Genomic DNA, 72,089 nt, shown 5'->3' with positions numbered 1-72,089 from the left:
TTTATTTCCACTCCACACAACCTTGTGGGAAACATCTGGGTTAAACTTACAGACTGTGTGTGTGTGTGTGTGTGTGTGTGTGTGTGTGTGTGTGTGTGTGTGTGTGTGTGTGTGTGTGTGTGTGTGTGTGTGTGTGTGTGTGTGTGTGTGTGTGTGTGTGTGTGTGTGTGTGTGTGTGTGAGAGAGAGAGAGAGAGAGAGAGAGAGAGAGAGAGAGAGGCAGTGTGTGTGTGTGTGTGTGTGTGTTTGTGTGTGTTAGGGAAATCAAGATATCAGACACAAATAGAAATGTAATTAGAGTCAGATACTGTGGGAATCTCTCAATCACTTTAAATATCTCTCTCTCGCTCTCTCTCTGTTCTTTTAATCCTTTTCCATTCGTCATTTTCTCACTCTCCTCGCCTGCCCCATCTCTTCTTGTCCATCTCTCTTTCCTCATCTGTCTCTACAGTGATCCTTACTTATCACGCACTTATCTCTGTCCATTTCTCTTAGTCCAGCAATCGTGTTTGCTCTCTTCATTTCTCTCTCTCTCTCTCTCTCTCTCTCTCTCTCTCTCTCTCTCTCTCTCTCTCTCTCTCTCTCTCTCTCTCCCCCCCCCCACTGAATGGTTGATGTGAATGGAGTGTATTTTTAAATCATTCATTCAAAAAGCATTTTCTGAATGGAAACACACACATACACACAGATGCACAGTAGCTCATTACTATTCATTCTTTGTGGTACATTCAGTATTTATTATTTCACCCGAACACTCTCACACTCGCGCTCTCTTTTTTTTTCCCCTCATGTGAACTTGTTTTTTCTCCTTACTACTGTTATTTACGTCTCCCCACCCTCCTCCTTCTCTCTTTTCTTTCATCAGGAAAAGCTTGTCTCCTGCTGCAGCTACTGATTCCAGCCTTCCTTTTTTCCTTCATCTTTCACCCCTTTCATCCCCTCATCCCTCCCTCTGTCCGTCTCTCTCTCTCTCTCTCTCTCTCTCTCTCTCTCTCTCTCTCTCTCTCTCTCTCTCTCTCTCTTCTCTTCTCTTTCCCTTGTTCTCACTCCATTGTGATTCAGAGTATTCAAAATAACTGCACAGTTTGAATGTTGTTCACGAATAGGAACCGATTCTCAGACTACATCATTCATAGTGAACTCCATTTTTTACGTTTCTTTTGTTATATTTCCAGAAGGTTTTTGGGTTTCCTTGCAGGTTTTGTAGAACATCTGAGTGTTTCTGGCAAATTTTGGCACTATAATTTTGTTTTTTGTTTAGGGTTTTTTTTTTTTTTCATCATTTTTTCAGCATCAGATCTGGTCTGATCTTTAAAGACTGCTGAGGAGAATAGCACCGGTCTTAAATTTCCAACATTTGTAGACTCATAGTTTAATCGTACAATACAGGACTTTAGAAATGCTTTTTATAGCCTTTCCCTTCTCTTCCTGTGAATGCTGATGGCGTTAAGTGCATTTTACACACTTATCAGATGTTCTTCAGCAGAACAAATTTGTCAAGAATCAGTGTTCAAAACTCACACTTTCAGTCTTTGTAATCGGACTCCAGTTAGCATTTAGAGCTGTTTTCCAGCCTGCACTGTCGGTCATTACACAATACACCTATTAAAGACCTGAACACAAAAAAAGGGTTTGAGTGATTAATATTTAAACGCCATCGCTTGTGTATTCCATAATCAAGCAACTTCGCCTGCAGTTAAATACATCATCACACACTGTTTTAATATGGACTTACTGACATATCATACACATTACAGCCCTGGTATCACCAAGCTGTCACTCTTGGGGCTCTTGAGTAAGACTTTGTTCTCCAGGGCGCTGTACCGTGGCTGAACCTGTGTTTTCACCCCAGCTTCCTAACGTCACTGGGATAAGTGAGGAAAGTATTTCACTACTGTAAAGTACATATGACAAGTATAAAGCACCTTTATCTTTTTTTTTTTATTTAACATATTACAGCCCAGATGTTCTGTTTGTTTTCACTTTGCACTCAGATCCCACACTTTACAGCACATTACATGTGTTTATGCTTCCTGTTCAAGGTGTTTCTGGTGTCTTCCTTTCTTCCTCTTTACCTTCATCTGGCCTAAACATAATAATTCTAAAATATTTATTTGCTTTCTTTCTCTCTCTCTCTCTCTCTCTCTCTCTCTCTCTCTCTCTCTCTCTCTCTCTCTCTCTCTCTCTCTCGGTCTCTCTCACCACACCTCTCAATTTCTTTTGCTTTGCCTGTTTTTTTTACGTTTTTTTTTTTTTTCCTTCTTTTACGCGTGCTTTAGATTTGTGTGTGTTTGTATTGAGGGACTGATGACTGATCAATGCATTTACTATAAGACAGAATCTTGTGAAGTTTGTCCTCTGTGTGTGTGTGTGTGTGTTTGTGTGTGTGTGTGTGTGTGTGTGTGTGTGTGTGTGTGTGTACCCTTACCACTTTAAATTGTGTGTGTGACCACAGCAGGAAAGAAGAGACTCAGGAAGGGTTTGGTCCTTGTTATTGCTCTTGTCATATACAGAATTTTAAATAATAAGAGGAGCATCATGACACTGTGTGCACATTGCACGTGTGTAAATCCATTACTTTATCACTGTTTAAATTTTTTAACATCCACCTGGACACGAGGTAAAAGATCATGTGGGGGGGGTCACATGGTAAAGTCTCTTTCTCAGAATGTCAGAACGATTTTGTGGATTTATTTGATGTGACTCGGAACTCGAACGCCAATAAACTCACTGGGAACAGTTCCAGTACCACAAGTTCACACACCAGATCTGTTCAACAGCTGTTTCTATTCATCATCTGATTTTACTTCAGAGGGTTAAAAATTATCTTTGCATTAACTGTTAAAGCTGAGAGTAGAGTGTGTGTGTGTGTGTGTGTGTGTGTGTGTGTGTGTGTGTGTGTGTGTGTGTGTGTGTGTGTGTGTGTGTGTTCTTGCGAGAGAAAGAAAGACACTTGCTAACTTGTTTAGCACCTAACAACTTTCTTGGCTTCAGTCTCGCTCTACCAAATGCTTCTATGCTTCCCAGATTGCACTGCAGATTGAATAAAGGCCCGCTGAGTGTGTGAGTGTGTGAAAAAGCTGAGCGTAAGCTGTGTGTGTGAATGTGTGTTAGAGAGAGAGGCATGTTTTCGAGAATGTGTGAGACTCCTAATGAGTCAATAGACATACATCAGACTTCCTGGGAGTGTGATGCTTCTGCTGGAAAGTTGTGTGTGTGTGTGTGTGTCTGAGTGAGAGAGAGAGAAAGAGAGAATAAAGGGGCAAATCCCAGAGAGATTTGAAACCCTCCTCTGCTCTCGCCGTCTGATTAAATCCCGAATTTATCACACACATTCGCGTATCTTCGAGTCTGCGGAATAATAATCAGCTCGTTAGCTCTGTGTGCTAAAAAACATACAGCGAAGAAACCAAATAGCATGAGCATTAATTCTATATCGGCTCATTAGCATGTGTTTACTCAGTAAAGTATTATTTGTTTACTCAGTAGTCTGTCAGTTTCTCTTTGAGGAAAAAAAAATAACAGAGCATTAATTATAATTAGGGATTAAAAGATGAAAGTGATGCTGGTGCTGCAGCTTTACGTTAAAGGAGGAGTGCAGACTGAAATATAACTTGCACACAGCTTCAGGATATATATATATATATAATATTAGATAAGCAGTTAACCTTAAATATCATCCTGGCTGAGGAGATATAAAAATAATTCGTGTGTGTGCTTGCTCAAGGTTACGGCCGCTGATCTCGGCTCAGCCTGCTAAGAAGCCTCTCCTGGATCAGGTGTGTTTTTTTTGGCTCCTCCCTCTGCCACTCTCTAAATACTCTTTTCCTACTGACCTCAGATCAGACTTAATCATGTTATAGAGCTCTAGTGTTTTATATACAGCTGTATAAAAGATGTTATTATACTGATCTCAGATCTGTTCTCTTTTTTTTTCAATGCAACCTGTAAAATGTGCATTAAGTTTATAGGAAGGTAAAAATGTAGAGAAAAGAAGGAGGACGTCTGTCACGTGCATCTCTTATCCCTTAGGAGTTCTGATCGTGTTTGATGCTGTGTTGCGGTTTATATTCGATGTTTGCTTGCCTGCTCTGTAGCTGGTGTCCGAGGTGCCGGACGCCCCTGCTGTGGTTACCCACAATGCCGTGGTGGTGGAGAGCGGGCCCGTGGCATATGAAGACCTTGGAGAGGAGGAGGACGAGGAAGAGGAGGAGCAGTGCGTCAGTGCCATGGAGCTCATGGGAGGAGACGGTCAGTTACACTTCACTCGTACCACAATAAAGCTACCTTACACTTTGGGCCTTTTTTCAGGATTATGACTTACTGTGTTGTTGTTTTTGGCAGATTACGGCTATGATTTTGATGACGAAGATTGATGACGAGAGGAACGGGTGTGTAAGCAAGATGGACTGCTAAAGACACAGGGCTGCTGACACACACAGACAAATCCCTTTGTGTGTGTGTGTGTGTGTGTGTGTGTGTGTGTGTGTGTGTGTGTGTGTGTGTGTGTGTGTGTGTGTGTGTGTGTGAGATAATGACTAAAAAAGAGTGTTTAAAATGACAGTCTTACAACATTATATAAAGTGTTGTTGTGTGTGTGTGTGTGTGTGTGTGTGTGTGTGTGTGTGTGTGTGTGTGTGTGTGTGTGTGTGTGTGTGTGTGTGTGTGTGTGTGTGTGTGTGTGTGTGTGTGTGTGTGTGTGTGTGTGTGTTTGTGTGTACACTAATCCAAAACCTTTCGATTTCAGTTTATGGCAGGTTTAAATTGTTGTTGTTTTTTTTAATGGTTATTTAGTGAGATTGTGAATATTCTTTTGCTCAGGTGCTCTGACTGACTCCATGAGGATGATTATTGCAGTTTAGTTCTGTGTTTGATTTAACTCGTTCTGTGATTATTTATTTTTTCACAGTCTTGCCTCTGCTTAGTCAGCGATGACGAAACACCTCCAGATTGCAATAAAAAAGAAAAGTAACTTTAAACGTGTAGAGAATGTGCATCATATTTATATCATCTTTTATATAATCTATAAAAATGGGAAAAGGTTTTTCGCTGGAGCGAAATAGACTTTGTATTATGGGGGAATTATCATATAAAGATCATATAAAGAATTACAGATTATCATATATAGGAGCTTGGTGCTTATTATGAATCATTCGTTGAGAAATGGTTTGAATACATTTCGTTGCCATTTGAGTTAGCTAATCTTATAAGTAAAAAAAAAAAAAAAAAAAAGGGTTTTGTATAGTACTGTTGCTATGGTTACGTCTCTGATCTCACGCTGTTGTCTCGAAATGATTTTCTTTCTTTGTGTTTAGTCCTGCAATTAAGCTACAATTATTAAAGGAACCGGATAAAAAAAAAAAACGGGTGTTTATGAAACCCTCACAGCTTTATGTGAAATATTGTCATGTGATTAATTCCACATCTGACCTTCCTGACTCCTTCTGCCCCAGATGATGTTCTGCTTTTCCCTGACTGAGATATATAGCCTCTGCGCTGATCCTGCACATGCTGAGGTGTTACACTTACATGACTAGCCTGTGGACAATATTGCATGTAATTAAAGTGATCATAATGAGTCTGTACGAATGTAAAAAGTGAAAATTACTAACTGCTGGCTGTACTGTATCTGATCAGTGTGTCATATTTGTATTTATTACAATAGACCCATAGACATTTGTTAAACACTTTGTATTTGCATTGCTATTGTTTCACACATTATTGATTGGAACACCAAGATGCAGATGATTATTTTTCTGTTACACCACCACAGGGGGTCTATGCTCCGTTATCCTGATACTGTGCGCATCATATGTTCATATTGAGCTTTGAGACGTGTCATCATGATACTTTTTTCTGCTATTATAGTAGCGGAGTCTTGCTCTGCTCACTTTGCTCCCTCTAGCGCTCATTACCGGTAATCGCATACAGCTTTCCGGTACACTACCTGCATACACATAGTTATTTCCCTAAATATAAGCAAATATATCTATTTTTTTTTCTCTCTGATTTTTATAAATCTCACGTAAGAATATTCAGCCTGATGTTTTTACTCCTCTTTAAGCTTTAAACTGATTTTTATATTATAAGTAGATAATATTTCCTTCTTTCTAGAACTGAATGCTTAAAATGTAAAGAAAATACATTTAAATATCTATTTAAGACAATTACACTCACTAGGATAATTTATTTTGCACTTTTTTTTAAATATATTTTTTTAGTTTACTGGTGCTAATTGATAGGACGGAGTTTATAGAATGCACCATTAATAAAGACGAGACAAATTGTTCTTGTGCGAAAATGTTATGTATATATAGTACAGTGCTTGTCATAATTTTGAGCAAAACATGCATGTTTCTTTTGTTTCTATGCAACAAATGGTACGATGATTTACTTTGACCAAACAAATATATACTGTAAATGTTCCCCTTTGTTACTTTGTTTTCTTTTTCATTAATTGGAGATTCTTTTCTTGTGATTCAGTTCATCCCAAAGCAGTTCGTTAGGATTTAGTTGCAGTTACTGGGCAGGTCATTCCATGAGAAATAACACTCCAGATGACTTTAATCTCTTAATGACATTTACAGAGCTTGGACGTATTTGTCGCTTCGGCTCATCGTCTTCTACAATGAATTCGATTTCAATGAGCTGCAATCCAGATGGAATGACATGGTCCTGAAGTATGGAATGGGATATCTGTTAGTTCAGGATTCCTTTTACCTGGAATACCTCTCCAATGTTCCCTGCTCTAAAACAACCCCAAACCATTAAGCTTTCACCACCATGTTTGACTGTGGTGGTGAGACAGTCCGCTAACATCTTCTCTCCTGTTCTCCATCTAACATAAGTTCTTCTCATCTGGCCACATTTTCTTCCAGTCATTCACTGTGCAGTTGCATAGAAAACAAAAGGTTTCTCAAGAACCATTCAATACATGTAATGTGATCATAAGCATAAAGTCTGTAAATTTAAGACTGAATTTTAATTACACAGTGTTGACAAAATTCTAAATTGGTGTTTTTCTCATCGTTTAGTTAGATTTTTTTTTATTTTCTGTAGTTCTTGAAAATGGCCACTAGGCGGGGGTGGACTTCTTATGAAAGAAACGTTTAACGTCTTCACAAATCTAATGTTTAAATATTACACACAGCGGTTTTTTTTTTTTTTTGTGTTTTTTTTTTTTTTTAACAAATAAATAAAATTTCTTCACCTCCTGGAATTGAGAGCTAGTGTTTCCCTCTTAGCAAAAATAATGATGTATTTACAAAACCTTAAAAAAAAAGAAAAAAGGAAGAAATTCAGAACAGTATTTGTTTTTCATTTAGTTCCTGCAGTCTTTCTTCTCAGATGTGTGAAAAAACCCTGTTCCCTGAAGGAACTGTTATAGTTGCCAGTGATGTTATTGTGTATTAGCATTGAGGTGACCAGTACTTTTGAAACAGGAATTTTGTAGAAGGTCCTTGAAATAGCTGCTAAATTTAGTTACAGCTTTACTTCTTTACCAAAGACCTGAAACTGGAGACAACTTCCAGAAACATTTTTGTCAAGTGTCCGTCATACAGATGTTTTTGAACGAACTGTTGCTGTAACAGCAATAACGTATTAGAGATGAGCGTAAAAATACAAACCTGTAAACTGCAGCTACAGTGCTGTCAGAGCTGCTGTTATAGGAAACTAATCAACACCTCCTGACCAATCAGAATCCAGAATTATTCACTGGTGTAGGAGTGATGATTTTCCTTTGTCTGTGGTCTTGAGTCTGTTTGACCTGAGGAGAACACAGATTACTAGAGCCCCTTTAATATTCACTAACGTGTGTGTGTGTGTGTGTGTGTGTGTGTGTGTGTGTGTGTGTGTGTGTGTGTGAAAGCCACTTTCTCCTGTATACTTACTGTGTAACACGTTGTTAGTGTAGAAACACCTTTTTAGTCTTATGCATCAATATGCACACACTGCTTTTATAAACATGTCATAAACAGATTTTCTTTTTTTCATTAGACTACATGCTCCCTACATTTCTACATGAATTTTTCATGATCATTTTCTTATAAACTCTGTGTGTGTGTGTGTGTGTGTGTGTGTGTGTGTGTGTGTGTGTGTGTGTGTGTGTGTGTGTGTGTGTGTGAAGAAGCATGTGAGTACTTGTAGATATTTTGTGGTGTGCAGATTTAATATGACGTCGTAGAGAAAGTCCACATACTGTTGACTCAGAATGTGATGCTCCTCACTGTAATAACCTGGTGGTTGCTTAGTGGTTAAGTCATTGTACTTTGCATCTGACAGTCATGAGTTCAAATCTCAGTCACACCAAGCTGCCACTCCTGTGCCCCTGAGCAAGGCCCCTAACCCCATAGCTGCTCAGTTGTATGAATGAGATAAATGTCAGTCGCTCTGGATAAGGGCGTCTGCCAAATGCTGTAAATATATAATAAAATATATCCCTGTACTGTTAGTTTCCTTCTGAAATTGTCTCGCACTCTAGAATGCTTAAGCTGTAATGAGCCTTAAGTGTTGATCTGGTGTCCAAAAACATTTGGCTCTATATTTGATTGTACCTTATTTGTTGTTTGTGGGTGGGTGTATTTACAGTATATACATTTAAATTAGTCTCTCAGGGCTGATGCTGACCTTAGACTCCCACCTCAGACTAGCATAACTACTGTAATATCACATTCAGTGACTAGCCTCAAGTTCTTATTTACATACAAATTTGTTACTTTCATTGATCACAATAATCAGTGCTTTTTATAAGCTTTTCCCAGCAGCTGTTGAATATTGGACTCTGGTCAGAAGGTGTTGATTAGTTTTTCTGTAACAGCAGATCTAACAGATTACAGGTGTGCCTATATTAATGTGCTTATTGTTACCATAGCAACAGCTTTCTTAAAAAAAAAAAAAAAAAAGAAAGAAAAATATATGTTTATGTAAACATTTTGGAAGGAATTTCTAGTGCCAAGCTGTAATTTTTTACCTTTTTTGGCATGATGAGCACACGTGTGTGTGTGTGTGTGTGTGTGTGTGTGTGTGTGTGTATTTATTAATTTCAGTAGCAAGAAAAGATGCTGGTGAAGGACCACTGGTTGTAGTAAGAAAGCTGCTTAGTAGAAAAATAATAAAACACCCCAGAAGTTGAACTGATCAACCAGTTCCGGAAAAAAATTAAGGTGAATGAATAAATGAAAAAGTGAGTGAATAAACAGTAATAATTGTTACTGTATACTTGATACTCTGATGACAGAAATGGTCTCAAATGAGGACAAAAACTTTGGAATCACTTTCTCTCCAAGGTCGTTGTCTGACCCGCTACACACTGATTAAAATCTCCACAGACATCCTCACTGAGAAGTTTCTCCACCTGAATAACTTCTGATTAATTCATGAGAAGAATTCAGAGCAGGACGTCTAAACAGAAGAATGTAGCATGGTGTTATTGCTATACGTTACCAGGACTAGCCTAGTGTCAGCGTCTCGAAAGACAATTCGAAGTGTAATCAATCACTGGCGAGTGTGTTTTCCCCTCGGTGGTGCATCTGAAGCTCTGAAACCCAATCCACCGTAAAAACACGGAGACACGAAAACAAACAGTTCAGCTCAACCATCAACGCAGCCGTACCTCATCGATGACCCGGAGACTGCTGTCCATCAAAACCACAAGAGTTTTACTGCTTCTGGGGTTTTTTTGTTGTTTGTTTGTTGTCTCGCTCTCACTTTCCTGCTGCTCGATAAAGATCATGGCAGAATCCTGCATTTGGCACCAGAGACTTATTGAACATGTAGAGGCCGAACCTTTCTTTCACTCGTATTGCGTTATCAAAAGCAGAATCTTCCCTGTGTAGAACCACTCTCGCACGTTTTCTCTCTCACACACACACAGTGTGTGAAATGTTCCGGATTAGAAAGATATTATTCAGTTTCGGTAACGTGACACGTCGGTTTGGGTTTTTAATACCTGGATGGTTGGATGGTTTTGGACAGACAAATCCTGACATTAGAAAAACATTCGCATTCAAGTTTCAACATTCACATGGCGCCTGAGAAAAGCTTTAGAGGTGTGTGTGTGTGTGTGTGTGTGTGTGTGTGTGTGTGTGTGTGTGTGTTGGGGGGGGGGGGGTTGTTAAATCCTGCACCTGTTTCTACCTGCTTGTGAAGGTTTCGATTGAACTTGTGTGGTTCCGTTTCCTAAAATATACAAACAAAAACTAACATTTTCATCAAGCCACAACTAAAGATAGATGACAAATAAATCGAGAAATGTAAAATACGTCATACAGCATTAATGTTTTGACATGGTAATGAACCTGGTCTTGATATCCGGAAAAAACCTTGTTCGATGAGATAGAACAGAGCTGAATGAAAGGCAACTCAATTAACCACTCCTTACAACCAACCTGAGCAGAAAGGAGGTGGATGAGTTACAACAGCAAACTGCATTTAGAAGTTGCAGAAGGTTATCCGATTTTCAGCTGAAGCTTTAAAGTATTTATGGAGGTTATGAATTAAGGAGTTAAAAAAGTGTGATATGGTCAGTAGCAGGCCATCAGAGCTTTCTCTGCTGGCCTACAATCAGAATAATTGATAAATCAAAATAAAGGAACAGTGCAACCAATTTTAGGTTAGAGTTTCTTTTTAATCAGATTTTAGCCGTCACGTCACATGTCACTCTCTCATTTTCTCTCCTCCTTCTCCTCCTTATCTCCTTTTTCTTCTTCTTCTTCTCATCTGTAAATAGCAGGAAATGTTTCCTCACTCTAAAAAATGTGTAAAAAAAACAATTGCACAGGAACTCCATCAGGGCCCAAGAAAGTTTCCTCCTCTGACCAGGGTTCCTGCTCGGAAATGCTCTGCAGTCCAAAGCACACTGAGTGCCTAAAGAGTGAAAAACACAGCTGATGTCCAGACACACTGGTCCCGCTGCTTGTCTTTTTCTTTTAAAAATTTTAGATAAATTCCCTTATACATCTCTTCTCTCACTCTTTTCATTTAAAAATCATTTCATTTAAAATCCTAATTTTCTGAAATAAAGGTAAAACTTCCTGCTGACCGAATATATTCATTTCACTGGTTGGATATTAGAGAATTATTTTGTTGGGAAAAAAACTTTAAAATTCTCACTGACTTGGGGCGAGGCTGGCATTAATATGCTTTACTGCCTTGTTCCAGTAGAATAAATTTGAGTTATGATGTAATGTGATGTGATGAGAGATGATGATCAGCAGTGTGATTTAGAGACTCAAGATGTGATGGATGTTAAATGTAACCTGCATTAATCCTCTCTGTAACTCTCACATGATCGTGCTCAACTTAAGGTCATTGGCACACACATAGACATACATTGTCCTCAGAGATCACTTACAAAACACAATACAGACTCAATCTGTGTGTCTCCAGTTATGCTCATCTGCATGTGCCCGACAGAATATCACAAAATGAGAGAGAGAGAGAGAGAGAGAGAGAGAGAGAGAGAGAGACTCCACCTAAAGTACCTGTATAACCCTTCAGTACTGAATTATTATTACAGCTGCTAGAACTGATAAGAACTAAATACACACCCAAACCTGCCTCAGCTTAATAAAGCTGTATTTATTTCCAAAGCTCTTGAACATATAGAATTATAGGTTATAGGTATATTAATAATAATAATTAATGTCTCTATAAACACACACGCACACACATATATACATATTATTATTTAGTGATCCCACAGTGAAATAGTTTCCCAGTGATGTGCTGAGAAATTTAGCTAGTTCGGCTTATAATATAATAATAATAATATTATGAATAATAAAAAATAATATAAAAAAATAGTTCAGGTATGATAATCATGTAGAAGGATGCACAAAAGGCTAGTAATTAACATCAATAGAGTGGTTTATTACTGAGCAGGCAAATGCATTGTGCACTGTGTGCAAAAATGAGAATATGAGAATATGCTCAAAAAGGTTAAAAAATGTCGGGAAAATATTGAACCTGCATAATGGGGTGCAGGATGTGTGGAACACATCTGTAGCCTACGTAGATAAATGTCGTAGCTAATTGGAGAACCAGAGAAACCGCATGACGTTTTGACTCATATTGCATAACAGGGTGCATGAAAGGGTTAAAAGTTCAGCTTAGGCCAGCTTTAGCTAACAATAATAATAACTAGTAACATTTAATATCATTTAGCATAAGCATTAAGCTTTTACTAAGATAGGACAAGAGGTACAGAAATGTAAGTAGTTTAAGTAAAAATAAATTAAAATAAAAACGGTTGAGAAAAACAGGGGATCAAAAACAAAAATGCTGAGTTGGTAACTAATTAAAAAATAATAATCATAAAATAAATAAAGCTGATTTGCTCCTTCTCATTCCTTGACTGCAAGATATCTTCATTTTATTTGTTTATGTATTATTTGAAGTTTTTTAATTTACTAGTGAATAGCTAAAACTGATTTGAACTTTGAGCCACTCAACTGATATGTCTGCTCGGACATGGGTTCTGAGTTCTGAGGAAGCTGGGGTCAGAGCACGAGCCATGATACAGTGCCCCCTAGATCACAGAGGGTTAAGGATCTTGCTTAAGCACCCCAAGTGGCAGTTTAGGAATACTGGGGCTTGAACTCTCTACATTCAGATCAGATCAATATCTTTGGATGCAATACCATGAAATTATTTTTTTCATCTTAATTGAACTGAGACCCAAACCTGTTCCAGCAAGACAATGCCCCTGTGCACAAAGCTCCATGAAGATATGCTTTACATGGGTTGGAGTGGAAGATCTTGAATGACCTGCTATAGACTTCTGATCCCAATCCTATTGAACACCTTCAGGATGAATGTAAATACTGACTGCATCCCAGGAATCCTCACCTCACCTACCTCAGTACTTTACTAGTACTTTCCTACTAGTACTTTTACAGTACTTTCCTTGTGGCTAAATTAATCTTATACAAATCTCTACAAGTACACTCCAAACACCAGTGGAACATCTTCCCAGAAGACTAACAGCACATTGGGACTGTGCCAAAAAGGTGATTTGATAGAAAAGCATTAAGCACATACACATCATTGCCACGTCATCTGTTACAAAGCAGTGATAAAAAATAAAATCAAATTAACAAAAGTTTAGTCATTTATTATTTCTTGTGTGAAAGATTTCTAAAAAAAATTGATGATAAATTAAATGCAACAGGTGGTGAAGTGGTGTCTCTCTCTCTCTCTCTCTCTCTCTCTCTCTCTCTCTCTCTCTCTCGCTCTCTCTCACTGTCTGTCTTTCTGTCTCATTTTACAAGACACATCAATCACAGTGAGATGTCCAGCTAGATGAGCACCTTTTCAAGTCCCTAATCTCGCACCTTGCCTTTTTTCTTTTCTTTGTTTTTTTCTTTAAGCACCACTCGTTTGATCCCCAGGCGTCAGGTCATGCTTCAGATCCTCTCCTTCAGTCAATTAGAGAGCGCTGAGGGATGAGTATACACCACCTAAAGCTCCTCAAACACATCAGACATAAGAAAGGTCTTTTGGGTGTGGGGAGGTTGTGTGTATGTGTGTGTGTGTGTGTGTGTGTGTGTGTGTGTGTGTGTGTGTGTGTGTGTGTGTGTGTGTGTGTGAGACGGTGGGGGGGGGGGGGTGTTGGGGGGTGACTGGTGGCTGGTGTAAGAGGTCAAAGGTCAAGCGTGCTCTCTCTTACGGTATTATTACGGTCAAATATGTCATACATAAATAGACTGACATATATGAAGAATTATATCACAATTATATGAAGGATGCATGTAGCAAATCAATTGCTTTTAAAATTGTAAGCTTCTCATGTAATTTTACCACAGAAAGCAATACCAGCCATTCTGAGAAACTGGTCCTAGAGGTGCACAAGCACAGATTAGCTAATCGCTAGACTCTGTTGTATATGCAGTGTATTTAAGAATCGTTTACTTCCCCGCTCCATTTTGTATTACATATTACACATGCTCAAGGTTAACAAGCCTCCCGTGTTTGTTCTGCATTTCCTCAAATTGTGTCGCAAAACCATTTGGAGAGATTTTCTCGACGCAGCTCAGCGAAAGCCACACAATGATTCTACTTCGAGAAATTTCCTCTCTTTATTCCAACAGAATGGACCGAGTCAGAGAACATGATTATCTTTGGCGACGTCACTCTTCTTTTTTTGTAAACAGTGCAACAGGGAGAACACAGATAAACCGGGACTGATAACATGGCTAATTACAACCTTGCACACTCTATCTCCCCTTCTAATCCTGTTAAAGAAATGCTTACACTGTTAGCGATACGAGCACTCAGCAGCTCTTTTAGCATTTAGCTGAAATGTTCTCACACGTACGTTCCCACGTCGCTTTTATCAAGAACTGATAATTTAATGGCTGCTCTGTGTGTTCTGATCTGGATTTTTTTTTTTAAACATCTTTAAAGAGAGACTGGAAAAATCCACTGGAATATAAAACACAACATTTGTGACCTCTGTTCGTTACTGGCCTGAGAACTACTCCGTAACTATCGTTAAAGACCCAGAATGCATCATGAGGCAGCATTTTTTTTTCGTTTGTTGTTAGTAAACAAATGTTTACTGAAAAGATAAGCATAAATACATTAAGCTGATCCAGATACCTCAGGAAATAGATTGTATGTATTACAATAGGTAGTAAAAAAATTAATAAATAAAATGCTAGCTAGAAAGAAGTGCTAGCGATTGAAACAAGTGCTACAGCTGACAAGCAGTAAAGAGGAGCATTTGGAGGAGAGTTTGGTTCTATATTCATGTTATCTGAGATTTTCTTTATTTTAACAAACTTTAAAGAAAAAAAACCTCACTATTTTCACCATTGTCTTACACGCCTCCCCCCCCAACCTGTGTCTGCCTGGACGTGCAGAGATCTTAAGAACCATCACTGTGATGGTTCTGGGGACTAATCTGATGCTTTTGCCTTCTCTTTCTCTTTCTCCTTCTCTTTCTCCTTCTCCTTCTCTTGCTTCACCCCCCTCTTTTATCCCTTGTTTTTTAATCCTTTGCTTTTCATCCCAGTTTATGCCAAGAAGCTCCCAAATGCTGTTAAGCCATCTGGGTTTTTTTGTGTGTCCTTTCTTCATGCCTCCATCCTTCTATTGGAACTCTTTCCTCAAATCTTTTTTCTTTGTTCATTCAGCCATCATCCAGTACAAACCGTTTGGGTTTGTAGAATGTGCACCAGGCAAGTGTAGAATTTTTTGACAGTACATTCATGGGGATCATTTCTAAAAGGGAATCACCTCATAGAGCCTGTGGGGGTTTCCTCAGAGGAACAAACCAAGGACTCTTTATTAGGGTTTTGAACAGGGCAGTTTGCAAACCTTCCTTTATTTAATCCTTGTGTTGTTTGTTAGATTTTATGGATTTAAAAGTTATTCCTCATCATATCTAACATCTCTGCCAATAACCCCCTTTGTCCTCAGCTAGCAAAGGTTCTTTTGATTCCTAAAATATCGAGCATGAAAGCTTTTTTTAATGGAGGTTCTTTACTGTTCCTTCAGAGAGACAAACAAAGTTTCTAGATTTGACCTGTTTTGCATGTTTCCAGTAAAAAATGTATAAGCCATATGCATACTGAAATTTTGTCCATGTAAAAGGCTTTAGATATTATTGGTGCCGTCCTTCAGAGCAGGCCCTGAGTGTTTATTATGCAAGTACGTGAAGCAGGTCATCACTTCCTTCAGCAGTTCAATCAGGTAGCCATCTGTGGTCATTTGTTTTTCAGGAAAATGGGTTATTAGAGGGTTCTTAGCTTCCTCAAAGAGTTTTATTTGGAAACCTTTTTGTAGATAAACACACTATGGTTCTGGGTTCTGGGTTCTTTGTCAAATCTCTTCTGTAGTGTTCCTCAAGGGAGACTGAAGAACTCTAGATTGGGTGTTTGTGGATGTTTTATTAAATAGAAGCGGTCGCAGTCAGACTTTAGGATGGAGTGAGAGATAAGTTTGCTGCAGCATGCTAAATTCTTGTGAAAAATAAATGGAGCTGATAAAGAAATGCAGAAAAAAGAGGAGAGGAACTGTGATGTGAAGCACTCTTACATTCTTTGCTTTAAATCTCCAGAAAGGCTTTACCAGAAGCAGTCGAGTATCAGCAGATGGCGCAAACACACACACACACACACACACACACACTCGCACGCACGCACACTCACGCACACACCCCTTTAGAACTATTTGTAATTTACAGATCATTTATTTCACTTTAAGCATGTCTTCAAATTTGTTTCCTGTCTGTGGGAAATCGTTTCCTTCAAATTGTGACACAGTCTTGGGGATGTTCCGGAGGAAGTATAACCTCAGCCATCCATCATAACAGTTGTTTTTGGAATAATAAACAGATTTCAGTCTGTGTGAAATGGATTTCTGACAGACAGGTTGATGGTATATTCTCTTATGTCTTTACATTTCTCGAGGACGTTCTGGTACTAAATGGAAATGTGTTTCAGTCTGAGCAGGTAAACCCCCCCCCCCCCAAAAAAAACCTTGCTTTTATACTGCAGTTATAATGGATGGCAGGAGTAAAAAAAAGAGTTTTACTGACTTTGAAAAAAATGTTGAAGATCGAGCCAGAGTACAGTGCTCAAGCAGTGCTCAACGTGTGCTCCAGGGCTGGGTAGAACTCTGGAGAAAGAAGAAAGAAACTACAAGATTTCTTTCTCTCTCTCTCTCTCTCTCTCTCTCTCTCTCTCTCTCAAAAAAATGTCATCCGAGTATCTAAGAAACACAAAAGTCAACAAGTCTTAGTTATTAAAAACAAATCCAGCAAAAGACGCTCAGAATAGACAGATTTAACCCGTTTTTATTATAATTAGTATTATATATAATTTTTATATATATAGTATTATTATATTTAGTATAATAGTATATATATATATATATATATATATATATATATATATATATATATATATATATATATATATATATATACATATATATATATATATATATATATATATATATATATATATATATATATATATATATATATATACTATTATACTAAATATAATAATACTATATATATAAAAATTATATATAATACTAATTATAATAAAAACGGGTTAAATTTATTGCAAAACACACACACACACACACACACACACACACACACACACACATATATATATATATATATATATATATATATATATATATATGTGTGTGTGTGTGTGTGTGTGTGTGTGTGTGTGTGTGTGTGTGTGTGTGTGTGTGTGTGTGTGTGTCTATTAACTTATCTAATCAATACGAGTATTTTTGATTGTGATAATGATGATTATTGTAAATATTATTATTGTTGTTGTAATACATAATGACACCTTAGTAATATTAAAACACACACACACATACACACACACACACACACACACACACACACACACACACACACACACACACATATATATATATATATATATATAAAAGTACATAAGTAAGTACATATTATTTGGTTTTAGACTTTCACTAGTTTTACAGTTATTACATCATATTTTACATGAATTAATTTGAAGCTCTGGCTGGTATGAGTTGCAGTTAACCAGTTAACCAGACTTACAAGTTAACCAGGTTAGTTTGGTAGCAGATAACTGAGTAAATCTTGAATAAGTTTGCATTAGTCTAAATTAGCTAAATTAGTTGGTTTTAATTTAATCTCGCAATCACAAGTCGTCTCCTTCTTCCTCGTCGCTGATTGGCTGAACAGAGACTCTGTTAAGGATCGGGAGGATGTGATTGGCTGTATGTGGTGTCGCTCAAAATCCTGTGGCGCGTGAGTGAGCGAACAAGCGCGCGCGTGTGCGTGCGTGTGGGAGAGTGTGCGCGCGCTGGTCACTACACCAACTTTTTTTTTTCAACGACCCGCTTCTGGAGTGTGCGCGCGCGCGTGTGTGTGTGTGTGTGTGTGTGTGTGTGTGTTTGCGCGCGCGTGTGTGCATGAGTGTGAGTGTGCGCGTGTGTGTTTTTTTTCCACCCCAGGACTGGAGGCGCAGAGCGCGCGGCGGCGTGGCGGATGTTCTCATCTCTCAGGAGCGTCTTCTGTACCATGGAGAACCGCGTTCTGCTCTACGCGTCGTTACCGTGAAGCCTCAACGGAGTCATGTGGAGCTGCACGGGCGCTTTCCTGCACTCGGTTTGCATCGTTCTGACGTTTTGGTTTGAGGTGAGAGACGATACTGAGCCGTATTTCTGATCGCGTGCAGAAAAATGTAAATAATAAAAATGGTCAATGAGGACAAACTCATTATGAGATTTTATCTTTATTTCTCCTCGGAGACTGAGTTTATTCATTCAAATAGAAATTGAAAATATTAGGATGATCTGATTCGATTTTTTTCTCTTACTAAAGCGATACCGATATTAGAGTTCACTGGTGTATATAATATATAATTATAGGCATATTTGTCTGATTTTAGCAACCCCCCCCCCCCCTGCCCCCCGCAGGTTGAGCAACAAAAACAGCAAACACAGCAAAAAAAAAAAAGTCAACTCTCAAAAGTTTTTATTTTGGAGAAAGGCATTTTCTCTGCAATATAATCAATGCCATGGATAAATCTCAGGAAATCAGATTTTGTTCCTCCTGAATCTGATCAGAATCAGTTTAAAGTGCAAGGGAAAATCAGACCAAACTTGAGATATTCCTGTACCTGAACATGGAGCTGTGTCTAGTACGATCTCAGGACACATTTGACTCACCGTATTAGATTTCATGTCTAACGTGCCTCACGTGTGAACGTGCCTCACATATGGCGCAGTGAATATGTCATGAATAAATGTCAAATCTTTATCTGATGCAGTGCTTCAGGTCAGTGTTGTCTCAGATACTGACGCTCCTGTGATCGTTCGGTTTTCCTGCAGGTGTGCTGGGGGTCCGGTTACGTGGAGCTGCGTGTGCTCAGCGTGGAGAACTGGAAAGGGGCGCTGGCGAGCGGCGAGTGCTGCGGCGGGGAAAGGGGGGCTAGGCAGGGCCAGGGCGACGACTGCAGCGCTGTGGAGTGCAGCACGTATTTCAGGGCGTGTCTGAAGGAGTACCAGGTGGAGGTCATGACCTCGGGCCCATGCACCTATGGAACAGCGAGCTCGGCCATCGTAGGTGGCAACTCGTTTCAGCTTGAGGGAACTGGGAATAACCGGAACAAAGGCAGCAACATCGGCACTTTAATCATTCCATTCCAGTTTGCCTGGCCGGTAAGTCTGTCTATTATCCATCCAGTCATCCATCCATCTATTCCATCTATCTATCTATCTATCCATCCATCCATCCATCTATTCCATACATCCCTTCATCTATCCATCAATCCCATCTATCCATCTATCCATCCATACATCCATTCATCCATCCATCCATCCATCCATCCATCCATCCATCCATCCATCCATCCATCCATCAATCAATCTCTTTAGAAACTTTCTGTACTACAACAGAGATAGCTAAAGTACACACATCCTTTACTCAAGTTGAAGTACAGATACTCATGTTTTAAAAGACTCTGGTGAAAGTTGAAGTATTGACTACACTTTTTAACTCGTGTTAAAGTAAAAAAATGTGGGCTCTGACATGTACTTAAATTAAAAGTAGTCATTACTACCTGTTTTAGTGTCACACTGGTAACTGGACCTCACATTATATATTAATACAAAACAAATTTCTAATTTTGTTACCCAATGAATGTATCTAGGCTAAACAAACATCCATATAGAACACAAGCAGAGTAAGGATGAGGAATGTCTCTGTTCTCAGTCCTGTCCTTATTGTTAGCTTTGTAAACTAGCCTACATCTGTGGTGTTTGAGAGCCAGGAAATTATACACCAGCGGTAGGTTGAAAAAGCCACGCAATGACAAGAAATCGGTTGATAAGCTGCAAACGGTGTGCAATAAGAAGTATTCACCAAATAGATTAAAACTAAAGTAAGGCACCTGGTTTAAAAATGCAAGCGGTAGAAAGTACAGATATTTGTGTAAAAAAAATTAATAAGCGAAAGTAAAAAGTTGTTCGAAAAATAAATAGTAAAGTACTGATACCAGAAAAATCTACTTAAGAACAGTAACGAAGTATTTGTACTTCTGTACTTCCCACCTCTGTACTACAATCTTTAGTACTTGTATAGTAGATGTACTTTCCATCTATGTATAACCGTATATATCTATCTATCTATCTATCTATCTATCTATCTATCTATCTATCTATCTATCTATCTATCTATCTATCTATCTATCTATCTATCTATCCATCCATCCATCCATCCATCCATCCATCCATCCATCCATCCATCCATCCATCCATCCATCCATCCATCCATCCATCCATCCATCCATCCATCCATCCATCCATCCATCCATCTATGAGCACATTTTGGTTAGGAGCCTCTCTATCATTTCTTGGGACTGCAATTTGCCATGAACAGCTTTACAGTGGAGTGAAACTGTAATGATGGTAGTTTGGTGTGTAGTTTATCCTTAACACTGTCACCACTAACTTCCTTAATAGCGTTAAAGAACAATGTATTAGCTTATCCACACGGGAAAACTTCTTTTTTGACATTGTGGATCAGCTTTGAGGACATCATTATTATTATGATTATATAAAGAGGTAGTGAAGAGAGTCATGATTTGAGCCTCCTGTTGTCTGTTGTAAAATTTTTCCTTGGCATCTTTACCTCTGGTAATGTATGTTTAGGGACTAATTTATGTATTTGTGTAAAAACCAACAACAATTGTAATGACAGGAAGTAATGTATCAATGACTGCAGTTATACCTGATGTGATAGATTTATTAATTCGCTTGATTTATTTTACGAAACAAGTATTACATTTAGGTTTATTTTCAAAATTCAGCCCGAGTCCCAACACGCACCCAAACACACACACACAGACACACACACACACACAACACACACACACACACACACACTGGGAAACCCCTGATATAGATCCCGATAAAGGTAGAGCAAACTAAATGCAGACATTCCTTTGGCACGAAATCTTTGAGCTTCTCTCTCTTTCTCTCTCTCTCTCTCTCTCTCTCTCTCTCTCTCTCTCTCTCTCTCTCTTTCACTTTTTCTGTTTCTCTATTACTCTTTCTCTCTCTCTCTCTCTTTCTCACATGCTATCTGTCACCCCTATGTGTGAATCATCAGCTTTCGCTTTCAACGCTTAACCTCAATCATCACCAGCTCAGACACCTTACTGCTGTTTCTCTGAAATGGGACTCTCAGCTAGCGGGGGATTGGCTGTGTTTCGGTGCAGACATTCACTAGGGTTCAGTGTACGTAAGAATTAAAGCATGGATGTGCAAAAAACTTGTCTATTGCAGTTAAACTTCACTCCAGTTGGTGGTGTACAAGTATGCATGTGACAGAGAACCTATAGAGAAATGACTGAGTGAAATTTTAAATATGAAGCTTTATAGAATTAAATCAGTCAGATTTCATACGTGTCATGATCATGATCAGTCTCGGTTTTTATGTTGTGAATTAAAACAATAATTCACATTAAAAACACCACACCATTATCTTATTTAACAGATCAATTACGAAGTTAGCGTAGCTTGCATTTGTCACGTCTTCTCATAGCCAGGTTACATGAACACACGCTATAAAATAAAGTAAATAAACTATTGGGAATAATTTTATACATATTCATAGACAAAAATATATTAAAACGTAAATCAGTAAATCTGAATTAGGCCTTGGGGAAAACTCACTGTGTCTACACACGGAAATAAGATTAGTTTTGTGCATGCCTGAAAACGCTAAAATATCCAAAGCGCTAGCGTTAGCGTAGCGTTATGGATTCTTTTTCATTTTATGTCAAGCTTCAATAATTTCTCTTAAAAGGAGAAAATCCTGACAATTGCACATATCGAAGTAGTGAATGAATTAAGGATGAAAGGATTGAAGACATTTGTTAAAGTATGCTGAAATAAGCAGAACAGTTGAGTAGATCATATCTTTAGAAAATTAAATATTAAATATAAAACACACGCACACACACACAGACACACACACACACACACACACACACACACACACACACACACACACACACACACACACACACACACACTTATTTTCACAGTATGTATATATCTGAAAATTTTATTCAGAATTTCTATTTATTTAATTGTATTTAATCAATTTAATTTGTTCCAATTAAATCGATTACTCAGTTTAATCAATATAATAAAAATGTATATTGCATTAATTTGATTTTATATATATATATATATATATATATATATATATATATATATATATATATATATATATATATATATATATATTAGGGCTGTCAATCGATTAATATTGATGAATTGCATGATTATCATGAGTTAACTCACAATTAATTGGGACAATCACAAATTTGTTTCTGTTTTAAAACTTTTTTTAATACTCATGGGCATGTTGGGTACAAATATATATGCTTTATGAAAGTGTATGTTTATTAATAGTAAAAACATACTTAACATGACAAAATATTCTTGTAAATGTTTTAAAGTAATTATTGTGTTTTCAATTAAATAAATCATCAGGAAATTACCATGTTTCCACACGGACCGTTTTAATTTCCGGATGTGTGCATCATGGTGGATTTTGGTGCTTAATTTAAGACTTGGTGCATCAGTAAAACAAATGTTTAGTAATAAAAACATTTTTTTTTAGTGTTTATTATTATTTTTTTATATATGAGTAAAGAAAGGACGTTGTAAAAAAAATGTGTGTTGCTTTTAAGGCTTTAATTTAGCTTCTTTTATAGTTATTTATTTACATGTTTTATAAAAAATGGTCAATCAGAAATTGGGTGCTGTATTAATCATAGAATCAAAATAAAATCAGTGCCGTTAAAATGAATTTGCATTTATGTGTAATTAATGCATTAATATATAGTGTATATATATAAATATATAATGTCTTGTTATTTATTTAACCAACATAATTAATTTAGCAGCTGTACTGAAAGTAAAATAATTTATTCAGAGTAATTATTTATTCTGAGTCAGTCAAAAGGTAAATCAGTATCTGCTCGGGGACAGTCGTGTATTCAGAGTCTTGTTACTCTCACACTTCTGTTAATTTATTTAGCTCTCTGTTCAGATTATCACAATCACCAGTGTTTAGTTTACTCTGGAGAAGAAATGTCTGAGACGGGTTATTGTCTTAAAATTTAAACACAAACAAAAATCTGAGTAGTGTTTGTAACTCACGTGCTTTTTACACAGCTCTCATGCAACCGTGACGCAGCTTTAACATCAAATAGCTCTTACGTAACTTTAACAACTCTTGCATAACTCTCACATAACCCTTGTGCAGCTCTCATGTAACTCTCATCTTACCCTCACACAACTCTCACATCACTCTCACATCACTTTCAAGTAACCCCCGGGCAACTCTCACATAACTCATATAACTCTGATATAACTCTCGTGCAACTCTCACATTACTCATATAACTATCATATAACTCTCATGTATATATAATGATATATATAACTTTCATGTAACTCTCATGTATCTTTCGCACATCTCTCACATAACTTTCACGCAACCCTCACACAGCTCTCATGTATCTTTCGCACAACGGTCACATTACTCTCTCGTAACCCTCAAACAGCTCTCACATGTCTTTTGCACAACTCTCACATAACTCTCACGCAACCCTCAAGCAGCTCCCACACAACTCTCACACAACTCTCACGTATCCCTTACACAGCTCTCAAGTAGCTCTAATTCAACTCTCATGTAACTCTTATGGAACCCTCAAACAGATCTAACACAACTTCCACATAACTCTCATACAGCTCTCACGTAACTATCACACAACCCTGCCATAACTCTCATACAGCTCTTACGTCACTCTCACATAACCCTAACATAACTCTCATACAGCTCTCACGTAACTCTCACATAACCCTGCCATAACTCTCATACAGCTCTCACGTAATTCTCACATAACCCTCACGTAACTCTCACGCACCTTTCACGTATCTCCCACATAACCCTCAAGTAACTCTCATACAGCTCTCTCGTAAATCTAACATAACCCTCACGTAACTCTCATACAGCTCTCTCGTAACTCTTACATAACTCTCATGTAACTCTCATACAGCCCTCACGTAAATCTCACATAACCTCACGTAACTCTCACGCAGCTTTCACCTTACTCTCACATAACCCTCACGTAACTCTCATGCAGCTTTCACATAACTTTTACATGACCCTCATGTAACTTTCACGCAGCTCTCATGTAACTTTCACATAACTCTAAGTCAACTCACACATAACTCTCACATAACCCTCACGTAACTCTCACAAAGCTCTCACATAACTCTCACATAACCCTCATGTAACTCTCACATAACCCTCACAAAACCGTCACATAACTCTCACGCAGCTCTCACATAACTCTCACATAACCCTCACGTAACTCTCACAAAGCTCTCACATAACTCTCACATAACCCTCATGTAACTCTCACATAACCCTCACAAAACCGTCACATAACTCTCACGCAGCTCTCACATAACTCTCACATAACCCTTATGTAACTCTCACATAACCCTCACAAAACCGTCACATAACTCTCACGCAGCTCTCACATAACTCTCACATAACTCTAATGTAATTCTCACATAACCAACATGTACTGTAACTCCCATGTAACTCTCACATAACTCCTATGTAACTCTCATGCAGCTTTCATGTAAGTCTCATGTAACTTTCACACAACTCTCACAATCCTCACATAACCCACATGCAACCCTTTATGAAACTCTCATGTAAATTTCTCTTCATGGGTTTTTTCCCTCTGCATTTATAGAGTAGGAATGTGAGGAAGCTGAAGTGAAACCAGTACCAAGTGTAGAATAATTTAGCTGAAACTTAAAGCTCACTGCAAATCAGAGTTTATCAAAACTGATGGCAGGAGAGCGATTACAGCAAATAGAAGCAACAGAGTGATAACCTGGAATTACGATAAGAGAATTCTGAAGATAGGACAATGTTTGGCGCGTACTTGTGTGTGTGTGTAAGAGAGAGAGCGAAGCAAGACTTGACATGTTTACACTGATATATGGGAAAAAGAAGAGAGAGTGAGTGAGTGTGTGTGTGTGTGTGTGTGTGTGTGTGTGCCATGTTTTTTACTGGATTATTAGAAAAAAACCTGCATAAATGGTGTAAATACATTGCCTCGATTTGAGCTAAGAGCGGAGCAGTGTCGTAAATTGAATCCCATCAGAGTCGCAGCAATAACGCGCAGGTTTTCATCATCACCATCAATCTTCTCTCACACTTCATGACTGTCATTGAACCTCAGCATAAATTTCAAACCACTGCTTGTAACTTTGACCGCAAAAATAAACACACAAGGGGAACATAAAAAAAAACGCGTTAATCAGCATGGTAACGTTTAAAGGATACGCTGATGAAAGGAGGGAGAAGAGTAAGGGGTAAGAGTCTTTACCGAGGGCGCCGATACTTTTAGATCCAACCGAGTGTAATTCAATTTTTTTTTCATCATTTCAGCTTCGGGGACAGTGTTGAATTTTATGAGATAATGTGAACATGTCATGGCACACACACACACACACACACACACACACACACACACACACACACTAGGGGTGTAATGTTGCACCTAAAATGCCTGCTTGGTTAAATAATATAAAAAATAATATATATTTCTTTAGATTTCATAAAAATAAATCAGAATTAATGCAATATTTTTTTTATTATATTGATAAAATAATAAATAAAAAATAGTAAGCAATGAAATTGCCACAAAATAAGTAAATAAAATAAAATTTAATAAATAGAAAAAAATTTATTAAATAGGTTAGATTTTTTGTTAGACAACATTTGTGTCAAACAGATGTGTTTATAAGTGTTTGTGTGTTTTACATTGAATATGTAATTTTCTAAAGATATGATCTACTTAACTGTTCTACTTATTTTAGAATACTTTAACAAATACTTTCATTCCTTTCATCCTTCGTTCATTCATGGACCTCGACATGTGCAATTGTCAGGATTTTCTTCTTTTTAGAGAAATTCTTGAAGCGGGAAATAAAATGCAAAAAAGAATCCATAGCACTAGCACTTCTTGGTTAGCGGCTAATGCTAGCACTATGATTTTTTTAGTGTTTTCATGCGTGCGCAAAACAAATTTTATTGCCAGTACGGAGTGAGTACCTGCAGTGGCACTGCGTTAACTTCAATTTCTTTTAATACCCCTGGCATTGTTTTGTATGTTTTCAAGTTTAATAATAAAAACATGCAATAAGTGTGAGGCAAAGACTAAACAAACTTGCTGTCCGCCACTTAATACGTTCCTGAGGGAACTCAGATTTTAACTCTGTTCTGGACTGCATTCAGTACACATGTGCACCCAACTAAAAGCCCTGTACTGAAAAATTCCATTACGAATACATGTACCATTAGACCTCTAACACACACACACACACACACACACACACACACACACACACACACACACACACACACACACTAAACACACATGCACGCATGCACATCCTGCATGTGTGCTTGTATGTGTGCATGTGGCTTGACATCATTGATTCAGTGCTGGACAGCTGCCTCTTGATGACAGTACTGAAACAGTGACTCCAAATCGAACTTGCGTTGATCTCTGTCACGTGTGTGCCCACTTGCGCGTGTGGGAGTTTACGTGTAAGATTGATTTATTGCCGTCTTTTTTCAAGATAATCAGCAAAAGAATTGCAACGGTTGTGTGGCAGATTGTGTCTCATGACCTCACAGACACGGGTCTCTGCAAGTAAATCAGGAGAAACCACATAAGTAAGTTATAAGTTATAACAACTGAAACCCATGCTCATGGTGAGAATTAACACTAGATAACTGTATTATATTAGATTCCGGATCAGCAGTGTTGACTGCACCCCAGGCTTTCTCACCATAAACCTGCAACTGGACTTCTCATGAATACTTGACTCCTGACCCTACACCAGTTACTGACTTCTCATCAGTACTTGACTCCCCTCCGTACACCAGTACTTGACTTCTCACCAGCAGTTGAATTCTTTCCTTACACCAGTACTTGACTCCTCACCAGCACTTGACTCCTCTCTTTACACCAGTACTTGACTCCTCACCAGCACTTGACTCCGCTCCTTACACCAATACTTGACTCCTCAACCTACATCAGTACCTGACTTCTTACACTACTTCAGTATTTGACTCCTCGCCTACAACAGTAGCTGAATCTTAAACCTTTACCAATACCTGTCTCCTCACCCTACACTCGTACTTGACTCCTCACCAGTACTTTACTACTTACCACCAGAGATGGCAAAAGTACACATCTATCACTCAAGTCGAAATACATATACTCATGGTTTAAAAGACTGGTAAAAGTTAAAGTAGTCATTACTACTACCTGTTTTACTTTCACGCTGGTAACTGGACCTTACGTCATATTAATATATTAATACAAAAGAATTTCACATTTTGTTACCTAATAAATGTATCCAGGCTGAACATCTATCATATAGAACACAAGCAGAGAAAAGAAGATGATGATCAGGTGATCAGGAATGTCTATGACTTGTTCATTGTTAGCTTCGTAAACTAGCCCACGTCTGTAGTGTGTGAGAGCTTTATTCCCCACTGTGGGACGAATAAAGGTATATCTTATCTTATCATATCTTATCTTATCTTATCTTATCTTATCTTATCTTATCTTATCTTATCTTATCTTATCTTATCTTATCTTATCTTGTGTCACCAAATCGATTAAAATTTAAGTAATGAGCCTGGATTGGAAATGTAAGAAAATTAATGAGTGAAAGTAAAAAGTTGCCCAAGTAATAAATAAAGTAATGTAAAGTACTAATACAAGAGAAATCTACTTAAGTATAGTCTTTCCATCTCTGCCCAGAAGAGTTATTATAACCAAATCTTATGGTCAGGTGTCTACAAACTTTTGGCCGTATAGTGCAGATATAAGACTTGAAGTAGGAGTGTCAGAAGTTCATCACCACATGAACAACTCATGTTGTTCTTATGAAGAGAACAAACTTCTACTGGTTGAGGAGGTTTGATCCCGGGGCTGTAGGTGTGTGTAAACATTTTCAGAACATTTTAAGGGTCTTTGTCTTCTTCCCACTGTGGTGGTGCGTGAGGTGTGTGTGAGTTAAACAGAGATTTGGCGAGGCGTGTCTGAGCCACGGTTTAAGGAAAGAGTAAGAAAGACCAGGGGGCAAAAGGAAAACACAAATGAATTCCGGGAAAGAGACAAACTGGTGTATGTGTGTGTTTGTGTGTGTGTGTGTGTGTGTGTGTGTGTGTGTGTGTGTGTGTGTGTGTGTTTGTGTGTGTTTTTCCATTTATTTTACTGTTTCTGTTTCTGTTTGGATTAATGTTTTGCAAAGTATCACCATCACATCACATCACACAAACTTACAGATGCCCAGCGATCCGGACTGTTAAAAAAAAACACAGATGTTTTACACCATATACACCATAAGGCCAAATGTTTGTGGACACCTGACCAAAAATAAAACGTAGGCATGGGGTTGTGTGTGTATGTGCAGGTTTATTTGGGAAAAAAAATACACCTACCAAACACAAATCTAGAATTTGTGAATGTCTAAAATGTGTATCTACAATCTGATACACATAGGTAAAACATCGGGTTTTGTTAACATCATTAGCTAGGTAGCTAGGAGTGAAACTTTACAAAGAGTGTGAATTATTTATATGGTTAGTTATACAGTATAAAATAAAACGTGACACAATTATGTGACACTAGAGTTGAGGACTGAACCAGCAGTCCAGGGGATGGAGCCATGCCTGATCTGATACCTCTTCAACTATTTTGGAGACCCGGGTTGAAGAGTCGGATCAGACCCTTTTCCATATACATCACGTGATTTTATTTAATTTTAATCAGTTGTATTTGTGTCAAATTGATCGATTACTCAATTTAATTGATATAATAAAGTTTATTTCCTAACCGTTATTTATTAAATTTTATTTATATATATTTTATTTTTTTATAAAATATTAACATTATTTTATTTATTATTTAAACAAGCAGACATTTTATTGAAAATTGTTTGAAAAGTGTGAAATATTAATGTTTACAAATGTTAATAATAATAAAATTGCGAATAAAAAAAACGTCAAACATATAATTGTTTAAAATTTTATGTTTACGAAGTGAACCCTGACTTAAAAACCAACGTATGTACTAAACCATGAATTTTGTATACCATTACACCCCTACCCAACACGCTGATCAATGAGAGTGCTGGGATGAGCATATTTCTCGCCCTGTAAGGTGCCTCACTCTTGCTAGCGGTCGACGGAGTAAAGTTGTCTCGGTGTTAGTGTGTATTTTGTTTGTTTCAAACGGTTTCAAACAGCAATTTTAGTTATAAAAGCATGTCTTAAAAGCGCCCAAGTATGTCTCCTGCTGGTAGTGAAAAAAAGAAGAGGAAAGTCATCAGTTTGGAGCAGAAAACGAAAATTATAAATCAGCGTGAAGCAGGAAAGACTGTCCCAGTCATAGTATCATCTTCGACTTACAATATTTTTTACTTACGATGGAGTCATCGTATAACGTATCTCCATCGTAAGTAGAAGACTACCTGTGTGTAGACATCACTTGAATCACTTTCTGCTTTCCAAGATGGCGGATTCTATAACAGTGTTTAGTTAAATAATTCATGTTTACAGATTACAGTTTGACAGACACCTAAAGCTTGCTGTTCCGATATTAAGAACCCGACCTACTTTTTTCTTGCTCACACTCACATTTAGACACACACACACACACACACACACACACACACACACACACACACACACACACACACACACACACACTCACTCACTTTCTCACTCACTCACTCACTCACTCACTGACACATACTGTTTCTCAGTGATCATCTGGTTTATTACTGAGCTAATCAGTCACCATAGCGTGGGAAGCAGCTTATTCTCATATTCACACTGTTATGATTCACACATACACACACACAGACACACACACTACACTGTTTGCATATGGGTCTACATGTGCCTTCTTGTGTGTGTGTGTGTGTGTGTGCGTGTGTGTGTGTGTGTGTGTGTGTGTGTGTGTGTGTGTGTGTGTGTGTGTGTGTTTATTTGCTTAATATGGCTTTGTGAGAACCTAAATGTGGTTCTCAGGGCAATATTATTTAAAGTTTGTATGTGTGTGTGTGTGTGTGTGTGTGTGTGTGTGTGTGTGTGTGTGTGTGTGTGTCTGCGTGTTCTGACTTTTTTCTTTTTCTCTTTTTACCCCTCTAGAGAGCGTACACACTGATCCTTGAGGCATGGGACTGGGACAACAGCACTGTCATTGCTGACAGTAAGTTTTACACACACACACACACACACACACACACACACACACACACACACGGTTACATAGTGCTGTAGGAAAATAAGCAAAGACTGGGTTACTGTTAACACCCTAAAGCTCGCAGATAGTGTTTGTGTGTGTAAAAGAAAGAGAGAATGTGTGTGTGTGTGTGTGTGTGTGTGTGTGTGTTTGTGTGTGTGTGCACATTAACTTGGGGAGAGCATCGTCTAGTTAAGCTATTCATTACCGCCGGTATTTTCCACTGATGTGTGTGTGTTTGTATGTGTGTATGTGTTCGTGACAGCATGGACAGCTGCAATGCAACTGCATGCTGTATACACACTCACACACGCACACACGCACACACACACATATGGGGTCAAGTGTGTGTGCGTGTGTGTGTGTGTGTGTGTGTGTGTGTGTGTGTGTGTGTGTGTGTGTGCGTGTGTGTGAGTGTGCGTGTGTGTGTTCTTGCATAGCCAACTGAAGTCTTTGACATGAAGTGTCTATGAAGTGTGTGTGTGTGTCTGTGTGATAAAATAACACCTCAATTTGCCAACACCTTCTGTTTATTACAGAAAAGTTTATTTATTTATTTATATTTACGTTCAATAAGGTACTTTTCTGTTAAATGTATATAAACGGTCGTTCACATGCGTTGCTAAGGAAACGAGAGTGTGTCAGCAATTTGAAGCTGCACTACTAAGCTGCTGTTATAGGAAACAAATCGACACCTCTTGTGTGTACAGTCCATCCCAGATAATTTGCAGTTCAGAACTCACGGCTCATAAAAATTAACGGGTTCTCATCTGGAACCCAATTAACAGCAGGTTAAAATTATCTTAAATTCGCGGGAATCCGCAGCGGGACCGAATGTTCAGGAACGTTAGGAATAACATTTTAAACTATGCACTTTGCCAAATACTAAACACTATTAGATTTATAAAGTGACATAATGTCAGATGAATTCACTAAGGTACCATAGGGGCTCAGGGGGTCCGTCCAAAATTCGCGGATTTTTGGAACTCGCGGTGGTCTTCAAACGTAACTAGGGGACCACTGTAATTATTGTTTCACCTCAGCGATGTTGCGTTCTTAAATCCGACATGGTCAGGGTCAGTGATTCGACTCCTATATGGTCAAAGTCAGTGATTCAGATTTCTACATGGTCAGGGTCGGCGATTCCAACTCCTACATGGTCAGAGTCAGTGATCCGACTCCTACATGGTCAGAGTCAGTGATCCGACTCCTACATGGTCAGAGTCAGTGATCCGACTCCTACATGGTCAGAGTCAGTGATCCGACTTCTACATGGTCAGAGTCAGTGATCCGACTCCTACATGGTCAGAGTCAGTGATCCGACTCCTACTTGGTCAGAGTCAGTGATCCGACTCCTATATGGTTAGAATCAGTAATCCGACTCCTACATGTTCAGAGTCAGTGATCTGACTCCTATATGGTTAGAATCAGTAATCCGACTCCTACATAGTCAGAGTCAGTGATTCGTCTCCTACATGGTCAGAGTCAGTGATTTGTCTCCTACATGGTCAGTGTCAGTGATCCGTCTGCTACATTGTCAGATTCAGTGATCCGACTCTTACATGGTCAGAGTCAGTGATCTAACTACGACATGGTCAGCGCCAGCGATTTTAACTCCGACATGGTCAGTGCAGGTGTAGGGGCTGGTTGTTTTGAAGCAGCTGTTGTGATTTATTTCATATCAATCAGCTTCACTGCTCATACCTGTTGATCATGACCACTCCTGTTTGCGTGTTGAAGAGATTAGCGGGCCTGAAAATACATGCACACACACACACACACACACACACACACACACACACACACACACACACACACACACACACACACTTACTTTTAGAAATGCACCCCCCCTCCTCTTTTTCTAACTCTCCCCAGCAACAGGCTGTGATTGTTTACTTCACTTTAGACAGCCACAATGATTGGTCTGTATTTTTATAGCTAATTGCTGAAAAATGAATTAGGTGATGAGTGTAATGCCCCTTTCTTTTTTTTTCCAAGTGCAGATAGAGAGCAAAGGGAAAGGAAAGCAAAGAGGCGATGACACGTTTGATGGGAAACAGCACACTAAATCCTTTTTTAGGCTGAAATTAGGACAGTGTGCCAAAGCTTTTTGTGCTATTTCTCAAATCCTGTGACCATGTAGGGAGAATGTGAGAGTGTGTGTGTGTGTCTGTGAGAGAAAGAGAAAGAGAGAGAGAGAAAGAGAGATTGATACCGAGAGTGTAAATCAGGGAGTAAATCTGGACAGAGCAAGAACACTGAGAGCCTATAAGAATGTGTAAGATGTGTGATGGATATACACATAAAGTATAATATAATGATTTCTAATCTGCTGGAGGAGAAAAAGTCTTATATAACCTCAATTCAATCTTCTGTAATATATAAAAAAAAAACAGGCTTTTTTTCTGAAAAGTCTTGAGTACAAAGAATATCGGCGTTACCTTATTTAAACTGTACTTGGACCTCTTGAAGTGGACCAAGTTATAAAGGACCATGTTCTCTTTACATTTACATATTATACTATTGCCGAAAAAATGAGAAATCACATCTTATTCTGGTCCACTGACGCACTAATGCAGTCTCAGACCTCATTGTGTTGCCCCATATTAATTGTCCTGGTTCGTTTGCAGTAATTTGCATGAAAAAATGTTGTAAAGGCCGCTGACCTGAAATATGCCCTGATTTGCATGGTTTTGAAAAAATGTACAAAAAAGAGGATCAAAACAAGAAAAATATGGCACCGGTTATCTCCAAGGCTTTGCCTTATGTTGGCGGTCCTCCTTCCAAATTTGTGGGAGAGAAGATGGTTTTTACACAGGTGCTCATGTCATCCCTGTTTCAGCAGGAAGCAGCTACTCTAAGTAGCCCGATCTGTCTGTGAATTCGTAGATAGAAAAGAACCAGAGAGGTTTATGTTCACTTTGCAACTGCCACAATGACCGCACTTCGCTCCTGAGATTGTTTGGGGTGTTCACATACGGGGCAAAAATCTCTCGTAACCCGAAAACCAGAACGTGCCTCCAGATGCGCCTTTTAGCTCGGTCACTTAAATTTCCTCCGGTTTTAGTGGGTGAGGAAAATGACACGCTTATTTGATTTTATCGAAACATCTATTAAACCTACGCATTATCTATTAAACCTTATATATCATGCAAAACTTTTTACCTTAGTTCTCAGGGGGTGTGGCCAAGACAAAACCAGGAAGGGGGAATGAAAATTTTATTATACCGCGCTGGAAATGGTACAAAGGCCACAGAGTATTGGATTAAAGTGATGAAGGAATAGAGAGAGAGAGAGATGGAGACAGAGAGAAAGAAAGAGTTTCCCCTGGTCACCCTTCCGCATCAGTTCCCCCCCCTTATTATTTCCTTTCTGGCTTCTCCACAGTCTGAGACTTGCAAGACTCCTGCTTCCTGAGAGATAGAGACAGAAAGTTTCTGAGGATTGAGAAAAGCAGGAAAGGGCACGGGCCGGCGCCGTTATCGAACTCTCGCAGCCTACTGTTTTCTATTTTCCGACGTTCCTTCGGGTCGCCCCGTGCGCTCTCAAAAGGGAAGCTGTAAAAAAAAATATAATAATAATAATAAAAAAATACATCTCCGGAGGCGTCTGAGAATTCCTCCGCTTCCTAGAGAGCCGTGTTGTTACGGAAGGGTGTAGCGTTGGCCCGCGTCCAGTCATACAAATATTCATAACAACAAGACGAGGAGGAGGGGATTACTGGAGGATTTACACTGCAGACTCTCAGGGGGGAATGTACACCAAATACCACGCTCCTTACAAGCCTCATGTACTTGTTCAACACTGCCAGGTAAGAAACAACACCCCGTGTGGCGTGCTGTTGTAGGAAACTAATCAAAGGCGCAGACTGTATGTGTCAGGTCAAATCATCTTGGCGTGCCACTTATTTCCTGTGAACACGAATTCCTTTTATAGCAGTTTGCTAGCGATCGTATAGTTGGCCGACCTCGTGCCAGATTTTACCCCTGACACTGGAGACTCCTTCCACTGGACGTTATACACACGTCTATTACCAGGAAACACCCATATGCTTTCAGGAAAGCCTCTGAGAATGAGCTGTTACTATAGAAACGATGATGCAATACTGTTACCTTTATAGATAGAACTGCACAAACTAATCAAACCCTTCTGATTAATCAGAAGCTTAAACTAGACTATTTGCTAACTGTATTGTTTATTTGTGTGTGTGTGTGTGTGTGTGTGTGTGTGTGTGTGTGTGTGGCAGATGAGAAGCAGCTGATCGAGCGCAGTGTGCACCGTAGTGAGATGAACCCCGGCGACGAGTGTCAGGTGATCCAGCACCCTGGCCACACTACCAGGTTCAAGTACCAAGTGTGTGTGCGCTGCGATCGCCATTACTACAGCAACAAGTGCAACAAACTGTGCCGACCCCGTGATGACCTCTTTGGCCACTATGAGTGCGATCAACATGGCAACCTGCAGTGTTTGGAGGGCTGGACTGGATCCGACTGCAAGACAGGTATGTGTGTGTGTGTGTGTGTGTGTGTCTTGATAGGTGAGCCCTCCTTAAATGATTTAGTAAAAGCTGTGGGTGGGAGGAACACAGGTACGTGTCTCTGCCTGGCCTGGGGGTGGGGCTAGCTGGAGGTGTGGTGTAACTGATGTTTATGCTCCAGGCAGGTGCAGGTTCTGTGTGGAATGCATGTTATTGTAGATGTTTTATTTTATTTCTTGCTCCTGAGAATAAAATGTGTGTGTGTGTGTGTGTGTGTGTGTGTGTGTGTGTGTGTGTGTGTGTGTGTGTTTATGTGTTTGTGTGTGTGAGATAGCGATCTGTAAGCAGGGCTGCAGTGAATTGCACGGAAACTGCACCATCCCGGGTCAGTGCATGTAAGTCTGCTAATCTCATCAGTCTCTCTCACTCACTCACTCTCACACACACACACACACACACACACACACACACATTCACCTGGCTCACACATACACCTTATTCACACACATACATCGTGCTTACATATACTTCACACTCAGACACACACACACACACACACACACACACACACACACACACACACACACACACACACACACAGACATATACACCTTATTTATGCTTACCTTACACACATACATACATACACACACACACATTCACCTTATTTACATGTTTTTTACTTATATTTACCCATACAGAAATCTGATATTTGGCAATATATGCAAAGTACATATATTGCATACATGTTCATGTTTGAATTTTACAGATTTAGAAAAATGTCAGATTTTTTTACATATATGTATATATAATACATGATCATATACAGATAAAGGATGTTTATTTATAATACAGTGGAACCCACTTATCTCGACCTCGGTTAACTCGCCAACCCTATTAAGTCGACGTTTTTGATGTGGAACTGCCAAATTCTCGCTTTGTCTTAGCATTTTTAATCGGTTATGTCGAATTTTTTTATGTCGCCGAACCCTAATATCTCGAGCACAAGGGGGGGGGCAAATTTGCCACTTAACGTCGGTTATGTCAAGAATCCCCCTGCCATGCCCCCTTCGGCGGTGGCATTCTCCGAAGCACCCTGCTTCTTCTCCCGTGCGCTCCTCGCAGTCATGCTGATCACACACACCTGACTCTTATTCACTCACTCATCCCATCACCTATTTAAGGCCCTCACCTCCACACACTCGCGGTCCGTTATTGTTTGTGCATGATCGTATGTGTTGGTTCATGGCGGTCTGCGTAATCGCATATACGTACCCTTCTTCTCGGACTCCGCATTCTCTCAACGGCACCCCGGATTACCCCGATCCTGCTGTTTTCCATGTTCACGCTGTCTGCACCACGTTTATCCATTGCTGCCCAGTCCTGCGCTTTCCATAGCGCGGCTCCGTGGATTCTCTACACAAACTGTTTCTGCTTTCACAGAACTTCGTGGGCCGCGCTCCCGGAGTGCACCACTGGATATTACTGCTTCGCTACAAGTATTGGTGGATTATCTCCTGAGTATTCTCAATAAACTTTGTTTGCGTTTACTTCGGCTTCCGCCTCCTTATCCGCATTACAGGTTATCTCGATCCGCATGACCAATCAATCAAATTGACAACGCTGTTGTGTAAAAAAACCTCCAAAAACACGTGCATGCACATTCTCATTTAATAACGCACATCATGTACATAAAGAAATTTCAAGCACGTTAATATTTTGCCGCCATATTGGTTTTTGTTTATCTCGATCATCGATTATCTCAACGCTTTTTGGCGTCCCCTAGGCCGGCGACATATTCGGGTTCCACTGTATATACAGTGAGGAAAATAAGTATTTGAACACCCTGCTATTTTGCAAGTTCTCCCACTTAGAAATCATGGAGGGGTCTGAAATTGTCATCGTAGGTGCATGTCCACTGTGAGAGACATAATCTAAAAAAAAAAAAACCAGAAATCACAATATATGATTTTTAAACTATTTATTTGTATGATACAGATATATATATGCAGGGGTTTTGTGAGATACTGTATGTGTATGTATATATGTATATATATATAAGTATCTCACAAAACCCCTGAGAGTGATGTGAGAGTACACCCCTCACATTTCAGCAACCATTTTAGTATCTCCTCAAGGTACAATTCTATATAAATAGAAATTGGATATATTTTAGAGTAGTCAATGTGCAGCTTGTATAGCAGTACAGATTTACTGTTCTCTGAAAATAACTCAACATACAGACATTATTCTCAAAATAACAAAATTGAGTACACCCTAAGTGATAACAGCTGAACATCGTGTAACCATTCAGAGCCACATGTCCTATTCATCATGTTCATGTTTTTGCCTGCTTGACAGGACCATACAGATTTGTGTATCTTGTATTAGAGCAGTTAACATTAGGTGCTTTAAGAACAATTATTTCATACTGATACTGGCAAAGAACTCTTAAAATCTTGCTCTCCACAAAGATGGCCGAGGCTATAAGAAGATTGGTAACACCCTGAAACCACACACACACATCTGACATCTCATATACACACCTACACACACCACACACATTTCACATTTCATACACATACATACCACACACACATCTGACATTTCATATACACACCTACACACACCACACACATTTAACATCGCATACACATACATACACACATACATACCACACACACACATCTGACATCTCATATACACACCTACACACACCATGCATCCTCACATCTCATACACATTCATATACACACACATCCCACATCTCATAGACATACATACACACATACATACCCCCCCCCACACACACACACACGCACACACACATCTGACATCTCATACACACACCTACACACACCACACACATCTCACATCTCGTACACATACATACACACATACATACCACACACACATCGGACATCTCATATACACACCTACACCTACCTCACATCTCATACACACATCGACACATACCACACACACCTCACATCTCATATACACACCTACACACAGCACACACACCTCACAACTCATACACACACATCACACATCTTATACACAAAGATACACACACACACACCTTACATCTTATGCACACACATATACACACAGCTCACATCTCATACACACATACACAAACCTCACATCACACACACACACACACACACACACCACACACACACACACACACACACACACACACACACACACACACACACTCCACACACATCTTATATACACAATCACACACACAAACACACACCTCACATCTCATACACATACCTACACATACCACACACACACCTCACATCTCATACACACACCATACACACACTTTACATCTCATACACATACACACACACATTCCTACACATAAACACAAATATGTGTCAGTGTAAAAAAGATACGGATCTGTGTGTGTGTGTGTGTGTGTGTGTGTGTGTGTGTGTGTGTGTGTGTGTTTAAGAGAGAGAAAGAGAAACAGGGAGAGAGGCTGTCCCAAATTCCAAACTATTTATCACATTGTGTGAGTGTGTTTGTGTGTGTGTATGTATAGTTCCTGTAGTGTGTATGTGTCATTTTGTGATTGTGGTCATTGCTACATGTGCTGTGTGGCTGGTGAGTGTGTATAAGTCTGAATGAGCTGTCTGAAGCTGGAAGAGTGTCTGAGCAAGAAGTGTGTCTGTCAGACGGCACAGTGTGTGCATGTGTCTGTAGTAAGTGTGTGTGTGTGTGTGTGTGTGTGTGTGTGTGTGTGTGTGTGTGTGTGTGTGTGTGTTGTATTATGTAGAGTCTTTAAATACTTCTGAATGAAATGTGGAGACAGCTGGAACAAGGCTGCTACCAAAACCGAAATAACACCACATCACTTTAAACCAAGTGATTAGCTAATCTCTCACTCTCTATGTGTGTGTGTGTGTGTGTGTGTGTGTGTGTGTGTGTGTGTGTGTGTGTGTGTGTGTGTGTGTGTGGTAGGTATGGTAAGTTTCCCCGATTCACATCAATGCATCTGCATAAAAGTTAACAATGTGATGCATCGATTTAAAAAGTGTGTATCGGATACAAGTTGGCATTTGTATCACAAATATATCATATTTCTTTTTGGTAAAAAATTATTTATGTACATGTAACTATTAGTAGATGTGCTATACTTTTGTTATTTAGAAAACGACCAATAATGTGTGACCTATATGTGTTATGTAGATTGCTTTCTCTTTGATAAATTATTTGTCAAGCGCTTTCTCTCAGCACCACTGCTGCTTCGTGAATATGACTCTTCACAACACTACGGAGACCGATGCACGTCCTGAGAGTCACATAGAATATAGATTAACATGGCAGAGGTAGAGCTGCATCTTCCTGCAGACAGCAGGAAAAAAACCTCTGGTTTTATTTAAAGTTCTTCCTTTTTTTGTACTACAAAGGGCTGAATGCGAAAGGGCCATGCGTTAGAGGTCAGAAGGCACTGAAGTAAATTTATGATTTGTTGTCTGTCTGTACCTTATTAAATTGCATACCATTATATTTTTTCCATTGCATCGTATTGCAGTGAATCGCATTGTGTTGAATCGAATCGAAATCGGATCAGACTGGACTGTAAAAGGGGTGACTTGTATCACATCGCATCAGTAGCTGCTTGATATGTAGCTTTAAGGTATCCTTGGCTATGCATCGAGATGCGAATCGCATTGACCTCAGTTATGGAGATGCACATCCCTAATGTGTGTATAACACTTTGTGTCATGCTGTTGTAGGAAACCCATCAATGACATGTCGGCGTGTTGAATCACTGCCATCACCACACATTTTACTCCTCTGATGCCCACCATGCAATATAGTACTTTTTATCCATTTATAGTTACGTTTTTATGAAGACTCTGAACTGAAAACTCCTTCCATACATAAAAATGTTTAACATATCAGTGATTCACATGTGACTTACTTACCGTAGGTTTACAATCCTAAACCCTGTGTGTGGGTGTGTGTGGGTGTGTGTGGGTGTGTGTGGGTGTGTGTGTGTGTTGCTGCAGGTGTAGTTACGGCTGGCAAGGTCCTCTGTGTGACCAGTGTCTGCCGTACCCAGGCTGCGTTCACGGAACGTGTGTGGAGAAGTGGGAGTGTATCTGTGAGAAGAACTGGGGAGGACTGTTTTGTGAAAAAGGTGATCATTGACACGATGGACTTTAGCCTCCTGTATACTACATATTAATATACCACATACATACATGCACAGATCACTTAAACTCTGAGTGCATGCTTGTTATTGGCAAGTAAGATTAAGCTATCTAGTGTTAGTTAGCTAGCTTTATAATGTCGATTGTAGATGCAGATTGTATTTTTTAGGTAACTAGCAACTATTGCCGTGGAAACGTGTCTTTTCGATCATGCGTGGAAAATTCTAACGTGTTCACAAAGCACTTTTTCAGGTCTGACACTTTAACCGTTCCATACTTCCTGCACTCTTTCATTTGCTCTTAAACAGACCTGAATTACTGCGGGAGTCACCGGCCGTGTGTAAACGGAGGGACATGTATGAACACCGAGCCGGATGAGTATCTCTGCGTCTGTCCCAATGGCTACTCAGGCAAGAACTGTGAGATCGGTGAGGAACCTGACACTAATTTACACACCACAGGACATCACAACTGTGCTAAAGTGTTAATCAGTGTGTGTGTGTGTGTGTGTGTGTGTGTGTGTGTGTGTGTGTGTGTGTGTGTGTGTGTGTGTGTGTGTTGATTTTGTCCAGTGGAACACGCGTGCATGTCAAACCCATGTGCCAATGGTGGGACATGCCACGAGACTTCATTAGGATTTGAATGCCACTGTCCGTCCGGGTGGACAGGAACGACCTGCGCCAAAGGTCAGAAGTCAAAACCTCCTTACACACACCTGGTAGATTGAGCTCTGTCCAGCAAACATGAGGAAAATATTAAACACTCAAAAGCTAGAACTAAGATTCACACACACACACACACACACACACACACACACACACACACACACACACACACACGCACGCACACACACACGCACACACTAGGCTACGTAATGAGTGACAGTTGACATCAGTTGACTTAAACAGGAAACACTGGCCATATACGGAAAGTTCCATTATATATCTATCTGCAACTTCAGCATTCGCAGTCTATTCAAATAGGTTGTCTTTCTTGTGTGTGTGTGTGTGTGTGTGTGTGTGTGTGTGTGTGTGTTTGTGTGTGTGTGTGTGTGTGTGTGTGTGTGTGTGTGTGTGTGTGTGTGTGTCTTTTTGTATTTGTGTTATAGACAAAGACGAGTGCATGTCCAGTCCCTGTGCACATGGAGGAACCTGCATCGATCAGGACAACGGTTTCAACTGCCTGTGTCCACCTCAGTGGACGGGAAAAACCTGCCAGATTGGTAGGGCCATGTGTGTGTGTGTGTGTGTGTGTGTGTGTGTGTGTGTGTGTGTGTGATTGTGTATATGTGTGTGTCTGTTGGATTCTGTAAATTGTATTTGCATATGGTGCAGAATTAAGCATGTGAAGTAATTGCATGATCCATCTAACTGAATTTTTGAACTGAATGCTGTGTTTTACACTGGAGTGTGTGTATATGTGTGGGAATGTGTGGGAATGTGTGTGTTTGTGTGTGTGCGCACGCTAATGGACGTCTGAGGATCGCAGACTGCACGTCTGTTACAGAAAGCCATACGTTATCAGCAACCCGAGCGTATCTAATTATAACTCCGTCCTTGGCAACCGCCAGCCACTGGCTATATTTACTCTCACAGAGGTGTATTTGGTGGAGGGAGAGAGAGATGGAGGGATGGAGAGAGAGACAGAGGGGGTGAGGTATTTACTCCAGGGACAAATTTAAGTCCAGGGAAGCTTCTATACCTGTTTTAGCCAAGGCATGGATGAAACCGATCAAGCAAATGGCTACAGTTAAATTTTGTGTGTGTGTGTGTGTGTGTGTGTGTGTGTGTGTGTGTGTGTGAGAGAGAGAGAGAGAGAGAGAGAGAGAGAGAGAGAGAGAGAGAGAGAGAGAGAGAGAGAGAGAGAGAGAGAGGATAATTCACAGCATTCACGCAATCCCACAGACTAAGAACTTTTCTGATTTAAAGAACACAGAGGAACCGGGAACATGGTGTTTGATGTCGCCCTGATGTGTGTAACAGTGAGCAGGGGGGCGAGGCTTTATCGCTTGTTTTTGTCTCTGTCTTTCACAGACGTGAATGAGTGTGTGAAGAGGCCTTGTGCAAATTCGTACTCATGTAAAAATCTGATTGGCGGATATCACTGTGCCTGCCATCCAGGGTGGGCGGGACCAAACTGTGACATCAGTCAGTATATCAGCATCAGTCTATATTTTTACAGCTTTCCCCTGTCTCCTTTGGAATTCTACTCTACTTTTTTATCCTTCCTTTTCATCTTAATAATAATAATAATAATAATAATAATAATAATAATGTTAATAATAATAATGAATCAGATATACAGGAGGACACAAAAGCAGGTCTGAGACCAGGGTTTATTTTGGAGAGAAATAAGTCAGATTACTCTGATAGAGACAGGCATAGATGTTTAACATTCCTCTGTAGCATTCCTCATTAGCATCTTTTTGTTTCCTGCCTGCCTCTTCTGCACACTTCTGCTATTTTTGTGCATGTTTACACTTGTTTTTACTTCAAAGTCTTTAGAAGTGTATTTGCATGCTTGAATTTATAGACTTGAGCTTTATATACACACTTGCATATTAGGGGTGTATGGTACACAAAATTAACGGAAATCCTTCATACATACCTCAGTTTTTAAGTCATGCTTGCAATGTTTTTAACGTAGTTTATTATTATTTACATTTGTGATCTTCGACATTTGAACAATTTATATTTTTAAAACAGTTTTAAATGAAATACCTCCTTGGTGAAATTATATATATATATATATATATATATATATATATATATATATATATATATATATATATATATATATATATATATATATATATATATAAATATTTTATAAAATATTATAAAAATTATATAGAATTAATTAAATTAATGCCATTTTTTATTTATATTGATTACATTGTTATTGAATGAAATTGGCACAAATTAAATTGATTAAATTAAATAAATGGAAATGTTAAATAACATTTTTTATTTGTTAGACCCCATTTGGTTCACAATACAGATGTAAGTGTGTGTGTGTGTGTGTGTGTGTGTGTGTGTGTGTGTGTGTGTGTGTGTGTGTGTGTTTTACATTTAATATTTAATAACTTTCTAAAGATTTGATCTACTTAACTGTTCTACTTATTTCAGCATACTTGTCAAATGTAATTTCTGACAAATTTCATTACTTCAATCGTTTATTCATTCACTCCCTCGATATGTGGAATTGTCAGGATTTTCTCCTTTTAAGAGAAATTATTGAAGCTGAATGCTAAGCGAATGCAGTCCTTTTTTTGTGTGCGGAACATAATTAAAATGTATTATTATTATTATTATTATTATTATTATTATTATTATTATTATTACCCAAAACGGGTCTAACAAATGCCTAACAAACTATTTACTTTAAAATTTTTCATTAATTTAATTTAATTTAATTAATTTACTTTTTGTGATTACTTAATTTAATCAATATAGTAAAAAAGTGCATTGCATTGTATTAATTTGATTTATTTTATTTTATTTTTATAAAATTTTATAAAATATTATTTTATATATAATTTCACCAAGCAGGCATTTTATTCAAAAAAGTAAAAAAATGTAAACTGTTCAAATGTTGTTGATCACAAATTTTTATAATAATAAACTGCGTTATTAAAAAATGACAAGCATTTTTATGTTTTGCATTTCTTCCCCACTAACTGTACCGAAATTCAACCAAACCTTGACTGTAAAACTGAGGTATGTCCTGAATTATGAATTTTGTGTACTGTTTCACCCCTAATATATTATATATATTACATAATGAATACGATTCAGTGCTGTACTTTTTGATCTAACTGTAGATATTCAGACCTGTTATGGACAGTGTCAGAACGGCGGCACGTGTACGGTGAGTACAGAGAGACTTAAGGCAGTCTGGCACAATCGTTTTGTCATTTCAATGTAAACCGATCAGAACCTGTAGCTTTCTGTGTGTGGGAAAGTGCACTTCGCTTATCTTCACCTCTGTGTGTGTGTGTGTGTGTGTGTGTGTGTGTGTGTGTGTAGGACGGGCATCAGGGCTATGTTTGCCATTGCCAGCCAGGGTTTGTGGGCCAACACTGTGAGATGCAGCAGAGTGTGTGTGTGAGCTCGCTGTGTCATAACGGGGGTCAGTGTCGCACCACACATACTGGCTACGAGTGTCAGTGTGTGAGAGGGTACACAGGGACACACTGCGAGGTGAGGAACACACACACACACACACACACACACACACACACACACACACACACACACACACACATTTAGTTACACATCACCTCTACATTCTTCATCTCCCCCCTTCTCTTTACATTACACTCTCTTTGTTTCCTACCATTTTCCCTATTTAACCCCCCCCCCCCCCCCGTCTATTTATCTTTCTCTCACCTTCTCTCTCCATCTCATTCATCTTAATTTTCTCTTTCTCCTGTTCTGTGTAACGTCATCATCTGATGTCTGGTCTCCGGTGCAGGTGCAGGTGGATCCATGTGATCCGAACCCGTGTGTAAATAAAGCTCAGTGCCATGCCCTGCAGTCGGGCTTCTACTGCGAATGTGCTGACGGTTACGAGGGCAGAACCTGCGCCGAGTTGACGGACCACTGCAAGATCACGTCATGCCGAGGTGAAAACTCACGCCGACGTGACCAATAATGGATTCTGATAGGTCCAAAGGTGTCAATTCATTTCCTACAACAGAAGCTCAGACACATGATTATAAGAATGCGCTCCCTCTAACATGTTATCAGTGGTGGTCATGTGGTATTGGAGTAAATATAATCCGTTACTGTACATAAGTAGCTTTTTTTTAGTAGATTTTGCAAAATAAGTCGTTCCTTTTTATTTTTGAGTAGAAAAAACTGAACTGGTCAATCAGGGCAGAGCGCATGCTCTGTTTTGAACTTGTTTTGATTGGCGCTTGGTGGTATCTTCTTATCACCAACATACAGTTCAGCGTCAGTTCAACAGGAAGCAGAACATTTAGAGAGTAATAAATGATGGAACAAACCCCAGACTCGAACTTGCCACAACACCTGTGGCCTCATTTGTGTGTGGTTTTCTTAGAAGTAGTTAATAAGAAGGTTTTGTGTTTTGCTCATGATCATTTTAATAGATATCAATCGTTGTTTGGCTCATTAATATCATTATATTAATAAATTGTTGTGCTGAGAGTAACATTAAAATCTTTTCACATAAACTGAGTTGATTAAGTGAAGAGTATTGTTACAAAAATGATAAAAGGAACATTATAGCCATAATAATTCATAGTACTTTGGATACTTGAGTGCATTTGGAGGTTAATACTTTTAATAAAGTGTAAGTTTAAAGGGAGCACTTTTACTTGTACTGGAGTCATATTTTACCTACAGTACCTACTTTAACTAAATTACATGGTTTGTGTACTTTATTCACCACTGACACATATTACAGATATACAGTTCTCTGTAAGTTTTCTGTAAGGAGACCTTTATGTAACGTGTGGAATGAGTCTCCTGTTTCAGCTCTTTGCAACAGCTACAGGTCAGGACAGAGGAGTTCTCACTTCCTTGATAATGCTTTTCGCCTTATTTATCCCAAATGTTTTATTTATTGCCAGTGATTGACAGCTGCACCATTTCCGTGGTGAACAACTCCACCCAGGAAGGGGTGTGGCACATTTCATCCAACGTGTGCGGCCCGCATGGCCGCTGTATCAGCCAATTAGGAGGCAACTTTACCTGTGCCTGTCTGCCAGGATTTACAGGGACCTACTGCCACGAGAGTGAGTTACACAAACAGACACACACACACACACACACACACACACACACACACACACACACACACACACACACACAGGGAATCAGCTGTATGTGTGCATTAACGGAAGATAAGTCATGTGAGTGTGTATTTGTGTGTGTTAGTGTATATTAGTTTGCAATAGTGTGTATTATTGTGTGTTTATATTGTGTTTATCCTGTGTCTCCTGTGCAGATGTTAATGACTGTGCTCCGTCTCGGTGTATGAACGGGGGAACATGTTTAGACGGCATTAACATGTTCAGCTGCATCTGCCGTAGCGGTTGGAAGGGTCAACTCTGTGATGAAGGTCAGTCTTCTCTTCTCTTCTCTTCTCTTCTCTTCTCTTCTCTTCTCTTCTCTTCTCTTCTCTTCTCTTCTCTTCTCTGCTCTTCTCTGCTCTCCTCTCCTTTCCTCTCCTCTTTCCTGACTGATCCCTTGTTTTTGTATGCAGAGGTATACGAGTGTGAGAGTGAGCCGTGTATGAACGGTGGTCTATGTGTCGATCTGCTCAGCGATTTTTACTGCCAATGCACTGACAGCTGGAAGGGCAAGACCTGTCAATCACGTACGTGTGTGTGTGTGTGTGTGTAAAACTTTACCCATCATGCTTTAAATATTTTAATCTAAGTGTAGATATCAGGTTAATTTAATCTCTGTGTCTATGTATGTGTGTGTGTGTGTGTGTGTGTGTGTGTGTGTGTGTGTGTGTGTGTGTGTGTGTGTAAGCAGGAGAGAGTCAGTGTGACCCCACGACATGTTTAAATGGTGGAACCTGCTTTGATCACGGAGATTCGTACCGCTGTACGTGTCCACCAGGTTTCACTGGCAACACTTGTAACTCAGGTAGGTTTCAGGCACATGATGCCAGACATGCTGTAACACTAACAGGACAAAAACTCAAGCCTTGTCTTTATCATGTCTTCGCAGCGATAAACAGCACCTGCGACTCTCAGCCGTGTGCTAACGGGGGTACGTGCGTCGGAGTGGGCAGAGCTTTTACCTGCATCTGCAAGGATGGATGGGAGGGGCCTACTTGTACTGAGAGTAAGGCCACGCCCACACATTTTAATAATCTTTACGAGGCTGCAGATTTACTGTGTATAGAATGCAAGTTATGAGTTTATAATTTTTTTTTTTTTATAGATGTTGATGACTGCAATCCTCATCCATGGTAAGATTTATAAACTGTAATGTTGATGTAAAATATTAATTTATGTTAATATTAATTAATGTCAAATATCACTGTATGCTTTCCTGAACTCTGTTCTCTTTGCAGTTATAACGGGGGCGAGTGTGTGGACGGAGTGAACTGGTTTCGATGTCACTGCGCTCCTGGGTTCGCCGGTCCTGACTGTCGCATCAGTAAGCACATTACACATCCTTTATTAATGTTAAAATATATAAATATAAATGTAATAAAAAATTCTGCCATGAAGATCCTTCAACAATGAAATAATAATAATAATTATTATTATCATTATAATGATAATAATAATAATAATAATAATAATAATAATAACAATAATGTAATAATAATGATAATAATAATTATGCAGGTTCCTTTTTTACAAAATCTGTAATGTAACCGTATGAAGATTTACTTTGTCCAAACAAATGTATAAATGTGCAGATGTTACACTTTATTTTCATTGAAAAATCCACTCTCTGCATCCAGACATTTCGTTTCTCTAAACATTCAGCTGAAATACTTTGTTGTGCCTCGTAAATCTTGCCATAGGTGTTCTTCACTAGTTGGAGATTTCTTTTTGACCTTGTGATTCAGTTCATCCGGGAGCAGTTCAATAGGATTGAGGTGCGGTGACTGGGCAGGTCATTCCATGATAGATAGCACACCAGATGACTGTTTGCTCTCTAAATAACACTTACAGAGCTCGGACGTACTCTTCTGCTCATCGTCTTGTTGTATGGTCGGTTCCAGTGAGCCGGAGTCCAGACAGAATTTCATGGTGTTGTAGTATAAATCTCCAACGTTCCCCACTCCAAAACAACCTCAAGCCATTAAGCTTTCATCTCCATGTTTGACTGTGGAAGTGAGACAGTCTGCTAACATCTTCTCCCCTGTTCTCCAGCTTGCACAAAAGTTCTTGTGTTAGAGACAAAACTGTCACTTTCTGACTCCACAAAACTTTCTTCTAATCATTTACCGCCCAAGTCTTGTTTTGTTTTTTTGCCTTTTATTTAGTATTTTGGATAGAAACAAAAGTAACATGTATGTGTCTCAAACATCATAAAAAACTCTTTTCGCAGTCAGTGCGCATCGACAGATTACACATTTAAACATAAAATAAAGATTAAGTTCTACTTCTAAATCCCAATACTTTCTGAAAATAGCATGGATCAGTATACACAGCATTATAATAATTTTTTTTTTTACTCAGATGTGGACGAGTGTCAGTCGTCTCCCTGCTCTTACGGAGCCACGTGTGTGGACGAGATTAATGCGTATCAGTGTGTGTGTCCTCAGGGCCGAGCTGGAGCTCGCTGTCAGGAGTGTGAGTGCAATCTGGAGAAAAACCATGCTTTTGTGTGTTATATCAGGAAATACACATCTAATGAGGTTGTAAAAGAAAAAAGTGTCTGTGTGTTGTGTGTGTGTGTAGTTATAGGTGTTGGTAAGGCATGTCAGCACTCGGGTATTTCTGTTCCTCACGGCTCTCGCTGGGAAGACGACTGTAACGGCTGTCAGTGTATGAACGGCAACATCAAGTGCACCAAAGTAAGCACGCCTATTGATGTCTACATGCCTCGTGTATCTCTTAAAGGTAATATTTAAGAACGATTACAAAAAAATTTTAATTTCTTCCCATCCCTCAGGTGCACTGTGGCGGTCAGCCCTGTCTGCTTGACTCTCAGAAACCCCAGTGCACCAGAGGTCAGGAGTGCACCCAGCATCACTTCCCGTTTTGTCTCCGCCCCCCGTGTCAGCTGTTGGGCGTGTGCTCTGATCCTGATGCTCCACAGATCAGCACCGAGTGCCGGCCCAACACCGAGTACGCAAACGGCGAGTGTGCACGTGTCACCCTGGTGTTCGACAGCCATGGCCTGCCTCCGGTAACGCTGACTGCGACTGTGTGACGTAAACTGTGATCGCATTGGATAGAATCTTTATATAATAAAAAAAATATATATATATATATATGTGTGTGTGTTTTTACAGGGAACAACTGTTGATGGGATTTGTTCTGAACTCAGATATCTCCCGGTCACTCGAACCCTTGCCCGAGATCACACACTCTTTATTCTCTGTGACCAATCACAATCGAGCAGCAACGCCTTAGAGGTTGCCATGGTGAGGATATTTTTTGGTACTTTTTACTTTTTTGGAAATCTCTTTTTTATTACTTGATTGTGTGTGTGTGTGTGTGTGTGTGTGTGTGTGTGTGTGTGTGTGTGTGTGTGTGTGTGTGTGAGAGAGAGAGAGAGAGAGAGAGAGAGAGAGAGAGAGAGAGAGAGATCACAATAGAACTTTAAACTAATTATGTCAAATTACATACTGAAAATAACTCTAAGACCATTACATCAGCGAGTTTATGACTGAATCCAGTTTACTAGCCTTAGCGCTTTTTCTCTCAGATTACGTCAGTTTTCCTTTTTGGGATCAAATATTAGTTTTATAAATAAAATTTTGTCTATTAAAAGCACACTTTTATCTTTGTTTAAAGTTTAAGACTGTGGCCATAAGTTTTTTGTGAACACAAACATACACACACACATTGAGTTTGTTTATTCGTTTTTGTTTAACCCTGTTTATAACGGAAAACCCCAACCGTGTCCACCCCTGGGTTAATCAGTCTGTACACCACACACCTATTTAAGGCTTTAATGGAAGAATAAACACCCTTTTTTATTTTTCATGGCATTGTGTTTGTGGAGTTTTATTTAAGAAACAGTTGCAGCCTGTAGTCTTTTATAAAAGTTGCAAGCACTCCATCTTCTACGTAGGCTCCGTTTCATGACGGTCTTTAAATGAGCCAACTATTTTTAGATTTATTTAAATGTTTCCTCAGCACAAGGTTGGGTTTTAACTGAGTAACAACATACTTGTTTTAGTTTTAATTGTAATCACCAGTGTGCTGCTGTATTTACAGTGATTTACAATATCCAAAAATTTATTATCTCTCTCTCTCTCTCTCTCTCTCTCTCTCTCTCTCTCTCTCTCTCTCTCTCTCTCTCTCTCTCTTTCTCTAGTCATTTGAGCAAAGTGCAACATTCGAGGAGCATGCAGACATACAGGAGGTAGTCAGCTCCCTCATCGGCGTCCTCTCCAAACGCCACAACAGCACACTGCTTCTGGCCATCCGAGAGGTCAAAGTTGAAACCCAGGTCATGCCCAGATCCCTGAGTGAGTAGGAGAGCTTTATTTTATTTTTGCAAAATGAGGGGTCTGATCTATCAAACCCTCTCTTTTATATTTCAATCATTTACAAATTGATCCACTCAGTTTGCGAGAGTGCACGCCAGATCTGAAAACTACTTATTGTTTACATAATATTAGTGCAAGCTAAGTATAAGGAAGGTTAACTTGCATGTTCTACCTGAAGCCTATAGCTGTATGAGTAACTTTTACAAAAAACTCCATCAGTGTAACTTCATCAAAACTTCATCAATACAACTTAATTAAAACTTCATCAATGTAACTTAATTACAACTTCATCAATGTAACTTAATTAAAACTTCAAAAAGGCATCATTATTAAGACTTCATCATTGTAACTTCATCAAAACTTCATCAATGTAACATAATTAAAACTTCATAAAAAATGCATCATTAATATTATATATATTTAAATTAATCACTGTAACCTCATTAAAAAAATCATCGTATTTTCATCAGAACTTCATCAAAAATTCATCAGTATTAAAACTTCATCACTGTAACTTCATCAGAACTTAGTAAAAAATTCATTATTAAAACTTCATCACTGTAACTTCATAAAAACTTCATCCATGTAACTTCATTAAAACTTCATAATTGTAACTTCATCACTGTAACCTTATTGTAAGTTCTTTGTAACTGCATCAGTGTAACATCATCATTGTTTAACTTTCATTATAACTTTATTTTTGTAAATCCAACAGAACATAAGATTTTTACTTTAATACATGTACATTTTAGTCAATTACAGTCCTACAGAATACAGCTATGTAGGGAAAAACAACTACAAAGTGAGATTATATGAGCTTGTTTCTAAGATTAAAAAGAGAGATTAAGCTCCTGGGTCAGAGCAACAGAGGTCTATTTCTTTCTCTGTGTTTGTAGAAACTTTTGCGGCCCACACAACAGAAATGTGGGATTGCCTTCATGGATAATGGAGGGCGCATGCAAAATAACGAATGGGTCAAAAATGCTGCCTAAATACGTCTCTCTCTCTCTCTCTCTCTCTCTCTCTCTCTCTCTCTCTGCTCGCTCTCTCTCTCTCTCTCTCTCTCTCTCTCTCTCTCTCTCTCTGCTCGCTCTCTCTCTCTCTCTCTCTCTCTGCTCGCTCTCTCTCTCTCTCTCGCTCTCTCTCTCTCTCTCTCTCTCTCTCTCTCTCTCTCGTTTCTGTAGATTACCTAGTCCCGCTGCTGTGTGTGTTGTTCTCCGTGTTGTGGATCTCCTGCACAGTGGTGTGTGTGTGCTGGTTTTGCAAGCGCCGTAAACAAAGGGAAAGCATTAATGGGCCGATAGAGGAGAGCATCAACAACCAGCAAGGGGCTTTTCTAAGACTTCAATCCCCTTATGGAGAGAACAGGAAGAGTGAGGCATATCCTCTGGACAGGATCGGAGACGGAGCGGAGAAACAGGATGAAGATGAGGAAGAGGACGAGGACAGAGAACAAGAAAGGGACCCGGGGCTGGTGGTGGATAAGTGCCCTTCTTTAAAGTACACTAAAGTGGAGGCAGTGTATACCGTTTTTACCGCAGCCCAGACGCACCCTTTAATGACGCACTACAGCTCTAAAGACAACCGGTGTAAAGACGTGAACCGGAGCAAACGAGTCGACGATCACTACGTATGAACAAACACCCCCTGATCTTTCACCCTCTTCTATATCCGTTTACACCCACATCATTATTTGCATTTTTGTTTTTCTGTAAAGGTGTGTAAGGACCTGTTTGTACAGACGAACCAAAAAAAATCCGGCGAATCTGGAAATGGCAGCTCGGATTTCGATTCATAGTTTTGGGTTTTTCTTCCAGTCGTAATGTGTGTAAAGTGTGTAACACGTGCTGTTAGCATATTTTCTGGACTATGGGATGTGTTTATTCCTCTGGTAATTTACAGCAGAATGATGTTTTATATTATCGGTTTTATTTTTGCATGGTTTTATCGTCTTCTTTTTTTAAAAGTGCCCTCAGCCAGTAGGCGATAGGGCAATAACCACACTGGAGCTAAACCAGTCAAATAATAGATAAATGCTTACACTCTATAAATTTTTTTACCTTCATGTGATCAAACATTATTATTTTTTTTTTTATGTTCGTACATAGTAAGGTGAATGCTTAGTGGTTAAGGCACTGGATTCAAAGGTCATAAGCTCAAATCCCAGCCACACCAAGTTGCCATGCCTGGGCCCCTGAGCAAGACACTTAACCTCAAAGCTGCTCAGTGGTATGAATGTCGTTCAAATGCTGTCAATGTCAATAACACAAGACGTGGTGCTGTCCTATCACACTCAATTTTTATAGTCCTAAAAATACGGCACACAGAAGCGACTGGATAAAAGATAAAAGCGAACCCTTTACTTGTCCTGTAGTTCATCTTGTCATAAGCGTGTATTAAACGCTTTGTTCCTATGCCACGCCCCCTCCTCTTTTTATTTATTTATTTCTTCTGGAGTTTTTGACAATTTTGACAGAAAGCAGTTTTTTTTTTACAAATTTATAGAGAGAAACTGTGTAAGTATTATAAAAAATATTAAAAAATAAATGTGTACATGTGTAAATAGGAGAGTTATAGCTGTGTATATGAGTTTAGTAACTTAAGAGACTTTTTATTTTGACTATTATTATTATTATTATTATTATTATTATTATTATTGATATTAATTCTATTTCTGTCTATTTTTCACATTGTCTTTGCTTTTTTTATATACATATTGTCATTCCTTTTATTTATGTTGGCTCAATGCTTTACAAGTGTATAAATACATAAACCCCTGGAGCACTGACGGTTCTGAAATCAGAACTATGTTGGATGTTGTGGAAAGAATTTGTTTAAATGACAAACACTGAACAGCCTATTTCCTGTTTTCAAAGGATGTATCCCTTCAGTTGATTTAACACTTCTTTTTCCTTCTGGGCTCTAGGAGGTGCAAAACTTTTTGGAAATTATGGAGCTGTCTTTTTTTTTCCTCTTTGTTTTTTCGTGACATTTTAGAACAGAAACGGATGGGGCGTTAGGGCATAAGCGGATGGGGCACGGTGTTAGCAGTAATTGTAAAAGACAAGAGAGAACTTTCTTTCTACCCCCCGTGCACACACACGTTTGTACAAGGTTAAATTGTTTAAATTGACAATAAAAATGTTAAAACAATTTTTTATTTATTTTTGTGATGTGAACTTTAAAAAAAACTAAAAATGTGCTGCACGTAATAGAATAATACACCACAGTTGTTCTCACTATTATTGATGTTGATGATTACATGTTAATCACTTGTGTTTGATTTCAGGCTGTTGTGTTTATACAGGATGGTCCCGTGGAGCAGATTTCTTCCCTTCACAGTGTTTTAGGACAAGTCAAGTGGCTTTATAAGAGTTATTTCAAACTTATACAGTTTAGTTCACAGAGAAACAAAACAATGTTCCTATAGTATTAAGGTGTTACATATAACAATGTTAATGAACACAATACAAGACAAAACTAACCAGAACAAACATATATACAGATATATACATATATACATAGGATGTAACATAAAGTGCACATGTGCAAACAATGACACTGTAACAGTGCAGCACCAAGAAATACACAGTATCAGTATCAGTCCAGTCCAGTGGCTTGCGGGAAGAAACTGTTGGACAATCTGGCCATGAGGACCTGATAGATTAAGCACCTTTTTTCCCAAATGGCAGGAGGGTAAAGAGTGTGTGTAAGGGGTGTATGCAGTGTTTAATTTCCCTGTAATAAAGTAATAATAGTAACATTATATAGTAAAATATTTACTTTCTTAATAAGATTTTTAAACATTTTTGATAACTGAACTTTCCACCAGTAGACCATATTATTGTCTGGGTTTACTTTAGTGTTTGGACCACTACAAGTATAAAACATCTTTGATGATGTGGGTTGTGATTTCCACATCTGTAACTAAATAAAAATGCATGGCCATAAGGTCAAATGTGTAAAACAGTACATCTGATTTCAGTACAACTGTATTATCCACTTTGTTACACTAATGATGTATGTAATGTTAATGGAGAAAGCAGGGGGCTTATGGTTTGGCTCTGCTCGAGATATCCTCGGTATGTGTATTTTTTCTGACTGGATGTTTTATTCACCTTAACATTAAGTGCATGTGGGATGTTTAAAAGCGTAATCCTCTTTCCCTTGGAGTTATGAACAGGATTCCCCTTTCCCCCTTCCCAGAGTCTGGGATTCTTCAGAAAACTCTTTCATTCCAGCACCAAGTCTGGCCTTGCAATGTGATTCATGACTTAACCCATGCTTTGAAAGATTAAACAAATTCACATGAAGCTTGTATTACGTTCACATCCACTTATTTGCCTACGTAAATGTTATTCAGAAACAAATCCAGCTGTATGGGTTATGGGTTTTCCTCCTGGATCTCAAGGGACAACAGTTTCTTTAAATTAATACAATAATGTTGCTGACAGGTTTATATTTATGGGCTCCACAAAACATTTTTTTTTATTATTATGTCTAATCACAGGGACTTGTATGGTGGATGCTCTGTTTAATCTAAGCCTAGTAATAAAATATTAAAATGTGTGTATTTGTTGATATGTTGTTTAATGAAGTTATTCATTAAACATTTATGGAGGGAGTCTCGAATGTCATTTAAGAGTCAAAAGTAAAACCTAATGGAAAGTCTTCAAGACCATTGTTTACACTTTGTAGTTCTTGGAAAACAGTGGATTTGTAATTAACTTCGAGAGAAAAAAGGATTGGTGATGAAACAACTATTTCTATGTGAAGTAATGTAAGAGTTTGACCTGTGTCTATCTCATTCCAGAAGATTAAATGTAACCGTTAAAAGAAAAACGATCTTTTAATGAAGAGACTTGGCAGCACTGGCAAATTGCTGTAGTGTAAGAGACATAAAACACTAAAGGATGTGGTTATAGGAAAGTATTAATAATAATAATAATAATAATAATAATAATAATAATAATAATAATAATAAAAAATTCAGGGTGATGATTGTAAACCTGCTTTTTTCACGTGGCCCCTAATACAGTTCTTTATTCCCTATACAATGTAGTATGAACATCAGAATTCAAATAGATTGTTTTGGTGGTGATTCATGACTTCATATGGTGTTGTATGTTAATCTTGAAGTAAACACAAGGCTTGTTGATATGTTGAAACTTTTCATAGAAAAAGTCGCCAGTCTCAGTCCCACCTCTGGTCCCAGTCGGAGGTTAGGCTACAACATTCAACTGTCATTGGGACAGAAGATTTTACATCTTTGTGCTTTTTTGGTGAGCTTATTTTATTGATGTTAATAAATAGAATAAACCAAAGAGAAAAAAAAGAGTTTGGTGAAGACTGTTTACAGCTGCTATAAGGTAAGCGAGAACACGAACGAACTTGTTCGTCAGGCATTCAATAGCATTAAATGTTAGAATAAAATGTGTCGTCATACTTTAATAGATAGAAAAGTTTGAATCCTGTGAAAATTCAATGTGTTTGGAGAATAAAAGTAAAGTCTTGGATCATTTATTATATTAAATCACACCACTGACCAGTCATAAGTGTGTCCATTATTGCACACAAACACTAAACGATATGAGTTTTTATTCAAACAAACAAACAAACAAACAAACAACACCCCCACAGGCAGAAATCTCATTTAAAAGAAAGAAGTGGGCGGAGTCTTGGGTGTGTTTGATTTCAGGTTGTTTATTGAGTTTCCCGACTCTCACCTGGTTGTCTGTGTGTGCAGCGGATATCACCAAACACATGTAATAAATATAATGTAGTATTGGAAAATGAGTTGCCATTTTTATTACTACAAAATACGTTTTTTTTTCTATCGCACGCTTCACCCGGCCGCTATTTTACTTTTCTCTGTTACCCGCTTCACTCGGCCGCCATTTTCCACCCCTGCGGCCCGGCGGTGTCCCAGTCCTCCCTCCTGTTCCTCCAGCTTTCAGCTCCTCTCACAGGTCTGAAAATGTTCTCTTACTCTTTTTGTGACTTATAATCACGAAAACAGTCTGAATTTTAACCTAAAGCATATTAGAAATGTTTAAAAGTAGCTAAAACGTTGTAATTAGAAAGATAAGCGCCTGTGTGCTAATTAGCCGTTTTTTGTAGCTAATTGTTTTATCGTAGATAAAAATGCTAACATTTCACAGATACATGTCTAAATAGTTTTATATTGTTTTGTAAACACTTGAAATATGATAATGGATAATCTCTTACTATACACATTTATACATACTTTACATTCTCTTACTATACACATTAATACATACTATACATTCTCTTACTATACACATTAATACATACTATACATTCTCTTACTATACACATTAATACATACTATACATTCTCTTACTATACACATTAATACATACTATACATTCTCTTACTATACACATTAATACATACTATACATTCTCTTACTATACACATTAATACATACTTTACATTTTCTTACTATACACATTAATACATACTATACATTCTCTTACTATACACATTAATACATACTTTACATTCTCTTACTATACACATTAATACATACTTTACATTCTCTTACTATACACATTAATACATACTATACATTCTCTTACTATACACATTAATACATACTATACATTCTCTTACAATACACATTAATACATACTATACATTCTCTTACTATACACATTAATACATACTTTACATTTTCTTACTATACACATTAATACATACTATACATTCTCTTACTATACACATTAATACATACTATACATTCTCTTAGTATACATATTAATACATACTATACATTCTCTTACTATACATATTAATACATAGTATACATTCTCTTACTGTAAATATTATTACATACTATACATTCTCTTACTATACACATTAATACATACTTTACATTTTCTTACTATACACATTAATACATACTATACATTCTCTTACTGGGTCCCCTGGTGGTCTAGTGGTTAAGATGCAGCGCTCTCACCGCTGCGACCCGGGTTCGTTCCCCCCGGTCAGGGAACCATCCCCAGCCACTCTTAGTGCCGGTCCCAAGCCCGGATAAATTGGGGAGGGTTGCGTTAGGAAGGGCATCCAGCGTAAAAACATGTGCCAAATCAAACGTGAGGAGGATCCGCTGTGGCGACCCCTTAATGGGAGAAGCCGAAAGAAAGTTTTTATACATTCTCTTACTGAAAATATTATTACATACTATACATTCTCTTACTATACGCATTAATACATACTATACATTCTCTTACTATACATATTAATACATACTATACATTCTCTTACTATACATATTAATACATCGTATACATTCTCTCACTATACATATTAATACATACTATACATTCTCTTACTGTAAATATTATTACATACTATACATTCTCTTACTATACATATTAATACATACTATACATTCTCTTACTATACACATTAATACATACTATACATTCTCTTACTATACATATTAATACATACTATACATTCTCTTACTATACATATTAATACATACTTTACATTTTCTTACTATACACATTAATACATACTATACATTCTCTTACTATTCACATTAATACATACTATACATTCTCTTACTATACACATTAATACATACTATACATTCTCTTACAATACACATTAATACATACTATACATTCTCTTACTATACACATTAATACATACTATACATTCTCTTACTATACACATTAATACATACTATACATTCTCTTACTATACACATTAATACAAACTATACATTCTCTTACAATACACATTAATACATACTATACATTCTCTTACTATACACATTAATACATACTATACATTCTCATACTATACATATTAATACATACTATACATTCTCTTACTATACACATTAATACATACTATACATTCTCTTACTATACACATTAATACATACTATACATTCTCTTACTATACACATTAATACATACTATACATTCTCTTACTATACACATTAATACATACTATACATTCTCTTACTATACATATTAATACATACTATACATTCTCTTACTATACACATTAATACATACTATACATTCTCTTACTATACATATTAATACATACTATACATTCTCTTACTATACATATTAATACATACTTTACATTTTCTTACTATACACATTAATACATACTATACATTCTCTTACTATACATATTAATACATACTTTACATTTTCTTACTATACACATTAATACATACTATACATTCTCTTACTATACACATTAATACATACTATACATTCTCTTACTATACATATTAATACATACTATACATTCTCTTACAATACACATTAATACATACTATACATTCTCTTACTATACACATTAATACATACTATACATTCTCTTACAATACACATTAATACATACTATACATTCTCTTACTATTCACATTAATACATACTATACATTCTCTTACTATACACATTAATACATACTATACATTCTCTTACAATACACATTAATACATACTATACATTCTCTTACTATACACATTAATACATACTATACATTCTCTTACTATACACATTAATACATACTATACATTCTCTTACTATACACATTAATACAAACTATACATTCTCTTACAATACACATTAATACATACTATACATTCTCTTACTATACACATTAATACATACTATACATTCTCATACTATACATATTAATACATACTATACATTCTCTTACTATACACATTAATACATACTATACATTCTCTTACTATACATATTAATACATACTATACATTCTCTTACTATACACATTAATACATACTATACATTCTCTTACTATACATATTAATACATACTATACATTCTCTTACTATACACATTAATACATACTATACATTCTCTTACAATACACATTAATACATACTATAAATTCTCTTACTATACACATTAATACATACTTTACATTTTCTTACTATACACATTAATACATACTATACATTCTCTTACTATACACATTAATACATACTATACATTCTCTTACTATACACATTAATACATACTATACATTCTCTTACTATACATATTAATACATCGTATACATTCTCTCACTATACATATTAATACATACTATACATTCTCTTACTGTAAATATTATTACATACTATACATTCTCTTACTATACATATTAATACATACTATACATTCTCTTACTATACACATTAATACATACTATACATTTTCTTACTATACATATTAATACATACTATACATTCTCTTACTATACATATTAATACATCGTATACATTCTCTCACTATACATATTAATACATACTATACATTCTCTTACTGTAAATATTATTACATACTATACATTCTCTTACTATACATATTAATACATACTATACATTCTCTTACTATACACATTAATACATACTATACATTCTCTTACTATACACATTAATACATACTATACATTCTCTTACTATACACATTAATACATACTTTACATTTTCTTACTATACACATTAATACATACTATACATTCTCTTACTATACACATTAATACATACTATACATTCTCTTACTATACATATTAATACATACTATACATTCTCTTACTATACATATTAATACATACTATACATTCTCTCACTATACATATTAATACATACTATACATTCTCTTACTGTAAATATTATTACATACTATACATTCTCTTACTATAAACATTAATACATACTATACATTTTCTTACTATACATATTAATAAATACTTTACATTTTCTTACTATGCATATTAATACATACTATACATTCTCTTACTATACATATTAATACATACTATACATTCTCTTACTATACACATTAATACATACTATACATTCTCTTACTATACACATTAATACATACTATACATTCTCTTACTATACACATGAATACATACTATACATTCTCTTACAATACACATTAATACATACTATACATTCTCTTACTGTAAATATTATTACATACTATACATTCTCTTACTATACACATTAATACATACTATACATTCTCTTACTATACACATTAATATATATTATACATTCTCTTACTATACACATTAATACATACTATACATTCTCTTACTATACACATTAATATGTATTATACATTCTCTTACTGTTGCATAAAATTACATTTTCCCTGATGTTGCATTTTGCATTGTTTGTTATGGTCACTTTTAGATAGTACCTTTTCCTAGATAGTACATCGTACCATATGTGCACTTTATACAGTATTATTGAAGTGTTTGAATTATTTTTTATATACATTATTATTTGCACCTCAGGTTAGATGGGAAATGCATTTCAATGGTCCTTTTCTTATACTCTGCACAATGACAATGTTGAATCTAAGATAGAGAGATAGAGAGAAAGTGAGGGAGTATACTTTATATATACAGTATGGTGAACCTTGCATTACTGCATGAACTCTAATTGCATAATACAATATACATACAAATATATAAATAAAACTTTACCTTCACCTCCAAAAATGTTTGTGGTTGTGTACAAGCAGATGTACTCGATCTATGGTATTTTATAAATTTTTAATCAAATTTTTTATTTTTTTTTTACATGGTATGGTAGCTGATGGTAACACGTTTCTGCTGAGCATCAAAGCTGTTCAGAGAATGTGTGGATTGTGTTTTATATCGCTGGGAAAAGAGGAATTCTGCAATGCAGTTATTTATCTGCCAGGTATCACACCTGTATCCAGATGTGCAGGAATCTTTACTACACACACAAAGAACCACACTTTTATTTTAAGATGAAATCTTTCTGTGCCTTTAGAGATGATACAGAAGAAAAAGTGTGTGTGGTGTTTCCGACTAGTTTGAAGCTCTAGATGTAAACCTGTAATGACAGATCTGTGACTTGCGATCCCTGCTCTCGTCGGATCCCGTCTGGATTTCCTGATATCTTCTTCTTCACACATGATTCAGCGTTGTGTTTTTTTGTTTTTTTTTGCCTCCCACAACACTGAAGCCTCCGAAGGCGATAATCGTGGAAGGAAACAGCTGCTGTAGGAATGTGGCATCTGTAGGATTAAGAAAGCAGGCTCTTGTGTTGACATTTGCTCCCGTACATGAATAAACGGCGGCGGTGTGTAAATCCTGAGCAGCTGCTTAGTAAAAGAGCTCACTGTGTATGGGTATCTCTCCCCTACACACACACACACACACACACACACACACACACACATGCACGAAAGACAACGTATTTGAATAGACTGCGAACGCTCCTCTTAGTGTTATAAGAGATGTTTAATTAACGTTTAGGGAAGGAGTCTTCAGGGTCAGAGGAGTTTTACACTCTGTGCTGTTTTGCGGTTTCTCTTTAACGTGCCAAGATTTTTCAGTAGAAAGAGGCGAAAGAACAATGTTTAAAACATAAAAAATGGAATAAAAAGCCACAGTTTGGTCCAATTTCAGTACAGTTATGCAAAACATAAATTTGCTTGTACATTTTTTATTAGCACAGTTTATTATTATTATTATTTGTGAACATCAGTGGTTAAAATGTGTAAATAAAATGCCTGGCTTTTTTATTATATTGATTACATTGAGTGATTGGTGCAAATTGAATCATTTAAATAAAATAAATGAAAAAATCAAATTAAGTAGTTTCCATTTGTTACACCCCATTTAGGTAATTCAGATGTGTATATATGGTGTGTGTGTGTGGGTGTGTGTGTGACATTTAATATCCAATTTTTCTTAAGATACTTAACTGTTCTACTTATTTCAGCATAATTTAACAAATGTCTTAATTCCTTTCATTCACTTCCTCGATATGCAGAATTGTCAGGGTTTTCTCCTTTTAAGAGAAATTCTTGTTGCTGGGTATAAAATGCAAATGAATCTATATCTCTAGGCTGTCGTAAAAACGTTGCCAATGACAGGAAGTGGCGAAAACCAAATCGGTACGGCTCGAGTAGCCACATTGACATTGAACTCAAAGTGCGAGGCGGACAATAAACAAACTTGCAGTCCGCCACTTAATACGTTCCTCAGGGAACTCAGATTTTAACTTTGTTCCACACCTAAAAAGGATTTTTTACACGTGCACCGAAATGAAAGTCCTGTAACGAAAGAGTTTGGTACGAATACGTGTACTGTATATTACACTGTAAGTGTAATAAAACACTTTAGCACCTTACTGGGAACAATTCTACTGGTAACAGTAACTTTCCCTGATCACACCCTGTCCTTGTTTTTTTTCCAAATCAACACAACACTGTTTTATCGTAATATTTGATCAATGAGGTTTATAATAATAGCGAGTGTTGCCTCCTCTTCCATGCTCTGTAAACCAGGGTGGTTTTGTTTAAAAATCTACCAACTGAGATTCTAATGCCGAATGTGCGTATTTTTGTGTTTAATGTCTTCGAGCTGAAATCACCTTTACACAAGATTCTGGAGAAAATTGAAACCTATGCTCTTATCATGTCACACCTTGTAGAGAAGAAATGCCAATTTCATCACCTGGACCTTTTAAGATAAAAAAAGAAGTCATTACACAGTGCTGGTGTTCATTTCCTTGTTTTCATTTTCTCTTGAAATCCCGGACGAGTTGGGGCCGAGGGAGAAATTCTAATGTGGCGCAGGAGCATGATGCGGTGTTGAGTCTGTTGAAATGATAAAAGACTTCAGCTATGAGAAGATGAGGCTGAGATGTACAGAGCCGCTGAAACGTGTGGGAACACCTACACTGTTATCTTTGTTTCTATGAATTCATCTGCTTATTGGAAAGTGAATGAGTGGAAGAAGAGTTTGTGGATGGATGAGTCCTAAATTTTTTTGTAAGAAGAAACTGAGCTGAAGTCCAACTAATATATATGATTGTTCATTTTTGTTCTCTCTCTCTCTCTCTCTCTCGCTCTATCGCTCTATCGCTCTATCGCTCTCTCATTCATTCTTTTGCTTTCTCTCTCTCTCTCTCTCTCTCTCTCTCTCTCTCTCTCTCTCTCTCTCTCTCTCCTTACATTCATTTTTTCTTTTTCTTCTTCTCTCTCTCTCTTCCCCTCTTCCCTCTCTCTCTCTCTCTCTCTCTCTCTCTCTCTCTCTCTCTCTCTCTCTCTCTCTCTCTCTCTCTCTCTCTCTCATTCATTCTCCCAATTTCTTATTCTCTTTTTTTTGTCTTACTTTTGTTCCTCCCCTCCCCTGCCCTTTTTTTTTTTTTTTTTTTGCTTTGTCCTCACGCGAGGCTTGTCTCAACTACTTCTAACACCATTTTCTGCACCATTTCTTCTTTTCTTTCCAATGACATTTTATTTCTTGTATAGGAAGTGAAATAGAGTCAAGCTTTGAGTAAAAAAGAAAAGAAAAAAGAAGGGCATGTTAGTAGGTAGGAGGGCATGTTATTGTGGATCTGTTAATTTTGGGTGTTATTTTTTCCAAATACAGTCTTAATGTTATGTTTTTTTTTATACTATTTAATTCAAGGAATCGAAGCCATTCTCTTAGAACCAGTAATCACTTGTGAATTTTTCCGTATATCAGAATATTTCAGTACAAAGCAGAAATATATAAAGAAAAATAAAGGGAAAAAAAAATAAAAAAAATAAAAAATATATATATATATATACACACATACATACATACACACACACACACATATATATATATATATATATGTGTGTGTGTGTGTGTGTGTGTGTGTGTATGTGTATGTATGTGTGTGTGTGTATATGTATGTATATATATATATATATATATATAGGTACCCCGATTATTTGTAAGTCTCGAAGAGTGAGACTGAGGTGTCTTAGTCCTACAATGCATACATTTTATTTTATATATAATAACATTTTGGTTTTATTTACTTATTTGCCAGAGCTTTTTATTTCTGAGTTATTCCTTGTTTTTACATTTTGAATTAAGAGTGTACCATATTATATTTAGGAATAAATTATAGTGATTATTCTAATTACTTTAAAATAATATAATAATAACATAATAAAATAAATAAATAAATAATTAAATAAATAAAGGAAAGCCTGCAAAAACCAGTGAAACATTTAGTTGAAACGTTATACATTTTATAATAAATTGTATATAAGTAATTTTTATTTAAAAAGAAAAAGCAGTAAAGTTGATATCTATTCAAATATAATTATAATATATATTAAATAATAAAACAAAATAAAAGAAGTTTGTATTTAACATTATTGCATATTACTAAAATATAAAATGTATTATTTACTTTAAATATTAATAAAAAAATATTTTTTAATGTTTTTATCATATGATCAAGTCTCAGAAATACAGTTGTATTTGCATGTGTACATGTATAGTTCGTGTGTATGAGTGTAATGTGAGACTCATTGTGTCGCATGGTTTTTATGCATGCACATACACACACACACACACACACACACACACACACACACACAGAGTATTAAGACACTTTGCTACAAGAGAGAAATGTTCAGGCACCACTGGAGATTTTCCCTTTGATGTCTGGGACATGAAAAGGCATGTGTGTTTCTCCCCTATAAATACAGACACACACACATGCACATATACACTATTGCACACACACACACACACACAACACACACACACAATGTAAGGGGTTCATTGGTAATGTGCTGTAAAGGATGTTAAGTTCTCATGGCCTGAATTAATGCACGTTCTTTAAGTATGGATCCATTGTGATTAAGACCTGTGTGTGTGTGTGCGTGTGTGTGAGTGTGTGAGAGAGTTCAGGTCAGGAATTGTACCAGACCATTTGGCGTTCCTCAGACAACTGTTCATATCTGGTTTGGTCAGCTGTTGCTGCGCTGCTATCAACGAGGCATTACACTTTTGGATAAACAGAAGTGTGTGTGTGTGTGTGTGTGTGTGTGTGTGTGTGTGTGTGTGTGTGTGTGTGTGTGTGTGTGTGTGCGTGCACTTGCACAAGTCTTTTTAGTTTAGTTTTGTCCTTCTTCAGGTTAGCACAGAAGTTATGAGGTAATGAGAACTTGTTATGAATTATTTTCTGTGATTGGAGATGACCATCTTGCACAGTTGTTTTTTTTTTTTCTTCTTTAACAGTTTGCTCTCATGTCAGCACCTTTAAATCGTAAAGGATTCACTGGTGTAACACCACACAGCGCTGTAGAAGCAATTGACACTGCCAGAACAGTCGTTTTTTTAAACTTAATTGATGCCTTTGGAAACTCCTCGTGGTTAAACACTTTTTTAAGGTCATGAGAGGTTTTAATTATTCACACTTCACACTCAGCTGTTCTGACACTGTAATCGGGGTACAGATCATCAGCTCCGAGCCTGGTTTAGAGAAGTGCTCATTATATGACCAGGACAATGACATGATGTGTGTGTGTTTGTGTGAGGGAGAGAGAAAGAGGGATGAAAGCCAAAGTTAATGTTTGCTCCTTTCTGGATAATCAGCACTCTAATGAAGGCTCCAAAGCCTGAAGATTTTGCATTAACAAGCAGCTGTTCCTATAGTAACGTCTTGAATTCAACTTCCAATACTTCCTGTTTCTACTTCCATGATGTGATTCTTTTGCTTACTGATACACACAAAAGTATTGGTACACCCGCATGAGACACCTTGCTGTACCATAACATTTTCTTTCACTTTAACTAGGAGACCCAAACCTGTTGGGTCCAGCATGACAATGCCCCTGTTAAATAAAGCCAACTCCATGAAGATATGCTTCACATGGTTTGGAGTGGAAGATCTCCTGCTATAGAGCTCTGACCTCAACCCTACTGAGCACCTTTGGACTGAATATGAACACTGACTGCACCCCAGGCCTCCTCACCTACATCAGTTCCTGACTTTTTAAACTCCCCTATAGCATAAAATCTAGTGAAACAACTTCTCAGAAGAATGTAGGTTATAATAACTAAATGGCTAAATGTGCAATAGGATGTTTAAAAAGCACACGCTCAGGTCTCCACAAACGTTTGTCTATAATCTGTATTAAACCAGATGTGGTGCAGGCAAAACATGGACTAAACTTTTTTTTTTACTTAAATTAATTGATACCTAATTAAATAACTTGCTCCATTCACACGGCTCTGTTCTTATCTCAGAGTAAACTGTTTTGAGATATCAGATTCTCTGTCACAGCTGGAGCCTGTGTCCCTGCTGATAATGACCATGAACGATTGTTTGTGTGTGAGGACCCTTTGTTGATCTTGTGTACATGTGAAACACTGTCATACTGATAACATGTATTTATACGTATATATATATATATTTAAAATGCCGCGTCTAAATGCATAGCAGTTCTGTGATGAAGGTGAGACGCACCAGAGACTCGACTGCAAATTTTTTTTTCCAGCGCAGCTGTTGCTGAGATTTGGGTTGTGAAAAAGGAATCGAACATGTCTTTATCAAAACAACATCTTGAACTTGTAAGGTTTAGGTTTGCTTTTCTGAGCTCTAAATTGATATAATTCCTCGTCTCGTTTGTCACTAAAATGAACTACTGGGTAACTAGAAAATATTTCAGAATAACTAGTATATTAAGGATACTTTACGTTTGGTTTGTTCCTTTCGCTCTGATGTAACAACTAGCATTTCTCCCCCTTTCGTGTCTGAGTGTTTCCACAGCTGTCGCCAAACAGTTGCTTGCTGTGTTTTGTTTTCTCGTGGCTCACGTTTTCAGCGCCTCGATGACTAACCACGGTCATGGACACTGTCGCCTCCCGGCTTCCAAAGTCAAATGCCAAACTCTCTATGTGTGACAGGGGGTGGGGAGAAGTACAATATTCATGACCAGTACCAGAATCCTTACATTTTCATTCTTGTGTTCCCGTTAACATATTTAGTGATGCAGAAGCGTGTAGCTGCAGGAATCCTCTCGTGGAGGAAATCTCACTGAGAACCTGGACCTTCTCCAGTTTATGCTTGGATTTTAATAGTCCTTTGGGATTGTTGTTTGTCAGACTGTATGAACATGATCTCTAGTCACACTATTCACACCGTGGGATCCCAGTTGTCATAATGCCGCTGCACACGAGAAAAAGACTCGTCTAAAGTTTTACATCATCGAGCCGAGAAACATTCAGACTTGCGTTCTCTCGCTAATGGTAGTTAGCAGCAAACTAAAACCCCCGTTACCGTTCATTTTGTTCATGACATGCCTAGATGATAAAAACGTAATACAAAGACTTATTTTATCTTCATAACTCAATAAGTTTCTCTTCTTGCTGTACTGTCCACCTGACTTGTTCCTACATTTTCCATGAGGTATGCTGTCGTGCTAATTGTCCCATAGGGTTTTTCGCTCATATTGGTTCCTGGTTTGATGGTCGTCCTGCTACAATTTCATTGGAGGAGAAAATGATCGGCTATTAATTGGCAATTAATTTGTCTGACGACCAAATCGTGGCCAAAATCGCACAGTGTGAGCCGTCATTAGGTTAGTGCTAATTCATTGTGAGGAAATCTGTTTCAAACATACTCACATAATGTTTTTTTTTTTTTATAGATTAAAAAAAGTATTCCTCAACTGATTGATCAGAGGGGAAATTTCTTCAGACATGACAATTGAGCAACATTAGTACAAAGCTGTGCCTGGCGATGACAGCATCCAGATATCTAGGTTGAGACGTATTTAGCTGTTTGCAGCATCGTGCTTCACTTTTTAGCCCATTTCTAATGGCGAAATGGTATACCAGGATCGCTAGACCATACAAGGATTTCTTGAATTATTTTGGCCATGTGTTTAGGAATGTTGTCGCGTCCCCCTTCTCCTCGGATCGAGTTTATTAAATCTATCCCATTTCGCTGCTCCATTCATGTTTCCTTTTGATTATGTGTAACGCAACCGTGATGCTCCCACCACCGTGCTCCACTGCGTGACCATCAACATGACCAGCTGAATTAGTTCTCTCATGTCTTTCAGTGAGTTAGGATTTGTCTCCATGCTCATCATGAGGTGTGGAAACCTCCATCTGCTTATTATCCAACCGATCGTCCCACCCCTTAAAGATCTAATGTGCTGCTGCTTAAACAGCCTTATCACCTGGTTTCACCTCCCACAACTTCAGAAAACATTTTTTCCCCTTCACACCATTGTTATTTGTAAAGATTTGCAGTAGGCACGGCGGCGTGTTCTTGTCCTCGCATACACACATCCCACACGTCTGTAGAGTTCCTGATATTGCTCCCCCACGTTCTGCTTCGTGCTTCGGGTTTGGTTTCTCTTGCCAAAGCCCACACCTCGTGTTCGTGCCCGCATAGTACACACAAGATCTCAAAGAGTCTGTGTCTGAACTCGCACACCAACCCATTAACACGCATGCAGCTATTTATTTTTTTTTTTTTTTTCTCTTTTTCTTCAAAGGCTTTAGGAGGCAAGTCCATGTAGAAGCTTCTAGAATGACGAGTGTGAATGCAGCATCAAAAGAAACGCCAGTGTGGAAGAGTATTTTTTTATCATTGTTACTTTGGACATTTAGTGTGTGTGTGTGTGTGTGTGTGTGTGTGTGTGTGTGTGTGTGTGTGAGGAAGAAACCTCATTAACAAGAAATATTCAGCTGAAGACTGTACTTACACAAGGTCCAGTTTGTTTTGAGGTTTGTGTGTGTGTGTGTGCTTGTTTCCGATAATAAACTTCATACAGGCCTTCATGCAATTCTTTCCTTCTGCACTGATAAACCAGGTCAGCTGAGTGTTTCTCATCCTATTCTCATGACCCAAATGTAATTGTCACTGACATTGGCGCCCCTCGGTGGGAAAAATGGGAACCAGGATACACTACAGTAAATACATTGATCATACACAACATCCAATCTCAGAAAATGTAACAGCCAAGTTGCTGTGAGTGATATTGGAGTTTGTGACATGTATTGATGTCACAAACGCGAATATCAGTCACAGCAACTTGGCTGTTATATTTTGTTGAAAGAACTGCTGGTGTGGAAGAGTTCTTTTGTCATTGTTTCTTTGAGTATTTGTGGTACACCTTGAATGCATATAGCTTATTGCGTGTGCGTGTGCGTGTGCGTGTGTGTGTGTGTGTGTGTGTGTGTGTGTGTGGGTGTGGGTGTGTAAAAAATGACTATTTGAAGAATGTTATTGTATTTATTTCTGTGAAGCTGCTTTGGGACATTTGTTCATCATTTAAGTGCAATACAATTAAAATCGATACCTGATTAATCAACTGATTTTTAAAAAGTGGATATTGAAAAAAACCACCATGTTAAATAGAACAGAATTTTATTACTAAAATAAACAGCACTAAATCATGAAAATGTGTTAAATGAAAAAATCTATATATAATTAATTAATATAATTATGCATACAATAAAATAGTCTTGCGTAAAAACAAACAGCACGTGGCGTCAGTGATTCACCTCTAGAGGTCGCTCTCGGAATAACAGCGACCCAGAAGCCGGAAAAACTATCTATATTGATTTTTTGCCGATAGTTCCAGCAATCGACTATCAATCTCTATAAAATTTTATTCAATATTTCATGTTTATTGGTTCCCAAGTTCTATCAGGTCTATCATGTGCTCTAACATTTTAAAAGTAAGATGTACAAAAATATATATTTCACATTTGATCTCAGATGTAGTTAGCAATGTATGAAGCTCGGGCCCCAGAAGCCTGAATGTTTTAAATGTGTTCTCACACATTTCACAGAATATTGTATCTAGAATATTGTATTGTAGATATTAAGTTGAGAATAAAAAAAAAACAACACACCTTATCATTGCTGTTATAGGAAATTAATCAGTTACCAGTGGAATGATTATTTACTGTTAATCATGACTAGGGATGGGTATCGTTTACATTTTATCGATACTGTTATTAATACTAATGTCAATAATTTGGTGCAAAAAGACATGATATGAATCGTTTGGTGAATGGGCTGTTCCTGGGTGTCTTAGACCGTGTCTCTTGACTCATTCCTCACTGACTGTTAAAACCCTTTCTTGTCTAGCATTTCCTGTGGGCTTATTTAAGTAAGTTCAGACCTGCTCATTTACTATCTACATGCTTCATGATTATTTTCAGCTTTGTTGCTTTAGGACAAAACTGCAGAAAAAAATGCTTGACAGCGGACATGTCTGTGCTGATCGGCCATATTGAGGGCAGACATAATGCGCAAGTTTTCAAAAATTTCCTTTCATATTTAAACCAAAGAAGGCAGTCTGAGCTGATTTATTGTAGCAGGGTGGAGTAGCATGTCAGTTTATCAGAGTTCCCGACAGAAGGCGTGAAAGTGAGAGACTCTGCAGCATCCTGACAGATTTATTTATGATCTTAGGTGTGTGTGTGTGTGTGTGTGTGTGTTTGTGTGTGTGTGTGTATGTGTGTGTGTGTGGTTTGCTATAATGGTTATGAGCATTTAACACAGCAGTAAATCAGAAGCTCGGCTACTGTAATGGTTGTGCTTTGCTTTGCTTTGCTCTGTAACCACAACACACTTCACTGAGGTTTCCAAATGTGCTTAACTCGTTTCTCAGGCATCAGGAACATCTCTCACTCACACACACACACACACAAAAAACTGGAGGCATACACTACTGCATACACATACCTGAATGCAGATGTGAATCAGACACCATACATACACATTTTTTTTGGTGTAATAACAGTGCCAGGGTTTCAGGGTTTGTCTGTCTGCCTATCTTTTTTACTTTATATGTCTGTCTGTTTATCTGTTTTACTCTTTATCTACCTACCTCTCTTCCTCTCTTCCTCTCTCTCTCTCTCTCTCTCTCTCTCTCTCTCTCTCTCTCTCTCTCTCTCTCTCTCTCTCTCTCTCTCTCTCTCTCTTTCCCTTTTCTAAGATGTAACAGACTAAGAGATACTCTATATTTGCAAAAGTATTTACCCACCCATCCAAATCACTGAATTCAGGTGTTCCAATCACTTTTATGGTTACAGGTGTATGAAATCAAGCACTTGGGCATGCAGACTGCTTCTACAAATATTTGTGAAAGAATGGGCCGCCCTCAGGAGCTCAGTGAAATCCAGCGTGGTACCGTGATCGGACACCACCTGTGCAATAAGTCAGTTGTGAAATTTTCCTCACTACTAAATATTCCACAGTCAACTGTTATAACTATTATAACATCTGGATGCTGAGACGCAAAGTGCACAGAGGTCGCCAACTTTCTGCAGAGTCAATAGCTACAGACCTCCAAACCTCATGTAGCATTCAGCAGCCACACCCAAGCCTTACATCAGCAAGTGCAACGCAAAGCATTGGATGCAGTGGTGTAAAGCAATAGAACAGTGGAGACGTGTTCTCTGGAGTGACGAATCACGCTTCACTGTCTGGCAGTCCGTTGAACGAGTCTGGGTTTGGCGGTTCCCCAGGAGAGTAGTACTTGTCTGACTGCATTGTGCCAAGTGTAACGATTGGTTTAGGGGGGGATTTTGATGTGGGTTTGTTTTTCAGAAATTGGGCTCAGCCCCTAAGTTCCAGTGAAAGGAACTCTTAATGCTTCAGCATGCCAAGGCATTCCTTGCTCCCAACTTTGTGGGAACAGTTTGGGGACGGCCCGTTCCTGTCCCAACATGACTGTGCACCAGTGCACAAAGCAAGGTCCATAAAGACATGGTTGAGTCCTGACCTCAACCTGATCGAACACCTTTGGGATGAATTACAGCAGAGACTGCAATCCAGGCCTGCTCGTCTAACATCAGTGTCTGACCTCACAAAAGCTCTTCTGGAGGAATGTCAAAAATTCCCATGAACACACTGTGGGCCAACATCATATTAAACCCTATGTATTAGGAACATTTTATTTTAGTAATTCAATACAAAATATTAAACTTGTATATTATATAGATTCATCACACACAGACGGATATATTTCAAGTGCTTGTTTCTTTTAATTTTTATGATT

At 37.9% G+C, this 72,089-nt stretch overlaps 2 protein-coding genes across 3 annotated transcripts in view; both read left to right on the top strand.

Moving 5' to 3' along the window:
* The window catches only part of brf1a (BRF1 general transcription factor IIIB subunit a), a 42,816-nt gene extending 38,091 nt beyond the window's left edge, over window positions 1-4,725 (top strand). The window contains exons 17-19 of the mRNA XM_083540455.1: window positions 3,727-3,778; window positions 4,097-4,250; window positions 4,344-4,725. Of these exons, the coding sequence (XP_083396581.1) occupies window positions 3,727-3,778; window positions 4,097-4,250; window positions 4,344-4,375 (238 nt within the window). The 3' untranslated portion in view covers window positions 4,376-4,725. The remainder of the gene's footprint in view (window positions 1-3,726; window positions 3,779-4,096; window positions 4,251-4,343) is intronic.
* Window positions 4,726-17,745: 13,020 nt separating this feature from the next.
* jag2a (jagged canonical Notch ligand 2a) lies at window positions 17,746-53,376 on the top strand. Of its 2 annotated transcripts, XM_083540396.1 has the most exons (26): window positions 17,746-18,159; window positions 18,855-19,184; window positions 30,306-30,366; window positions 34,649-34,903; window positions 35,214-35,274; window positions 39,913-40,043; window positions 40,365-40,484; window positions 40,629-40,742; window positions 41,165-41,278; window positions 42,090-42,203; window positions 43,880-43,926; window positions 44,085-44,258; window positions 44,533-44,683; window positions 45,656-45,820; window positions 46,033-46,146; window positions 46,291-46,404; window positions 46,569-46,682; window positions 46,767-46,883; window positions 46,983-47,010; window positions 47,116-47,201; window positions 48,239-48,352; window positions 48,461-48,576; window positions 48,675-48,911; window positions 49,018-49,149; window positions 50,049-50,202; window positions 51,408-53,376. In XM_083540396.1, exons 1-26 carry the CDS (start codon window positions 18,097-18,099, stop codon window positions 51,857-51,859), a joined length of 3,678 nt encoding a protein of 1,225 aa, XP_083396522.1. In that variant the 5' UTR covers window positions 17,746-18,096; the 3' UTR covers window positions 51,860-53,376. The 2 variants fall into 2 exon arrangements, with proteins under 2 accessions (XP_083396522.1, XP_083396523.1); XM_083540397.1 differs by lacking the exon at window positions 42,090-42,203 and having other exon boundaries at window positions 17,778-18,159.
* Window positions 53,377-72,089: the final 18,713 nt, after the last annotated feature.

Source organism: Silurus aristotelis, assembly GCF_946808225.1.
Source record: "Silurus aristotelis genome assembly, chromosome: 4".
In the NCBI taxonomy this organism is placed as follows: domain Eukaryota; kingdom Metazoa; phylum Chordata; class Actinopteri; order Siluriformes; family Siluridae; genus Silurus; species Silurus aristotelis.
The sequence above is the reverse complement of the archived record's forward strand: the minus strand, read 5'-3'. Positions and strand labels throughout refer to the sequence as shown.

Excerpts from the sequence above, each read along its gene's own strand:
- jag2a (XM_083540396.1), top strand. The coding sequence starts at position 18,097 with ATGTGGAGCTGCACGGGCGCTTTCCTGCACTCGGTTTGCATCGTTCTG. Across the intron at positions 35,275-39,912 it reads ACCATCCCGGGTCAGTGCAT|GTGTAGTTACGGCTGGCAAG; the intron begins GTAAGTCTGCTA and ends GTGTTGCTGCAG. Across the intron at positions 48,912-49,017 it reads ACAGCCATGGCCTGCCTCCG|GGAACAACTGTTGATGGGAT; the intron begins GTAACGCTGACT and ends GTGTTTTTACAG.